General features: G+C 38.2%; 1 non-coding gene across 1 annotated transcript; it reads right to left on the bottom strand.

Moving 5' to 3' along the window:
- Positions 1 to 46,975: 46,975 nt before the first annotated feature.
- TRNAS-ACU lies at positions 46,976 to 47,048 on the bottom strand. Its single transcript has one exon. It is a non-coding gene; the product is annotated as a tRNA-Ser (tRNA).
- Positions 47,049 to 72,089: the final 25,041 nt, after the last annotated feature.

Here is a 72,089-nt window from a genome sequence, read left to right as displayed (position 1 = left end):
CCCTCTGGCTAAGTTCTTGTTTCTTGAATTCCCGAGGAGAAGAACTTGCTTGTACCACATGGCCTATCTCACCTTGTTTGAACAAAATTCTCTTTAAGTGATAAGATATTGAGAGTAAATAAGCCTATTGTAAAGAACTGAGGTTTTATGCACATTTGTTTATTCAATACATTTTGGGTCTTTTCCATCCACCAGCATTGATGCAGTAGTGACTGAGAGAGAATGCTTATTCTCCTGGGAACTTATATTCCAATGGGGAATGACAGGCAACAGACACAGCTCCACATGACATAGTTTCTGATATTGGTGAGTACTATGGAGAGAATAAAACAGAGTGTGGACATTGAGAAAAAGGGTTTGGGGAGCAGCAGTTTAATGAGATAGAATGATTGGGGAAGACCACTCTGAGAATGTGACATTTGAATTGAGTGATAAGAAACACCTAGGTGTGTGAGGGGATGGGGACATTGTTATCAGAGGGAACTGTAAGTACAAAGGCCTGGCATCAGGAAACCGAGATATTAAAGAAAACGCTATAAAAGCTAGGGTGGCTTTTGCAGTATGAACACAAAATTTACTGGATGGCAGCTTTGGCATCTCCACGAGTGCAGATCTTTGATGGGGAACGTGTGGGCACCTCTGTGTTTGGAAGGCAACACCTAGGCCTTTGACATCTAACTCTGATTCTCAGAGTGGCCTGGGTTCAGCTAGCCAGGTACTTAGCTAATAGCTTTCTCTGGTTGTTTCCTCTGTATCTCTCCCAGGACCTGATCATCAAGAAAGCTAAAATCAAAACTGAGCTTCTCCAAAATACAATCTATGGATCTGAAGTCAATGGCTCGTTTGTCTCCTATATAGCAAAAGACAAACACATGGTGGGAGGAAAGAAGCTGGTTTCCTGGGAGCAGTTTTCACCCCAATTGTTTCCATCCCAACCCTTACCCTAACTCCCTGCCTTCTAATAAATTGTCTTTTTGTCATAATTTGACACTTCTTCCCTTCAATGCTGCTCTTTATGCTTTTTAAATATATTGTCTAGTGATATAAAATGACTGAATTAATAAAACAATAGCTGTTTTCAGCTGAGGTCTCTAACACTCCTAGCTTGGGTCCCTAATTTGAGAACACATGGACTATTTCTGGGGGTGTCCCAGGTGGTGCTAGTGGTAAAGAACCCGCTCATCAGTACAGGAGAGACCAGACTTGGGTTCCATCCCTGAGCTGGGAAAATCCCCTAGAGGAGGGCCTGGCAACCCACTCCAGTATTCTTGCCTGGAAAATCCCATGGACAGAGGAGCCTAGTGGCTACAGTCCCAAGGGTCACAAAGAGTTGGGTACGACTAAAGTGACTTAGCACACCTTGGACTACTGTTGATCCAATCTTTGACTAAAATCGACAAAGGACTATGTCAGTTTTCATTAACACTGCATTATTCATCCATTCATTGGGGCTGCCAGAGTCTCAGTCACTGGGCTGCACAGAAGGAGAGGAACACATTGTAGTCCTTACCCTAATGGTTCCCCGTGACATACAGGGGACAGACACCACAGAAAGTGGCTCCATGTGGTGTAGAGAGGCACGTGTGAAATCTTAGGGCAGCTAAAAGTCAAGTCATTAACCCTGGAGAAATGGCAAGGCAAGTTAGAGAATAGAATTAGAGAGCGGCTAGAGGAGGTGACAAGCTTCCAGCCCCTCAGACGCTTCCAGTTCTGGCTCAGTACCAGGAGGTCATGATCAGATCCACCCTAACTTTTGCAAACCTATGGGAAGATACCACATTCTTGGATATTTACTTTAATTTCTTATCAGTCACATAATTGCTTCCCTAGCTTTTTTGAACCACTGAATGATCTATGGCTGCAGTTACACAATTATTATTTTCAACACAACTGATAACAATACTTTATAATTCTGTAGTCCTTCAACATGAAGCCTGCCTCCGGGTTATGACACAAATTGATGTCTCAAGTTTTATTATCTTTGCTTTCTGACTAAGCCGTCAAGGACAGGTGAGGAAAGACTTCTAAAGATTTAGTTGATGTTTATGATGCGAGGGGGCTGAGACATGAATGCTGGAAAATGAAAAGGCAATTATGGACAAGGTTTCTACAGGCCCAACATTGAAAAGAAGCCAGAAAATTATTTAAATCCTTCTCACTCAATACCAGTTTTCACCTGAGGGGTTCACTTGAAGAATGAGAGACAGTTTCATCTGGTTAATGTAGTCTCTAAATATCACAGTGTTAATAATTGTGAACCAAGAAAATTTTAAAAATATAGTGATACAGATACATTTAGGGCCTGTAATTTTGCCAATCCACCATGACAACAAAAGCAGCATTTAAAAAGTCATTTTTAAAGCTTTTTTCTAAACATTTTATTGCATTCACCACGATAGTAGCTAGTATAAGTTGTTGTGGTTCAGTCACCAAGTTGTGTCCAACTCTTTGAAACCCATGGATTGCATTATATAGGCCTCTCTGTCCCTCATTAGTATAAGGATTGAACAACAAAATCCATTTCTGTGTGTAGATGCAGCCTTGGAAAGTAAACATCACAGAATATTTGTAGAAAAATACAACACTATAAATATAAACTTGTGCATATTGAATATATGTGTTTGCATGCACAGAACAATTCTGAAAATATATTTACCAGGACTTTCAATATTAATCTTCAAGATAATAGCCTTAAGAGGTTTATTATAATTATTAATTTTTATTATACTTATTATAACCTTTACTCTTCCATTTTTTAAAAAACTTTCTTTAAAGGAACATTTTTAACTAAAACAAACAGTGAAATATACTCCAATTTAAAAAAAATTTAAAAAGGAAGACTTTGATGCCACAAATTTATATTCTTTTTATTCAGTGATAATTCCTTGTGCTATTATCTTTTATTCAGCCTTGAGTCCTCTTTTTTATGATAGTAAAAGGACACATCCTTCATCCTAATAAGTGAATGAAGTGAAGTAAAAGCCATTCAGTTGTGTCCAACTCTTTGCGACCCCATGGACTATACAATCCATGGAATTCTCCAGGCTAGAATACTGGAGTGGGTAGCCTTTCCCTTCTCCAGGGGATCTTCCCAACCCAGGGATTGAAGCCAGGTCTCCCACATTGCAGTCAGATTCTTTACCACCTGAGCCACAAGAGAAGCCCAAGAATACTGGAGTGGATAGCCTGTCCCTTCTCTGGCAGATCCTCCTGACCCAGGAATTGAACTGGGGTCTCCTGCATCACAGGTGTATTCTTTACCAACTGAGCTATCAGGGAAGCCCTTCAGCCTAATAAAGGTATTCTGAAAAATAACCAGCAAAATGTGAGCAAAGAAAAAAGAATGCATGGTCTGAGGCTCGTGAACTTATTGGTCTCTTCAATGAACCAAACTATTCTCTTTCCAAACATTATCAAGAATTTAGTTCACACAAACACACACACAAATACTCAGAGGCACACATACATTAATGGAGGGCATGTTTTGAGCTATTTTTAGATAATCACTAGTTGGTGTAGTGCTTAGAAGTGCTATGAACAATAAAATAGGGACAAAAAATATTTTATTTATATTCCAAATTAGTGGGAAACTGTGTTCAGTGCTCAAGTGCCATGGCATCCTTGTTGTCACCTTTTCATCAACCCAGTTCTATGACTTGACTACTTTGGGGTTTGTACAACTTGACAGAAGCTCAGTCTAGTCCCATCCACATCCTCTATGGCTGTGGAAATCCAGACTTCAGTCAGAATTTTTGATATCTGCTATTACCTCACTGAAGCCATTTGCTCTCTGAGAATATTGTGGGTGCTAAGTTGCTTCAGTTGTGTCTGACTCTTTGTGACCCTATGACTGTAGCCCGCCAGGCTCCTCTGTCCATGGGATTCTCCAGGCAAGAATACTGGAGTGGGTAGCCATGCCCTCCTCCAGGGATCTTCCAAATCCAAGGATTGAACCTGCATCCCTTATATCTCCTGCTTTTTCAGGTGTGTTCTTTACCATTAGAACCACCTGGTGAAGACATCAACATGCATTTAGCCCAATTCCTAATGTATTTAACACCTACCCCTATGATCACTGACAAATGTAAAATGATGATCATAATTATGACCTTGAGAAAGTGCAAGATCTCCATTATCAAGGAAAAATTAGGTTATCATCACTTAACTGTTCTTCCTATGAAAATAGTAGATTCATATTATGGAACACTTTTTTTTTCACAAATATGAACCAAAATATTTTTTTATTGTAAGTTTGATGGCAATTTCCTTTCAATCACATGGACTGATTGGGTACTGTAAAAATTAGTTAGCAGAACTCAGGTATTTCACTGCTTTCTACAAGAAACCCTATCTCATCCAGCATTTCATAATTTGAGTCTACTTTATTGAAGATATATTCACATTATTCTAGTGTACCTATTTCTTTTCCCAAATTCTCACTTGACATCTCTGCTTTTCTGATTTCAGTAGTTACTAAGTTTTTTTTTTTTTTTTTTTAAGTATAGTAATCACCTGTGAAGTTTGTTGAAAATGAAAATTCAAAGCTTCATCTCTTGAGATGTTGATCCAGTAGGTCTGCTGTAAGTTAAATAATCTGCATTTTGATCAGGCACTTTAGAGATTTTGATGCTTTGTCGAACTGGGAAAAGAAAGCTTACAGTTCTTCCTCTACTGAATGGCCCAATGAGATTTTTCTGCCATCTTTCACCCTTCCTCAAAATGACTAATCTTTCTGGACTTTTTAAAAGACTAGATATTCCTCCACATCCCTAATGAAGAGTTAATACTCTTCTCCATTCTATTATGAAGGCAAGTTCACAATTACCTTGGTAATATGAGAGTCTTCTTAGCCACTATCCCAAGAACTTTAAGGGGCAAATCCTTTCCCAAGAGAGTGTTTCAGCTCCTTACATGAAGTGTGTGTGTGTTAGTCACTCAGTCGTGTCCGACTCTTTGCAATCCCATGGACTGTAGCCCGCCAGGCTTCTCTCTCCATGGAATTCTCCAGGCTAGAATACTGGAGTGGATTGCCATTCCCAGGAACTTCCTAACCCAGGGATCAAACCCTGGTCTCCTGCATCACAGGCAGATTTTTTACCATTTGAGCTACAGGGAAGTCTTACACGAAGTTAAAGCTCCCTTAATCAGATAATTGACAGATACTCTAACTCACTGAGTAATGGGTATATTTGGACTTTATAACCTCAAAGGCTAATTTTAGCAAGGTTCATTAATAGCATGGCTATATATAGGTCTTAGAAAACCAAGCATTAATTTCATGAATTTTGTATATGCTTTTTGTCAGTATTTAGCCTAAGACATAAACATGTAATATCAGAAATCTAAACTCTCTGCTTAAGATTTTTCTAATGCATTTAAGAAATAATAGCTGTGGCAATTCCCCTGTCACCTACTGCTTAATGAAGAATTTGGCTCCGTGAGTGAAAAAATGCAGAACATGGAGTCCACCTGCTTCCACCTCTCAGCCAGAGAACCTTTTCCCTATTAAAGTTGAACTACGGAGTTCTCTGTTTCCCAGGATTCAGAGATCACTGGTCCAGCTGTGATATGCAGTCTCAAAACACAAAACATCTGGAGAGATGATATGAATAGTTCATCTTTCCTTATTTATGTTTGAAAGCTGAGGCAATGTTTATGGAATGAAGAATTTGTTTAAATGAATGTCTGAACATTATGAATTCCTTGTCACACTTTATCTGGCTTCACAATGGATGTAGTGAACCAGAACCTCTCTATATATACACTCATAGACACATGCATATACATAGGCATATATCCATAGAGCCATATAGCATGTATGAATGTATATATCAAATGAGAGACTGTATTTCCTATGTAGGTACTTTGGGCAATCTCTGAACACATTAAGGCCATTGTATTCATTTTTCTCAAACCTAAGAATAGACTGGAAGAATGGGATATGAGTATAACATGAAAGTAATATTTTTACAAAGTCATGGCTATTAAAACTTTTCATTCTTTGAGTGGAATGCACAACTTGAAATTAAAGTCCTGTAACTGAATAATCTTCATACAAGAAAAGTATCCTCATAATTCTGTTACCCAAAATGCTTTTGAAAGACAATTCACTATTTTTTTTCAACTTTAAAATCATAATTGCAAGGGAAACCCTGTGCAATACAGTTTGAGACACATATGGATGAAAACATAGAGAACTGTTATGTTACTTGAAGATTGGGATCAGACAGCTCTGACCAAATTATTTTCTTGACTTTTCTCAAGGTCAGGAGGGATAAGAGGAAGATGGCTTTTAATTATAAAAAAATTAAAAGTTACTTGTAAACTGTAGTCCTGGTCTCTGAGTTAATCATGACTTGTTCAGGAAAAGAATCTGCAATTCTGACTGTGTCCTATCTGAAATATGGATGTGATGAGATCCTCTGCGAGGCCTCAAGCTCCAGTGCATTTGGTCCCCAGTGGTCTTTGGTGCACTCTCCCTACAGGTAACTTTTGGGTGGTGGGGAGGTTCATTTATTGATGAGTCATTGCCCAACTTTGGGCCAGCGAAGTATCTAGGTAAAAGTGTAGTCTACAGAAGAACAATTCTTCAGCTCTCAAAGCCATTCATCAGTGTCAATAGATCATTTCCTGAGAGTCATATCAAATTTGTTTTTCCTTTCATCTCATTTATAGAGATATTTGAAATTGTTTTAAGCTGTATCTTAAAACTTAGATTAATTAAAAAAAAATACTAACCTCTCTATCCCTAAGCCTTCATAGAAACTTACTTCAGGATCTCATGTGACATTGAGAGATCCAATAACCAATTCCTTTTGTGACTTCTCTTTGTGCATCCTTGTTCTTCTGTTTACCATATTTAGGAGTATCTGTTTGTGTATATACATGTGCATGCATTTGTATGAGTTTGCAAATATACTTTAATGAGTGTTCTTTTAATTGAACTGAAATTAAGTTAGAAAAACCTTCTTTTGTTTTCCCATTTAAAGTTTTATTTTTGGTACTAACCTCTGCATATCAGCCTGGCGGGCTACAGTCCATAGGGTCACAAAGAAGCTACCTCAGCACAGCACAGTGGCACTGCATATATTTGTGCATTAATTTATTCTATTTTTCTTTGTTTTATTTGTCTCAGTGTTCTTTGCTACCTTAGGGTCTAGAACAACATTGCAGATGTTCACCATTCATATTATATGAATAAATTAAGTAGTTGGAAAAAAAGAAAGCTATACCTTATAAGATTTGTTGCATCTTACAAGTCTTTAATTTTGCTTGAGGATATTCAAGCTAGGGAAACAATTTGATTTGATTTGATTTACTAATGGCTCTATTTATACCTATAGATAACAAAAGCTTGCCTTGACAACTGAAGTGCAAGCACTGTTACAAATATTTTAACATTATATATCTTTTGGGCACTTAAGTGCCTTTAATATTATTAAGGGACACAGTGTTGCTATATACATATCTCTACTCTAAGTTAACTATGACTTTTTGGAACTAACCTTTAAAAATCTACATGAGTAGGGACAAAGTCTTCTATCATTTTGTAACTTTCACACTGCTTTATACAATGCCTTACACAAAGGTTTATTAATATTAAAGGAGTGTCTGTTGAACTTCTGCAACTATGGGTAGAAAGATCCGTCAGTGCAATGATTTAGAAAACAGCAAGAATTTGGTAATGGTAAAATTCATGGTGAAGATCAGAAATTCATTGAACAATAGGAGTTTGGCTTTCAGCAATGGTGAACCAGTTCATCTTAGACCAAAATTATGGCAAAAAGAAAAAAAAATGCTGAGAAGAAAATTAAAAAAAATGCTGGGAAAAAAAATACTAAGAAATTCTAAATTAGGGCATCAGAGTGGTACCAAGGCAGGACAGACTTTCTAACATCCAGGAAAGAGTCAATCTCTGAGTTTTTATGGCTGGGAAGATTGAAATTTCTGACTTTAATATAATAACAGAGACAAGATTCATCAATCTACCTAAAACAATCAAAAACTATGAACATATATTATACATTGATTTACATACAGTGACACTGAATACAGGTGAAAATATCAGTAATCCCTGAGTGATGAGAAACACCCAAGGTGAACTCTAGAAATGCCCAACTTTCTACCTTAAGAGACTTTCTAGGTTGTGGGAGAGAAAGGAGAAATAGGCAAATTCTGGAGGACTCCTTGAGTTGGGGAGATAGAGCTGAGAGTGTAGGGAGACCAAGGCATCTAGATTTCAGAGAATACTGGAGAGAAGAAGTCTGCATAAAGAGGAAGACATAAATAAAAAAGTATCCCATGTTCATAAGTTGGAAGATTTAATAATGCTAAGATGTCAATAGTACTCAAAATGATACACAGATTCAGCACAATTCCTATCAAAATCCCAATGATGTTTAAATCCATCCTAAAATTCATATGGAACCTCAAAGAATAGTCAAAACTACCTTGAAGAAGAACACATCTCTGGAACTCTAACACTCTGATTTCAAAACTTACTGTAGACTGACAACTATCAAAACAATGTGGTACTGACATAAAGATAGACATACAGATCCATGGAATAGAATACCAAGCCCAGATTTAGGTCCTCACATAGATGTGAGAGTTGGACTATAAAGTAAGCTGAGTGCCAAAGAATTGATGCTTTTGAACTGTAGTGTTGGAGAAGACTCCTGAGAGTCCCCTGGACTACAAGGAGATCCAACAGTCCATCCTGAAGGTCATTAGTCCTGAGAGTTCAGTGGAAGGACTGATGTTGAAGCTGAAACTGCAATACTTTGGTCACCTGATACAAAGAGCTGAGTCATTTGAAAAGACCCTGATGCTGGGAAAGATTGGGGGCAGGAGAAGAAGCGGATGACAGAGGATGAGGTGGTTGGATGGCATCACCAACTCAATGGACATAAGTTTGGGTAAACTCCAGGGGTTGGTGATGGACAGGAAGGCCTGGCGTGCTGCAGTCCATGGGGTCGCAAAGAGTTGGACACGACTGAGCGACTGAACTGAACTACAGTAAAAAAAACTGCAATGAGATAACACTACACACCTAGCAGAACTGCAAAAAAGAAGAGAAAAAACATGCAAAATCAAGTGCTGATGAAGTTGTGGAACCAGGGGAAATTTCATACATAACTGGTGGAAATATAATATGTATAGAAAAAAATGTTCACTATGCACAAATATACAGTATAAATTGGTACTATATAAAAAAATGGCAACTTTTAAGATGAAGTTTAAACATACATTTTTCATTTTACCCAGAATTTTCACTCACAATTGATTACCTAAAAGGAAAAATAACTTAGGTTCACAAAAATACCTTAATGTGAATACTAGCTGTAATTGCCAAAAAATTGGAAACTACTCAGATGTCTTTCAACTAGTGAATGGATGAAAGCACTGTGCTCTATCCAAACAGTTGAGTGTTTAACTATTTAGCAATAAAATGGAACAGAATGTTGAATCACCCAACAGTGGATGAATCTCAGATTCACTTTGCTTAGTGAAAAAATTGAGAACTGAAAGATTACATATTATATAATTTGATTTATTTGATATTCTGGAAAAGGCAAAACTATAGTGAACACACTGGTCATAGCAAACAGCCTCTTCCAACAACACAAGGGAAGACTCTATACATGGACATCACCAGAAGGTCAATACCAAAATCAGATTGATTATATTCTTTGCAGCCAAAGATGGAGAAGCTCTATACAGTCAGCAAAAACAAGACTGGGAGCTGACTGTGGCTCAGATCATGAAACCCTTCTTGATAAATTCAGACTTAAATTGAAGAAAGGAGGGAAAACCACTAGACCATACAGGTACAACATAAATCAAATCCTTTACGATTATACAGTGGAAGTGACAGATTCGAGGGATTAGATCTGATAGAGTACCTGAAGAACTATGGATGGAGGCTTGTGACATTGTACCGGAGGCAGTGATCAAGACCATCCCCAAGAAAAAGAAATGCAAAAAGGCAAAATGGTTGTCTGAGGAGGCCTTGTAAATAGCTGAGAAAAGAAGAGAAGCTAAAGGCAAAGGAAAAAAGGAAACATACACCCATTTGAATGCAGAGTTCCAAAGAATAGCCAGGAGAGATAAGAAAGACTTCCTCAGTGATCAATGCAAAGAAATAGAGGAAAACAATAGAATGGGAAAGACTAGAGATCTGTTCAAAAAATTAGAAATACCAAGGGAACATTTCATGCAAAGATGGGCACAATAAAGGACAGAAATGGTATGGACCTAACAGAAGCAGAAAGATATTGCGAAGTTGTGGCAAGAATACACAGAAGAACTATACAAAAAATATCTTCATGACCCAGATAACCACAATAATGTGATCACTCACCTAAAGCCACTCATCCTGGAATGCAAAGTCAAGTGGACCTTAGGAAGCATCACTACGAACAAAGCTAGTGCAGGTGATAGAATTCCAGTTGAGCTGTTTCAAATTCTAAAAGATGATGCTAAAAGTGCTAAAAGTCCTGCACTCAATACACCAACAAATTTGGAAAACTCAGCAGTGGCCACAGGACTGGAAAAGGTCAGTTTTCATTCCAATTCCAAAGAAAGGCACTGCCAAAAAATGTTCAAACTACTGCACAATTGCCCTCTTCTCACACACTACCAAAGTAATGCAGAGCCGCCACAGGCAAAAAAAAGTCTTGCATCTATGCATGCAGGGTCATTCGGTCATGTCCAACTCTTTGCAACCCTGACTGTGGCATGTCAGGTTTCTCTATCAGAGAGGGAGTCCTCAAGGCAAGGATACTGGAGTGCATTGGCCAATACTGGTTGCCATACCCTTCTAGAACACTGTATTTCCTGCTGCTCTAGCCACCAACCCCCATGAGAACCCCTGCGACCTAAGCAGCTGCATCACCTCCACACCTGGTCCTCACAGGGGCAAACTCAAGCCCTCCAGGGCAGCCTCAGGAGCTAAACTCCAGAGGATGACCCACATGTAGAGGTGGAAATGAAACCACAGTTGAAACCCAGGGGCAGTGTAGCTAAGGAAGAAGACCCAAAACCTTCCCACCAGCTGTACAAGCTGCAGATTAAGTCCACACGATTAACTAGGCAGACTCTGTATCTATAGACTATATAAAAGGCCACTGAGAGCTCCCACAAAAGAAAACACACTTATGATAGCTGTGGACCTTGTAGGCAAGAACACACAGGAGTAGGACCAGATTAGAATCTGAGCTGCCCCCACAGCAGATCCAGAGATCAGCACAGTGTTGGAGGGCTTCCTAGGGAGGTAAGGTGGACTGTGACTCCAGCAAGGGAAAGGACTCTGACAGCAGTGACTCAAGAAAAACATTTATTATTCTTATTTTTTTTTGACTTGTTCTGTAGATTCTTTTGGATTTTTTTCTTTTTCTTTTTTCCTTTTTTTTGCCCCTCTGTTGTAGTTGTTGATTTTATTGGCACTAAGAAATCCAATTAAGCTATTGAGCTATTTATTTTTACTCAGTCACATTTTGTATTGCTGTCATAAACCTCTGCCTCTATGTTGGGCTTTTGCAGTTCTTCAGAGTTTTCCTCTTTTTTTTCTTTTCACTTTTTAAAATTTTACTTTTTTAAACCTATTATTATTTTTTCTACATTTATTTATTCCTTTGTTTGCCCTTCCTACTATTCCTTTCCCCTTCCAGTTAATCTTTAATGTATTTAAATCTTCTTCATCCACCTCTATTTAATTTTCCATATTTATTCTTTCTTTCTTTTCCTCTCAACATATTTGTTAGTTTTACTTTCATTGCTTTATTCCCCAATTGGCACCTTGCTCAGAAAATTACTAGAGCTAATCAGTGAATTTAGCAATGCAGGATACAAAATCAATACACAGAAATCACTTGCATTTCTATATACTAACAATGAAAAGTCAGAAAGAGAAATTAAGGAATCAATCCCATTCAACATTACAACAAAAGGAATTAAATATCTAGGAATAAACTTACCTAATAAGACAAAAGAACTGTACACAGAAAATTATAAGAAACTAATGAAAGAAATCAAAGATGACATAAATAGATGGAGAGATATTACATGTTCCTGGGTAGGAAGAATCAATATTGTGAAAATGACTATACTACCAAATGCAATCTTCAGATTTAATATGATCCCTATCAAATTACCAATGGCATTTTTCACAGAACTAGAACAAAAAATTTCACAATTCATATGGAAGCACAAAAGACCCCGAATAATCAAAGCAGTCTTGATAAAGAAGAATGGAGCTGGAGGAATCAACCTTCCTGACCTCAGATTATACTACAAAGCTACAGTCTTCAAGAGAGTATGGTGCTGGCACAAAAACAGAAATATAGACCAGTGGAACAAGATAGAAAGCCCAGAAATAAACCCATGCACCTATGGGTACCTTGTTTTTTGACAAAGGAGGCAAGAATATGCAATGGGGCAAATACAACCTCTTCAATAAATGGTGCTGGGGAAATTGGACTACATGTAAAAGAATGAAATTGAATGAAAAGAATGAAATTAGAACACCTCCTAACACCATACAAAAAGATAAATTCAAAATGGATTTAAGACCTAAATGTAAGACCAGAAACTATAAAACTCTTAGAGGAAAACATAGGCAGAACACTCGACATAAATCAAAGCAAGATCTTCTATGACCCACCTCCTAGAGTAAAGGAAATAAAAACAAAAGTAAACAATGATTAAACTTAAAAGCTTTTGTACAACAAAGGAGACTATAAACAAGATGAAAAGACAACCCTTGGAATGGGAGAAAATAATAACAAATGAAACAACTGACAAAGAATTAATTTCCAAAATACACAAGTAGCTCATACAACTCAATGCCAGAAAAACAAACAACCCAATCAAAAAGTGGGAAAAATACCTAAACAGATATTTCTCCAAAGACGACATACAGATGACTAATGAACACATGAAAAGATTCTCAACATCACTCATTATTAGAGAAATGCAAATCAAAACTACCATGAGATTTAATCTCACACTGGTCAGAATGACCATCATCAAAAAGTCTGCAAACAATAAATGCTGGAGAGGGTGTGAATAAAAAGGAACACTCTTGCACTGTTGGTGGGAATGTAAATTGATACATCCACTATGGAAGATGGTACAGAGATTCCTTAAAAAACTAGGAAGAAAACCACCATATGACCCAGCAATCCCAATCCTAGGCATATACCTTGAGGAAACCAAAATTGAAAGAGACACACTTATCCCCTTGTTCATTTTAGCACTATTTACAATAGCTAGAACATGAAGCAACCTAGATGTCCATCGACAGATGAATGGATAAAGAAGTTGTGGTACATATACACAATGGAATATTACTCAGCCATTAAAAGGAATGCATTTGAGTAAGTTCTAATGAAGTGGATGAACCTAGAGACTATTATACAGAGTGAAGTGAGTCAGAAAGAGAAAGATAAATACCATATTCTAATGCATATATATGGAATCTAGAAAAATAGTAATGAAGAATTTATTTACAGGGCAACAATGGATAAAGAGACATAGAGAATGAACTTATGGACATGGGGAGAGGAGAGGAGAGGGTGAGATGCATGGGAAGAGTAACATGGAAACTTATATTACCAGATGCAAAATAGACAGCCAATGGGAATTTGCTGTATGGCTCAGGAAACTAAAACAGGGGCTCTGTAACAACCTGGTGGGGTGGGATGGGGAGCAAGATGAGAGGGAGCTTCACCTTCATACATTCTTCACCTTCATCCTTCACAAAGGAGGGGATATATATATATATATATATATATATATATATATATATCTGATTCATGTTGAGGTTTGACAGAAAACAGCAAAATTCTGTAAAGCAATTATCCTTCAATAAAAAATAAATTAATTAAAAAAAAAAAGGAAACAACAGTTAGAACTGGACATGGAAAAACAGACTGGTTCCAAATCGGGAAAGGAGTACATCAAGGCTGTATATTGTCACCCTGCTTATTTAACTTATATGCAGAGTACATCTTGCAAAATGCCAGGCTGAATGAAGCACAAGCTGGGATCAAGATTGTTGGGAGAAATATCCATAACCTCAGATATGCAGATTGCACCACCCTCATGGCAGAAAGCAAAGAAGAACTAAAGAGCCTCTTGATGAAAGTGAAAGAGGAGAGTGACAAAGTTGGCTTAAAATTCAACATTCAGAAAACTAAGTTCATGGTATCTGGTCCCATCACTTCATGGCAAATAGATGGGAAAACAATGGAAACAGTGACAGACTTTATTTTTTGGGCTCCACAATCACTGCAGATGTTGACTGCAGCCTTGAAACTGAAAGACACTTGCTCCTTGGAAGAAAAGCTATGACCATCCTAAACAGCATATTAAAAAGCAAAGACGTTACTTTACTAACAAAGGTCTGTCTAATCAAAGCTATTGTTTTTCCAGTAGTCATGGATAGATGCGAGAGTTGGACTATAAAAAATGCTGAGCGCCAAAAAGTTGGTGCCTTTGAACTGTGGTGTCGGAGAACACTCTTGAGAGTCTCTTGGACTGCAAGGAGATCCAACTACTCCATCCTAAAGGATATCAGTCCTGAATATTCATTGGAAGGACTGATGCTGAAACTGATGTGAAGAACTGACTCATTGGAAAAGACCCTGATGCTGGGAAAGATTGAACGCAGGAGGAGAAGGGGATGACAGAGGATTAGATGGTTGGATGGCATCACTGACACGATGGACATGAGTTTGAGTAAGCTCTAGGAGTTACTGATGTACAGGGAAGCCTGGCATGCTGCAGTCCATGTGGTCACAAAGAGTTGGACACGACTGAGCAACTGAACTGTACTAAATTCATAGTGAAACGACAGAACAGTAGTTGCTAGGAGTAAGAGTTGCATAACAAGCTGATTCCAAAGGAGTGGTTTGAAAATATTTAGGGGATAATAAAACTATTCTATACCATTATGATGGTGGGTATAACTTTATGCATTTATCAAACCAATGAAACTATCACACTGCCTTCCAATATCTGTATCATTTTACATTTCCACCAGCAGACTATGAAGTCAGAGATTTCTCCACGTCTTGATCAACACTGTTCCAAATGAATGTGAAGTGATATCTCATTGTGGTTTTGATTTGTATTTTCTTAGATAACTAATGATGTAGGAAATGCTTTTGTTTTTAGTGACGGTTATATGTATACGGTGGCTCAGCAGTAGAGAATCCACCTGCAAAGGAGCTACAGGAGACATGGATTCGATTCTTGGACTGGGACGATCCCCTGGAGGAGGGCATGGAATCCCTCCAGTATTCTTGCCTGGAGAATCCCATGGAAAGAGGAGTCTGGTAGGCTACAGTCTGTAGGGTCACAAAGAGTCAGACAAGACTGAATTGTCTGAGCATGCATGCAAGTGTAATAGATATGTATCTTTGAGTGACTATTGATAAAGCTTATTTTTCCCCCATTAATACACTGTACCAACTACTTGTCATGATATTAAAGTTCTAGAAAAGAACTAAATATTTATCTTGATTACCACCCTCTTCCAAAGTTATTGGAAGTCATTTCAAGATGAAAGGATATGCGGGGGTTGAGGGGGAACTACACATAAAAGTTTATGATCACACCAAAGATAGAAAAAGCCTTTAACTAAGAGAATAGGAGATGGAGAAATCAATATTGTCAGCACTCAGCCCTTGTTATATTAAGAGACAAACTGGAAGACACAAAAAAAATTCTACAATATAGAAAGCATATTATTGAAGACAGTTTATTCAAATGTTGATCATTCCACTTTGAAGTAGTGTTTACTTACTTAGCTTATCAATATATGTGAAGTAGCTGGGATCTCAATTTTGTTCAAGTTTGAATTGAATTATTATGCAAAAGATCAGAGAAGCATGCTTTATGCTGACTAAAAGCATATTTGCATATTATGCATTTTCTAATAATGGCTATTTTTTCCCTCAAGGCAATATTTATAAGCTATATCTTTAGCTTTTAATAGAAAAAAATTATTAAGCTACTCAAATGGGCTCAGATGGTTAAGAATCTGCCTGCAATGTAGGAGACCTGAGTTTGATCCCTGGGTTGGGAGGATCCCCTGGAGAAAGGAATGGCAACCCACTCTAGTATTCTTGCCTGGAGAATTCCGTGGATAGGTGAACCTGGTGAGCGACCATCCATGGGGTTGCAAAGAGTTGGGCATGACTGAGCAACTAACACAAACACACAAGTTACTTAAATAATTTAATAATCTCAGTCCTCCAAATTCAGACCAAAAGATAGAAGGGAAATCAAATAACGCTGAGAAAGATTATGATCAAGTAATGGGAATACAATTTTCAATTCACAGAGAGAAGTTCTGGTAGATATAGATTCTAATATGTGTAGGGCACTCTTTTGACTGCCAAAAGGAATAATTAATTCTTCTGAAAAATGGAGATTGACTTTAAAAAGATTATTTATAACTTAAAAAATATAAAGACAAAGTGTATACTAAAATGTTTCAAGGGATCAATTTCTTTTCTTTTTTTTTTTTTTTTAAGAAAAACAGGTAGAAGATCTCTTTGAAGATTACCAGTAAAGCAGTAAGATATTTTCCAAGAACTGCAATAACCAATGCTTAATCACAGTTTGGAGTTAGAAGAAGCATACTCTTAAAGCTACACAATGCCTTATGGTTATCTTTGGGTTGGAAAATTTTATTTTTCTGAGTATATATTGCAGGCAAGGGTTAGGACCAAGATCTCTTTCAGCTGCCTCTAAAGTTCAAACAGGCTCACCGTAGGCTAGTCTCAGCCTTTCATTATCTACAAATATCTCAATGGAAAACCATAGACAGGAACTTGCCCAGTCATCCTGTAGTTAGGACTTCATGTTTTACTGGTAAGGGCATAGGTTCAATCTGTAGTCAGGGAACAGAGATCCCACAAGCCATGAGGTATGGCCAAAAAAATTGATATATAGTCAACAAAATGAGGATAATGGTGACCTGTGCTTAGTCACTCAGTCGTGTCCAACTCTTTGTGACCCTATAGCTGTAGCTCGCCAGGCAATGGTGACATATTTAGTACCAAATGATCTTTGGCTAGTAAAATAGCCAAGATTTCTCTAATTTGCTTTAAAATCTGTCTGTTAATCTATTTGTTCTATATAACTTTTGGTAATGGTTCTACTGTATATCTAAAGTATGTGAATGAATGACAGTCACTAAGTCTTGTCTGACTCTTAGCAACCCCATGAACTGTAGCCTGCCAGGCTCCTCTATCCATGACTTCTCCAGGCAAGAATACTGGAGTGGGTAGCCATTCCTTTCCCCAGGGGATCTTTCCTACCCAGGGATGAACCCAGGTCTTCTGCATTGCAGGTAGAGCTACCAGGAAAGCCCATCTAAAGTGTAAACCAGTCAAAATAACTCTCTGAAGGTTAAATATAATTTTTTTTTTGAGAAGAAAAAAAGCACAAACAAAATATCTTTCAGTAAATAAATAAAAGTATTACTCTCAAATTCACAAACAAAATACTTTATTTAGAAATATATTGAAGGCAGGAGGAGAAGGAGATGACAGAGGATGAGATGGTTGGATGGCATCATCGACTCAATGGACATGAGTTAGAGTAAACTCTGGGAGTTGGTAAAGGACAGGGAGGCATGGGGTGCTGCAGTCCATGGGGTCGCAAAGAGTTGGACACGACTGAGTGACTGAACTGAACTGAACTGAATCAAAACAACATGGTACTGGCTCAAAACGGTTAAACATATCAATGGAACAGAATAGAGAGCCTAGAAATAAATGCATCTATAGTCAATTAATTTACAACAAAGGATGCAAGAAGTTACGTTGGAGAAAAGAGTGTCTTTGACAAACGGTGCTGGGAAATCTGGATGGCTACATTTTTAAAAATGGGATTAGAACATTTCCTCACACCATATACAAATATAAACTCAAAATGGTTTAAAGACCTAAATGTAAAACCTGAAACCATAGAACTCCTAGATGAGAAGATAGACAGAAATCTCCTTGACATTGATCATTTTTTTTCTGACCTGTCTCTTAAGGCAATAGAAATAAGAGCAAGAATAAATAACAGAACCTAATTAAACTTAAAAGATTTTGCACAGCAAAGGAAACCATTTGAAACAAAAAGACAACCTACTGAATGGGAGTAAATATTTGCAAATGATAAATAGCTCACATATCTCAATACCAAAAACCAAACAACTTGACTAAAAAAGTGGGCAGAAGACTTGAACAAATGTTTTTCCAAAAGGGACAAACAGATGGCCAACAGTTACATGAAAAGATACTCAACATCACTAATCATCAGAGAAATGCAAATCAAAATGACAATGAGGTATCGCTTCACACCCTCACACTCGTTAGAATGAGTAACATCAAAAAGGCTACAAGTAGCAAATGTTGGCAAGGATGTAGAGAAAAGGAAACCCTAGAATAATGTTCATGGAAATGGAAATTGTTATAGGTATTATGGAAAACATTACGGAATTTTCTCAAAAAAAACTGCAAATAGAATTACCTTATGATCCAGCAATTTCACTCCCAGGTATATATATCAAGAAAAAAAATTAATTTGAAAAGATACACGTACCACAATGTTCATAGCACAGTTTTTTCTGATAGCTAAGACATGAACGCAACCCGAGTCTCCATCAACAGATGAATGGATAAAGAAGATGTGGTTATGTAAATACAATGGAACATTACTCAACCATAAAATAGAATAAAATTCTGGCACTTGCAGAAATGTGGATGGACTTAGAAAGTATTGCCTTTAGTGAAATAAGTCAGAGAAAGGCAAATACTATAGGTTACCATTTATATGTGGAATCTAAAAAACAAAACAAAAGTATAAAGCAAAACAGGTGCCAACTCACAGATATAGAGAAAAAACTCATGGTTACCAGTGGGGACAGGGAACAAGGGAGGGACAGGATGGCGGTATGGAATTAAGATGAACAGATTACTGTGAATAAAATAGATAAGCAACAGGATATATTGTACAGCATAGGGAAAAATAGGCTTTGTTTTGTAACAACTTTAAATGGAGTATATACTATAAAATTATCAAATTTCTATGTCCTGCACTTGAAACTAATATAATATTGTAAATCAACCATACTTCAGAAACAGTGATTCTGAAGTTTTGGTAGAGAGCCAAAACTTACATATATTTCCAAGGAAAAGTGAAAGAAAATGAAGAAAGTGAAAGAAAATAGATTGAATACTGAAAGAGAGTGATTTGAAAGAGTATAATAGTCTCTTAAAATATTTATTTACTTTAGTTTCTGTTTCTGGCTGTGCTGAGTCTTCGTTGCTGGACATGGGTTTTCTCTAGCTACAGCGAGCAGGGGCTGCTCTCTAGTTGTGGTGCATGGGCCTCTCACTATGGTGACTTCTCTTATTGCAGAGCATGGGATCTAGGGTGCTCAGGTAATTGCAGGGGCTGAGTTGCCACATGGTTTGTGGGATCTTCCCATACCAAGGATGCAACCCATGTCTTCTGCATTGGCAAGTGGATTCTCAACCACTGGACCACCAGGGAAGTAGTTTCAATGTAAATGTGTTCTTTTCTAGAAGACCAACACAACCTTTTTCTTCTTGAAAAATGAAGTGAAAATGTTAGTTGCTCAGTCATGTCTGACTCTTTGTGATCTCAACTGTAGCTTACCAGGCTCCTCTGTCCATGGAATTCTCCAGCAGCAATATTGGAGTGGGTAGCCATTCCCTTCTCCTGGGGATCTTCCCAACCCAGGGGGTGAACCCAGGTCTTATGGTTTGCAGGAGGATTCCTCACTGTCTGAGCCATCAGGGAAGCAAAACCTTTCTCTTAAGGCTCCACAATTCAAAGGCTTTGTTCCAGTTTTCCTTTAGTAATTTCTACTTTTGATACTCATACTTCTATTAAGGTTAAGGCTAAAAAGTACTGGCTCTGGGTAGCTTGTTCTATTTTGCTTTATATCTCTCTTCATTTCTGTGTCTCTGTCTTTTTATGTTTCTCATCTCTCTCTTTTATAGCATTTCTCACTTTTTTCTTTACTTCATTGAAAGCCAAAGTCTTCCCATTTTATACTAAAAAGAACCAAATCATTACTATCTACGTTTTCTCCCAGCTCAGATGTTTGTGAGGGCATACTGAATCCTATTTAGAAGCATTTCCTTTCTTCTCTCTTCCTACTTTTTCTTCCTTTCTTTCCTTATTCCCTTCCTCTCTCCCTTTGTCTGTGTTTCCTTCTTTCCTTTCTTCCTTCCTATTTAATTGAAAATCTATAGACCCAAGGGAGAAGAGAAAGCAGTAGTCATTATGTGGGCATATGAGTGCACACTTCCCCTGGAAGTGGAAGTGACAAATAGATTCAAGGGATTAGATCTGATAGACAGAGTGCCTGAAAACTATGGACAGAAGTTCGTGATATTGTACAGGAGGCAGTGATCAAGATCATCCCCAAGAAAAAGAAATGTAAAAAGGCAAAATGGTTGTCTGAGGCGGCCTTATAAATAGCTGAGAAAAGAAGAGAAGCTAAAGGAAAAAGAAAAAAGCAAAGATATAACCATTTGAATGCAGAGTTCCAAAGAACAGCAAGGAGAGATTAGAAAGCTTTTCTCAGTGATCAATGCAAAGAAATAGAGGAAAATAACAGAATTGGAAAGACTAGAGATCTCTTCAAGCAAATTAGAGATACCAAGGGAATATTTCATGCAAAGATGGGCACAACAAAGTACAGAAGTGTTATGGACCTAATAGAAGCAGAAGATATAAGAAAAGGTGGCAAGAATACACAGAAGAATTATACAAAAAAGATCTTCATGACCCAGATAACCACAATGGTGTGATCACTCACCTAGAGCGGACAGACATCCTGGAATGTGAAGTCAAGTGGTCCTTAGGAAGCATCACTACGAAAAAAACTAGTGGAGATGATGGAATTCCAGCTGAGCTATTTCAAATTCTAAAATATGATGCTGTGAAAGTGCTGCACTCAATATGCCAGCAAATTTGGAAAACTCAGCAGTGGTCACAGGACTGGAAAAGGTCATTTTCATTCCAATTCCAAAGAAAAGTAGTGCCAAAAAATGTTCAAACTGCCATACAATTGCCCTCATTTCACATGCTAGCAAAGTAATGCCCCAAATTCTCCAAGCCAGGCCTCAACAGTATGTGAACTGTGAGCTTCCAGATGTTCAAGCTGGATTTAGAAAAGGAAGAGGAACCAGAGATCAAGTTGTCAACATCTGTTGAATCATCAAAAAAGCAAGAGAGTTCCAGAAAAACATCTACTTTTGATTTAATGACTATGCCAAAGACTTTGACTGTGTGGATCACAACAAACTGTGGAAAATTCTTAAAGCAATGGGAAAACCAGACCATCTGATGTGCCTCCTGAGAAATCCGTATGCAGGTCAAGAAGCAACAGTTAGAACTGGACATGGAGCAGCAGACTGTTTCCAAATCAGGAAAGGAGTACATCAAATCTGTATATTGTCACCCTGCTTATTTAACTTATATTCAGAGTACATCATGCAAAATGCCAGGCTGGAGGAAGCACAAGCTGGAATCAAGATTGCTAGGAGAAATATCAATTACCTCAGATATGCAGATTGCACCACCCTCAGGGCAGAAAGCAAAGAAGAACTAAAGAGCCTCTTGATGAAAGTGAAAGAGGAGAGTGACAAAGTTGGCTTAAAGCTCAACATTCAGAAAACTAAGATCGTGGCATCTGGTCCCCTAACTTCATGGGAAATAGATGGGAAAACAGTGGAAACAGTGACAGACTTTATTTTTTGGGCTCTACAATGCAGATGGTAACAACAGCCTTGAAATTGAAAGATGGTTGCTCCTTGGAAGAAAAGCTATGACCAACCTAGACAGCATATTGAAAAGCAGAGACATTACTTTGCCAACAAAGGTCTGTCTAGTCATAGCTATGGTTTTTCCAGTAGTCGTGTACGCATGTGAGAGTTGGACCATAAAGAAAGCTGAGCACTGAAGAACTGATGATTTTGAACTGTGGTAGTGGAAAACACTCTTGAGAGTCTCTTGGACTGCAAGGAGATCCAACCAGTCCATCCTAAAGGAAATCAGTCCTGAATATTCATTGGAAAGACTGATGCTGAAGCTGAAACTCCAATCCTTTGGCCACCTGATGTGAAGAACTGACTCATTGGAAAAGACCCTGACACTAGGAAAGATTGAAGGCGGGAGGAGAACAGAATTACAGAGGATAAGATCGTTGGATCGCATCACCGACTCAATGGACATGAGTTTGAATAAGCTCTGGGAGTTGGTGATGGACAGGGAACCCTGGCGTGCTGCAGTCCATGGGGTCACAAAGAGTTGGACACGACTGAACGACTGAACTGAACTGATGAGTGCACACACATAAAAAAGGAACTTAAGTAAGAAAGCACTCAGCAGATTCAGATGTTTGTTACACACAGGGACTTGCACATGCAAATAATTATGTTGAGGATACTAGGATTCAGTGTTCCCACCATCAGGAATAGGAGATAGGAATACAGAAAGGAAGAAAGTAAAATAAACCCTGTAGTTTTGTATTGGAAATGAAGAGCTTACTATAAACTCTCTACAATATATACAATTTCATAGTGCTGTCCACTAAGGGAGACTAAGGGAGTGGCAAGCCAGTAGCAATAGCACACTTATCACCCAACTGTTGGTTTCTGCTTGGAAAAAAAAAATGACTGATTTGAGGGAAAAACTAGATATACTGAAATAACTCTGGGGACCAGAAAGTAAAGAAAGGCTTAAACTATGATAAAATCATGTCAAAATAATGTAGATATTTTCTTGAAGGAGTTCTCATTGGCTAACTCTGGGACAATTTCAGTATATCAATAAATATTTATAGTAGTGGATCATAATAATTGAAATAAAATAGGAATCTGCATGTTTATACTGATATAAATGAATAAATAGCTTCACCTTACCATAAAATGTTAACTGATAAATGAGATCAATACTATTATTTCAATTTTACAGATAGGGAAACAGAAGCAAACTGCAGCTTAGAAAGCTTAATCAACTTTCTCATTGTCACATAACTAGTAAGTGTTATAGTTAGGCCTAAATCTGTCTGACTCAAGAGTCCAAGCTCTTAACCAGTACATTTAGTTTTCTATTTCTAATCTTAGGACTTTCAAAGCAAGTTTAGATCTCCTGGCCCAATTGTTGGCTTTCTCTGGAGGTTTGGCAACCAGCCCAGTAAGGTAATGAAGCTGTGGGTCAGTAGCCATCATTATAAACTAAGCCCTCCTTTCATCTTTTCCAGAAACACTCTTTTGTGTCCTACTCTTTGTACTGCTGTCCCCAACTTCTGTCTCAAATGCTGTGACTGAACAATTTATACCCATAACATTTTCCAGGTTTGGATTTTATTTTTAAGAGTTTGAATTACTGTTAATGTGATTTCTTTACTAAGAGCTCAACAAAATCTTTTTTTTTTTTTTTTTTGAGAGAACTCAGCAGATACCAAATTCATGTCCTACATCCCCATGGCTCCCAAAGAGTAGAACCAGCCAGCAACTCAGAAACAGACAATATTTTGGAACAGACCCTCAGTGAGCTTTGTATAAAACACCAGATGCTAGCCAAAGACAACCTCTCCTCATGTCTCCCATGCTAGAACTTTCCTTTATAATTACAGTAAAAGGTTTGCAGGCATAGAAATATTAAAAATAAAGTTAGACTTTTTCAAAACAGGTTCACTCTTGAAATAGAGCAAATTAGATGTAGTCTGGAGTTTTGATACTATTTAACTGGCTGGCTAGCTAAGACTTGGCACCCACACAGCATGATAGCACTGAGATATAAGGAAAGTTCTTTAAGTTTGATCACATGATCCTTAAACCCACCAGCTGACACCAGACACTTGCCCTTCTCTATGACACAATTTGGCAATTGCCTGTGTTTCCTACTCTGAAATATTGGCATTCTAAGCCAAATATATGAAACAATTAGTCATGGACTTCATTCCTCTTTGACTTCATATGCTAAAGGTAAATCTATGAATGCTAATAATTACAATTATGGGTCTTGGTGCACAACACTAATGATACAGTCTCATATAGCCTAGTTTTATAACATTACAAAACTAGAGTTCTTAGCCAAAACCCACCAGAACTAGATTAAGAAACTGTGGGATGCTGGGCACTAAGGAATTTGCCAATTTCCCCTTCCTCTATTCCTCTTTTCAATTACATAATAGATCATTCTTAAAAGAAGAAAGTATTTATGGTACACAGAGTAAAACCAAAATAACTACAATGCAAGTAAAGTGTAAACAACAAATCAAATATAATGTTGCTGCAGAAGGTCCAGTTTGGTCATAAGTGATGCATACATTAGAATGTAAAGTTTCTTTATGGGCTTAATATAAACATTTGCCTTTCAGTGAAATCTGAATACTTGAAAGTAGCTATCTTCAATGTGTGACTTATAAGCTCAGGTGATATTTTTTCTGTACACTTGATGGGCAGGTTACAGATGAGACCCAGATGATGATTTCTATCTCTTTTGTGTATGTTTATCTCCTTGAAGGATGCTTTTGTTTAAAAAAAAAAATCAAGTACATTTTAAAGATCTTATTGGCTTCATTGTAATGTCTTTGAATGAGATAGCACCAACTAGCAAATAGAAAGGAGTACCAAGGAGCTAACAAAACAACAGACTTTTAGAGGCAGAAGGGAGCAGGAGCAAGGAAACTGAACTAGCACACAGTGGATTGACTGAGTAATATTCCATTCTGTTTATATGTATCAGTTCAGTTCAGTTCAGTTCAGTCGCTCAGTCGTGTCCAACTCTTTGCAACCCCAGGCCTCCCTGTCCATCACCAACTCCCGGAGTTTACTCAAACTCATGTCCATTGAGTAGGTGATGACATCCAGCCATCTCATCCTCTGTCGTCTCCTTCTCCTCCTGCCCCCATTCCCTCCCAGCATCAGGGTCTTTTCCAATGAGTCAACTCTTCTCATGAGGTGGCCAAAGTATTGGAGTTTCAGCTTCAGCATCAGTCCTTCCAATGAACACCCAGGACTGATCTCCTTTAGGATGGACTGGTTGGATCTCCTTGCAGTCCAAGGGACTCTCAAGAGTCTTCCCCAACACCACAGTTCAAAAGTGTTAATTTTTTGGTGTTCAGCTTTCTTCACAGTCCAACTCTCACATCCATACATGACCACTGGAAAAACCATAGCCTTGACTAGATGGACCTTTGTTGGCAAAGTAATGTCTCTGCTTTTTAATATGCTATCTAGGTTGGTCGTAACTTTCCTTCCAAGGAGTAAGTGTCTTTTAATTTCATGGCTGCAGTCACCATCTGCAGTGGTTTTGGAGCCCCCAAAAATAAAGTCTGACACTGTTTCTGCTGTTTTCCCATCCATTTCCCATGAAAGGATGGGACCAGATGCCATGATCTTAGTTTTCTGAATATTGAGCTTTAAACCAACATTTTCACTCTCCTCTCTCACTTTCATCAAGAGGCTTTTTAGTTCCTCTTCACTTTCTGCCATAATGGTGGTGTCATCTGCATATCTGAAGTTATTGATATTTCTCCTGGCAATCTTGATTCCAGCTTGCGCTTCTTCCAGCCCAGCGTTTCTCATGATGTACTCTGCATAGAAGTTAAATAAGCAGGGTGACAATATACAGCCTTGACCTTCTCTGTTTCCTATTTGGAACCAGTCTGTTGTTCCATGTCCAGTTCTAACTGTTGCTTCTGACCTGCATATAGGTTTCTCAAGAGGTCAGGTGGTCTGGTATTCCCACCTCTTTCAGAATTTTCCACAGTTTATTGTTCTACATAGTCAAAGGCTTTAGCATAGTCAATAAAACAGAAATAGATGTTTTTCTGGAACTCTCTTGCTTTTTCTATGATCCAGCGGATGTTGGCAATTTGATCTCTGGTTCCTCTGCTTTTTCTAAAACAAGCTTGAACATCTGGAAGTTCATGGTTCATGTATTACTGAAGCCTGGCTTGGAGAAGTTTGAGCATTACTTTACTAGCGTGTGAGATGAGTGCAATTGTGCAGTAGTTTGGGCATTCTTTGGGATTGCCTTTCTTTGGGATTGGAATGAAAACTGACCTTTTCCAGTCCTGTGGCCACTGCTGATTTCTCCAAATGTGCTGGCATATTGAGTGCAGCACTTTCACAGCATCATCTTTCAGGATTTGAAATAGCTCAACTGTAATTCCATCACTTCCACTAGCTTTATTCGTAGTGATGCTTTCTAAGCCCACTTGACTTCACATTCCAGGATGTCTGGCTCTAGGTGAGTGATCACACCATCATGATTATCTGGGCTGTGAAGATCTTTTTTGTACAGTTCTTCTGTGTATTCTTGCCACCTCTTCTTAATATCTTCTGCTTCAGTTAGGTCCATACCATTTCTGTCCTTTATCGAACCCATCTTTGCATGAAATGTTCCCTTGGTATCTCTAATTTGCTTGAAGAGATCTCTAGTCTTTCCAGTTCTGCTATTTTCCTCTATTTCTTTGCATTGATCACTGAGCAAGGCTTTCTTATCTCTCCTTGCTATTCTTTGGAACTCTGCATTCAAATGGGAATATCTTTCCTTTTTCTCCTTGCTTTTCGCTTCTCTTCTTTTCACAGCTATTTTTAAGGCCTCCTCAGACAACCATTTTGCCTTTTTGCATTTCTTTTCCATGGGGATTGTCTTGATCCCTGTCTCCTGTACAATGTCACGAACCTGTGTCCATAGTTCATCAGGCATGCTATCAGATCTAGTCGCTTAAATCTATTTCACTTCCACTGTATAGTCATAAGGGATTTGATTTAGGTCATACCTGAATGGTCTAGTGGTTTTCCCTACTTTCTTCTATTTAAGTCTGAATTTGGCAATAAGGAGTTCATGATCTGAGCCACAGTCAGCTCCTGGTCTTGTTTTTGCTGACTGTATAGATCTTCTCCATCTCTGGCTGCAAAGAATATAATCTTATTTCGGTGTTGATCATCTAGTGATGTCCATGTGCAGAGTCTTCTCTTGTGCTGTTGGAAGAGCGTGTTTGCTATGACCAGTGTGTTCTCTTGGCAAAATTCTATTAGCCTTTGTCCTGGTTCATTCTGTACTCCAAGGCCAAATTTGCCTGTTACTCCAGGTGTTTCTTGACTTCCTACTTTCGCATTCCAGCCCCCTATAATGAAAAGGACATCTTTTTTTGGCTGTTAGTTCTAAAAGGTCTTGTAGATCTTCATAGAATCGTTCAACTTCAGCTTCTTCAGCATTACTGGTTGGGGCATAGGCTTGGATTACCGTGATATTGAATGGTTTTCCTTAGAAATGAACAGAGATCATTCTGTCATTTTTGAGATTGCATCCAAGTACTGCATTTTGGACTCTTTTGTTGACCACAATGGCTACTCCATTTCTCCTAAGGGATTCCTGCCCACAGTAGTAGATATAATGGTCATCTGAGTTAAATTCACCCATTCCAGTCCATTTTAGCTCGCTGATTCCTAGAATGTTGATATTCACTCTCGCCATCTCCTGTTTGACCACTTCCAATTTGCCTTGATTCATGGACCTAACATTCCAGGTTCCTATGTAATATTGCTCTTTACAGCATCAGACCTTGCTTCTATCACCAGTCACATCCACAGCTGGGTATTGTTTTTGCTTTGGCTCCATCCCTCCATTCTTTCTGGAGTTATTTCTCCACTGATCTCCAGTAGCATATTGGGCACCTACCACCTGGGGAGTTCCTCTTTAGTTATCCTAACATTTTGCCTTTTCATACTGTTCATGGGGTTCTCAAGGCAAGATACTGAAGTGGTTTGCCATTCCCTTCTCCAGTGGACCACATTCTGTCAGACCTCTCCACCATGACCCGTCCCTCTTGGGTGGCCCCACACGGCATGGCTTAGTTTCATTGAGTTAGACAAGGCTGTGATCCTGTGATCAGATTGGCTAGTTTTCTGCGACTCTTGTTTCAGTGTTCTGCCCTCTGATGCCCTCTCCCAACACCTACCGTCTTACTTGGGTTTCTCTTATCTTGGAGGAGGGGTATCTCCTCACAGCCGCCCCTCCTGACCTTGAACGTGGAATAGCTCCTCTCCACCCTCCTGCGCACGCGCCGCCGCCGCTCCTTGGACGCGGGGCTGCTCCTCTCAGCCGCCGCCCCTCACCTCAGACCTGGGGTAGCTCCTCTCAGCCGCACCTGCCCCGTTGCAGGCTGGTGCTCTCGGTCGCAGCTCCTGACCTTAATTCACCCGTCAATGGGCATTTAGCTCAGCCATAAAAAAGAATGAAATCATGTCATTTGCAGCAACATGGATGGATCTAGATAATATCATACTGAGTGAATTAAGGTAGAGAAAGACAAATATCATATGATATCACTTATATGTGAAATCTAAAAATGATACATATGAACTTATTTCCAGAACAGGAATAGACTCACAGACACTGAAAACAAATTTATGGTTCCCAAAGGGGAAAAGGGTCAGGGGGCGGCATAAATTAGGAGTTTGGGATTAAAATACACTTATAACTATATATGGAGTAGATAATCAACAAGGACCTACAGTATAGTACAGAAAATAGTACTCAATATCTTATAATAATCAATAAGGGAAAAGAATCTGTAAAGAATATATATATATGTATATGTATACATATATATATGTACACACACACACATATATACATATATATCTGAATCACTTTGAAATACACTCCTGAAAATAATAAAACATTGTAAATTAACTACACTCCAGTTTACAAAAATGTACTAAATTGTGGCAAGTTCACTTTCCTTTAGGGGACAATAGGGGTCTATCAGACTGATAGACTGATCTCACTCATACTGACCAAGCGATTCCTGACAGACGGGTTTAGGATTCCATTTCTGGGAGAGACCAAAGCTGTAATTAAGTTAAATCTCTCTAGTGACTGGGGGCTTAGAATAAGGGACTCCATTTTGAGCCTGTTATCTTGTCTTTAACACTTTCCAGTAGGAATCTTTTTTGTGTGTAAGTGTTCCTTACATGTAACAGCAGCAATACTATCCCTTAATTACCTGTTTTGGCCCACCACCATCATCTTCATCATTATTATCAATTAATATTGAGTACTCATTGAATGATGAACACAAAGTTAAGCCAAAGTATACAACATGGAAAGATGATGACAGCAAACTGTCTTGGAAAATCAGAGAACTATGGATTTTTAAGGCCAAAAATAATAATAACAATAAACAGAAGTGGACTCACAGATATGGAAAGTGAACTCATGGTTACCAGTGGGGGAGAAGGAAGAGGGAGAGGTACTGTAGGAGTAGAGGAATAATAGGGTTATTAGATGACTGTGTAAAATCATGTGTGTGAAACTTTTGAGAATTATAGAGTGCCACAAAACTTAAAGAATCTTTCATTCATTTAAAAAATTATCCTTTGAGGACAGTAAAAATCAAAGATGCCTGTGATAGTAAATGAAAAGTATAATTGTATTGTACATATAAATATTATCTCTTGGTATTATTGAGTCACCCAGTTGTGTCCGAGTCTTTGCAACCCCATGGACTGCAACACACCAGGCCTCCCTGTCCCTCACCATCTCCTGGAGTTTGCTCAATTTCATGTCCATTGCATCGGTGATGCCATCCAACCAACTCAGATATAATAAAATAGGAGTATGGAATAAAGAGATATAAACTGCTATGTATAATGTAGATAAGCAACAAGGATATATTGTATAGCACAGGGAATTATAGCCATTGTTCTGTAATAATTTAAAGTGGAGTATAATCTATAAAAACATTGAATCACTATGTGGTATACCTGAAACTAATATAATATTGTAAATCAACTATACTTCAATGTTTTTATTGTGTAAGTATAAAGTATAAGACAATATAGGAAGAGAAAAATAAAGGAAAAAATGACCTTATAAATCAGTGGTCTAAATCTTTTTTGCTACAGTTTTCTTGTGCCTTCGTCTAGATTTCATGGGAAATCTAACATCTTCCTGCCAAAGTCTCTGAGGATTCTTGATGTAGGTCTTGTGTGCCTTGTATTGCCACATCGCACTTTGGAGACCCTGCGACATGTTTGGTCCTTTACCTTCCCCTGGAGTGCCTCCAGATCAAAATAGATTTTTACTAACAGTAGAGGCTAGAAGTGTGCATGTGTTGAAAGAGATGTTTAACATCTCAAAACAGTAACAAGAAAATCTTAACATTGAATTTATTAGATTTCCTAAAAGTCTCTTGAGCATACCTTCGACTGGTAACGTCTTGGAAACCCTCTCCTCTCAGACCCTGGCTTGCTGCTACATTCTGATTCTCTCTTTCTAATCTACCCTCATCTTTCTGACTTCTAACTACTCTTTCCATCTCAGGCTGCCATACACTCAATATGTATGTGTTATTATAGAGATTAATTTATTTCTTTGCCCTCTCCTGTATCTTTCAGACTATGCATTATGCATGTTGGCATATATTTTTTCATTTTTTAATCATGATAAAATACATATAACACAAAATTAAACATATTAACCATTTTTAAGTGTACAGTTCAGTGGTGTTAAGTAGATTCATATTGCCATCCAACCATCACCAATATTTTTTATAACCAAATGACAAAACAGCAAAAGTTAAGCCACAATAAAACTCTTCACTGTAAGAGAACATTTTGATATGATTCTAAAATAGTTATTAAATATGTGTGTATATACACAAATACAGTGTGCAAGAATGTATACACATGTGCATATACAAATTACCCTTGACACCTACAACATACACATCTCCTTTCCAAATGCAATGGGGCCTCCTTTGGCTGGTCTTCCTGTCACTTAAAAGCAACTGGTAAGTTTTATAGATTGTTATACCATCCTTCCAAAAAGAGTTCATCATATAAATCATGACTGATAATAAACATTTAAAGATGTATAAGATTTCAAGGACAGATGGGACAGATGGGGGAGACTTATAGTACCTATCACTCACCCTATTTACCCCCAGGTTACCTAAGTACCTTCCTCTTTCCCCAACATTTAAATTCTTGTGATAGATACAACCTCCTTGCTACTTGTTCTTACTCATGCTCTCTTCTAATTTTCCCTTGTGGTTCTCTCCCCTTTCCTAGTGTCTACATCAACTCTTTTTTCTTCCCTTACTCTTCCTTCTCCAAGTCTTCTGACCGTTTTATAATTTAGTGTTCTTCGTTCCTTCCATTTGAGTCACCACCTATCACTGTGCTCATCATAACAAAGGCTTTTATTTTTCAGAATTAATGGCAAGGGATTATAATTATAACAACATATTTTAGATTTAACATTTATAAAGTGAGAAGGCATCAAGATTTCAAGTGTCCATACCATTTATCTGTTTTTTTTTTCCCCCAATTTCCTCAAGTTTTATTTTATTTTATTTTATTTATTTTTTTTTTTTTTGCAGTTCTTTTATTTTTTATTATTATTATTTTTTTTTCCAGTGGGTTTTGTCATACATTGATATGAATCAGCCATGGATTTACATGTATTCCCAATCCCGATCCCCCCTCCCACCTCCCTCTCCACCCGATTCCTCTGGGTCTTCCCAGTGCATTTATCTGTTATATTAGTAAATACACTAGCAATTACTCTTAGGAATTTTTTCTTCAATATATCCTTAAATATACTTGCATGCATGATTTATGTATAAGGTTATTTATTACAGCATTGTTTTTTAATATATAGAGATGGAGAAAACATGAAAACCTATTAAAAAGGGATAATTGAGCAATGCACATGTATACACAAGAATTGTGTGTGGGCATCAGAAAAAATTGAGGAAAAAATTAAGGAAAAGCATGTTGAAATGATAAGATTTCCAAGGTATAATTCTAAGTGAGAAATCAAGGCGCAGAAGAGTTTACATAGTATGTCATTATTTGAAAAATATATATCATTTTTTTTCTGCTTTTGTATACATGAAATAGTTCTCTATAAGAGTAAGCAGGAAATTAATAACAATGGGTTAGAGATGAAAGCTTGCGGGACCTTTATGGTGTGGATTAGATCCATATATATTAAACTTTATGCCCTAAAAACAAAGAAAACACATTAGTTTTCTCTAATACCTATGAAAAAAGTGACTATGGGATAACATTTAAAAATAGTAAAAATGTATGCATATAAGTTATTTTATGAAGCAAATATATCACACTATAAGATTTAAGATGCATAAAAAAGAACAGAGCAGATCAATATGCCTTATGAATATACAAGTAAACCTAAATGATATATTATTAGAGGGAATATAACAGTGTGTGAAAAGAATACATATTCCTGATCAAGTGGGATTTATTATAGGGGTGCAACAATACTGTCCTGCATTAATATATTAAATGGGAAAAATGATAAGCAGTTCTACAAGTGCTGACAAAGCATTTAAAAATTTTTATTTGAACTTTTGATTGAAAAAATAAACCTAGAATAAGAAAAGAAATACACAAATATGTTAAATAAAATAGGAAAAATTAATGTTTCCTAAGAAAATGGGAATTGACACATATATTATTTTAATTCTAAAGTCAATATCATGTCTAGTGGAAAAACACTAGATGCATTACCAGTAATATCCAGAACACCACCAGGACTTCAGTATCACCATTTTTTCATTGTTCTTGAGGTCCTCACCATTGTAGTGAGGAAGGAACACAAAAGTAAAAATATTTAAATTGGAAAATAGAAGGCAAAATTGTTATTTTTCATGCTATGATTGTACACATGGAAAATCCCCAAAACTTAACTGAATGATATATTGCAGGCAATAAGGTAATGTATAAATGTGGATGAGTGCAAAGCTAAGTCCAAAATCTAGGGCCTTCCTATACAGAGATAGCCGCAAATTATCCCAACTACAATAACAAAATAGTAACAATAAAAGATATAAGGAAAAAGCAAGATAAATTAAATATAATATTAAAATCTATAAAAGGACAAGCATTAAAGTAACACTGAGAAGCAAAATAAAGCTTTTAATATTTAAAAAAATAGATTTATTCAATAATTTATGTCAAGGCTACTGAAAATCCATTTAAAAACATTGGACCTCTAATTTATACCACATGTGAAACAAATGCCAAGTGGGTCAAATGTTTTATCATATTACAGAGGTAATAAAAAGAAAACATGGAAGATTTACAAATCCTGGCTAAAATATATATAAAATATATATCATGGCAATGTGGTAAATTCTTATCTATATAAAGAGCTCCTATTATCCAATAAAGATAAACAAACCAATAGAAAACTAGGCAAGGAGCATGATCAGATAATCATTAAAAAAGTGGAAACATTTGTTCTTTAAAATATGAAATGATAATCCCACTCATAATAAGAGAAACACAAAACATAAGATAGAATTTTTTTTCACCTAAAAGTTTGGCAGAGATTTGAATGATCAATTGTACATTGTCTGAGTTTGGTAAAAGTAGTATTCTCATACAAGGCTGGTAAAAATATGCTTTGGCACGATCTTTATATGGTAGAACACAATCTGTCAAAAATCTACAAAATTTAAAGTGTTTGTTTTCTTCAACCCTGTGATTTGACTTGTAGGAACTTATCCTGTGTATATGTATATATGTTAATGTGTCTACATATGCATATATATGAATGATTGGTGCTACATTGTTATTAACAAAAATATTTGCAAAAATTAAAACTAAAAACAATGAAAATCTCCAATACTGAAGACTTACCAATTTAATAAATTATGGCAAGTTTAAATGATATAAAACTCTCCAAGTGTAAAAAATATGAGTTAATTATAGGCACTGAAATGAATGTATTTCCTAGATAAAGTATTAGGTTAAAACAAACAAAGTATAAAGATTGAGTATAATTATCATTTGGGTAAACAAACACATAATATGTACAAAAGTATATGAGTGCAGTTGGCAGAAAATATGTGAATGACACATAAGAAACTGGTATGAGTGCTAGCCATTAGGGAAGGGAACCAGGAAACTTACTTTTCATTATTTTGAGTTTTTGGAATTAATGTTCAAATTACTATACAATTATGTGTTTTGCCTATCCATAAATAAATTTCTTTAAAAAATTTAAAACAGAACAGTGAGTGAGTTGTGGCATGATTGTCATGGAAGCAATCTGTTCATTCCATTCTTACTTCAGTTGAGTTAGTTTGTACCGGGAACATTTAATGTTCACTTCAAATATACTCAAAGTATTACATTATTACCCAATTTTGAAATGAAAGATGATTGTAAAACAAAATGAAAGCAAAACAAAAATAGACACAAGACAATTAAGACAAAAGTAGTAGAAATTGATGAATCCTTTGAAATAGCATATAGGATTTCCCAAAAGGTAGAGTTTGGTGTGCCTGACAAATTTCACAAAGTACAATAACTTAAGTACTCAATAACAATCTAACAAAAGCTTCCCACTGATATTCAAGAAAAGTTATTTAACTTTTGCATAAACCAGAGTAGTTCTCAATATGTCTTGATATCATACTGCCTTAAGCTGCTAAAGAGGTCAAGACTTCCAGAATGAGATATGAGGAGCAGACTGTCATCCATGCATACAAACACTGGTAATAGAGAGTGATATTGAAGATTATGAAAAAGGTTTATCCACCAACTTAAACCATGCTACTGAAGAATTACTATGCAACTTTATTTGGGGAAAAAGTGCATATTTTCTGAGCCTTTTTGGCCAGATAGTTACAGATCTCTGATTCCTTCATACTCCCTGGTCTTCTATGTTTGTGTGTATTAGTCTGTAGCCTGCCAAGCTCCTCTGTCCATGGAATTCTTCAGGTAAGAATGCTGGAGAGGGTTGCCATTTCCTCCTCCAGGGGATTTTCCTGACCCAGGTATCGAACCCAGTCTCCTGCATTGCAGGCGGATTCTTTACCATCTGAACCACCAGGAAAGTCTCCTGTACCTTTGGGAAAAAACTATGGTCTCTAATTCTCTCTTTAAGAATTTGTCATGTGCACTTATTCTAACATTGCTTGAATCCTTCTCTTCCTTCTTGCATTTTCTTATCAGTCCCTTGATTCAATCCATGCTCTGACCCATACCTATTACTTCTATATCACCTCAGAGGTAGAGAATAGGCTTCTAAACCTTATTAATTAAAGTTTACAGAAAACCAGAGTATCTCATTCAACATTACAAATAAAGTGAAAAGCTATCAGTGATAACTGTGTTACAGATACAGTCAGAATAAGGTTTGGCCAACAAAGAGCAAAAATAGACGTGGGGAGGAGAAAAAATTGTGAAATACACACACACACACAAGAATACTCAGAGGAGGACTTCTTATCAATCATGCCTCCTTAGATGATACTTATTCATCACCAAAAATAATCTACTATTGGATATTCATTTTTGTCAACTCTTCCAGAGGTACTTATACCCATTCTCACTTTCTAACAACCCCCAATCCAAGGAAAAGATGTGAATTGGAATCAGATTTACTTTATCCAATCACCATCTGAATTGCTTCTTTGTTTTACTACATCGAATAAATTCAAGTGTTCCAACATGGTTGTTTCTGCACCCTTCAACCCCACAGGACCTCAAATTCCCTGTAAGTAGAACTTCCTATTTAATTCTGCTTCAGTTTCCTAGCATAACAAACCCTCATTTAGGTAAATAGCTTAATACACAGGTGTGTCATGTTATTGTAAATTAAGAATCCTTTTCAACTTCATGTAACATCTCTACTTAATGAGCATTTATTTCCTGTGTACAATATCATATGTTTGAGGGGAAAAAAAAAACTTAAAAAATTTCCTAAAACTGGGAGTTTCCTAATATTGCAATATTTGATACAATATTTCAAAAACAAAAAGGAAAATCGCCTGCCAATTTTTATTTGAATGTTGGATCCTATCTTTTCATGGAGATGTTTCAAATGGCCCCTTGAAGGTGAAAAGATGATCTTATTAACTATTTCCATTATGGAGTGATTAAAATCGGGGAAAGTGAGAACTAGACTCTCTCTACTGGACTCCAGACCCAAGGTTACATTGTTTACAAGGTATTTTCACCTTGTTGCCCTCCAAGGGTTCTGACTCTATAGGAAGTCCTTGGAAACCAGCTCCTTTTCCTGTCAGATTTCATTTAAAGACTGGCCTCCAGCTAGTACTCTTCCTTGACGGTTCAGATGGTAAAGAATCTGCCCGCAATGTTAGAGGCCTGGGTGCGATCCCTGGATCAGGAAGATCCCCTGGAGAAGGGAATGACAACCCACTCCAAGATTCTTGCCTGGAGAATTCTATGGACAGAGGAGCCTGACAGACTATAGTCCGTGGTGTCACAAAGAGTCAGACACAACTGAGTGACTAACACTTATACACATTTCACATCTGTCTAGTAACTCTCCTGGTCTTTTTCTACTCTTTCCTCTCTCCTGATAAATTCAAAAAATCTTCAGTCTTGTTTGAAAAATGGTACGACATACAAATCTACCCCCAACACACATCCACCCCACCACACACACATACCTCTGTCTCTTTCCAATGAGACAGTCATAGTCAACCCATCAGCTCTCAGCTTAATTAGTCATTTAGTTTCCTTCCCAGACTCCAGCCTTGCCCCCTCCAAATTATTCCCTTCATTAAAACAGCTGTCTTTCTTTCTGAATACATGCTTGTAATAAAAATAAAGCAGTGCTTTATTTTTAAATAAAGTTTTAAATAAAATAAAATAAAGTTTTCTATGTTTGAAATATGATTATATTAACTCCCCTACTTAAAATCTTTAATACAATGCATTGTCTTCAAGAGTTGAGTGAAAATTCTTGCAGCGCTAAGGCTGTTCCTGAACAGACCACAGCTTACATCCCAGCCTCATGTTTTATCTCTCTGAGTCCCCTGGCTCTAACCCTCTGCATATGCAGTTACTCCTGTTCAACTGTTAACAAATACTCAAGTCTCAGCTTGGATTTTGTATCTCTCCACGGCTCTTCCAGCCCTCCACAGCCTCACATCTCTTCCAAGATTGGGTCAGTGGGTCAAGGTCCCACCTATATGCTCCTGTAATCACCTATGTTTACTTGCATCATCTGAGGTATTACCTGTATTACAGATTTCCTCTTTCTTACTCTGAATCACTCAGTAAATAATGAACAACTTGAACATAAAAAATATCCAGAAACTCAGCAGAATTCTTAGCTTGTAGCAGGCATTTCAAAAGTATCTGTGAATGATTAAGTGATGAATGAATGGATCTCAATGCCGTAGGCTCTCAATTTGAATCAATATCCCAAGACAAGCTCATGTCCCAAACAAGAAGCCTGAATTTCCTGGGCAGTTAGAAACCCAGAATAACAATAATCTTCTCACCCATAACCACAATCTTTAGAGGCAACTTACTGAGGAAAATACTTCTTCGCTGATGTCATAGGGCTTAGTGGGCAGTGACCCTCAATGACTTGTAAGCCTCATACTAGGATCTTCACTTAATATCCCTGGAGATGCAATGCCACAGGTCTCTGTGTAATGAACAGAAAGCTATCGATGGGTTTCCCTGTCCAAAGGCTTGTTTCCAGTAAAGACAGGAAAGGATGAAGGGGCATTTCTCTCCTTCCTTATTTCCTTGCCTTTTATTCTTCCTTCCTTTCCTCATAGAGTTAGGGTTTAAGCACACATACGCCTGTGTGCGCACACACACACACACACACACACACACACACACACACACACATGCTTACAGATTACCAGATGCACATTTGCAACCTCTGGTCATACAAGAATAAAACACACACAAGCAGTGTTTCACAGTATCTAAGGTAGGCTCCCAGTTGCATTACATATTTACTAGCCAGCATCTGTTCATTGAGTACCTAGGTATATTTAATTTGTTAGTGTTATTTTCCATCTGAAATTAAGATAGTGGCATTAGTCAAAGATAAAAAAAAAAGACTTAGAACACAGATGTATACAGCAGAGCATCATAGAATCACCTATCCTCAGCTCACCCCGTTGATGCAAGTTTAGGAAGGTGCTCCAAGGCTCAGAAATGTTCTGAGCATCTGTCTGTTTGATTTTGCATCACGGAAATGAATAAGATGGGAATGGAAGAGTTGGTTACTGTGGTAAAAATCATTTGGTCTTAAGAGCTGATTCACCTCTTAAAAAAAACAAAACAGAATTCAGCCTCAGGCCAGACTGAAGTGGGGACATCAAGTTTATTGACATTGTTCATTGGTGGAAGGACTGGAATGGACTTGAGAGGGTGTTTGTCTCCTCATTTTCTTAGGGCAGCTGCAACCCCTAACAGTGGCACCCATAATAGGATGATATATTTTCAGTCAATTATGTGTGTGGTTTTCCTCTCCTCCACCCCCAGCTATTAAAGCTGTATTCAGTGGGAGACACATAGTAATTTGCTGAAAATCACGATTTGCTAAGAAACTCACAAAACCCCAAGAGCCCATTATATTAGCAGAAGTGACAAGAAAATAAATGTTTTTGACAAGGGAGTGTTCCTATCTGGGGAAGATGGCTGCAACGTTGGTGATTATTCAGCAAATCAAACTTATTTAAACACACTGTCTCTGATACTTAATAAATGTTATAGTGTGGCTTTTTGTGGCTAATAAAACTTGGTTTACATTCCACGCCATGCCTTCTATGATTCGCCTCCCTGGGCTCACTTAAAGTGCATTAAGAGGCAGCAAGCAAGATGAGGGCGATTTGCTGAAAAACTTAAATAATTCATTTATGCACCACTGCCTTCAGACTGTGTTTTTATAAATGCTGTAATGAGACAAGCTGTGAAATGTTCTACATGGGGAAAAAGGCACGAAAGACCCTGAAAGAAAACCCCCTTTCCAAGCCTTATGTCTTTGAGATGCAGAGCAAAAGCAAGGGAATCATCTCTTACAGAAATGCTTATGTTATTTGCCTACTTCTCATAAGTAGAGTATTAACTAGTTACCATTTATACTTTTCCATTAACTAGAATTAAAGTTATGCCATATAGGAGAGTCTTAGCTACTGAGTTACTTTGTAAAATTGATATGTCTAATCAAATTCCCAAAAGGATATTTGGGGAAAAAGATTTCACAGACACACATACACACACACACACACTCACAAATTGTTTGTCTGAAAAAATAACTGCAAAATAAAACTGCAAAAATATCCCATAAACATTGGAATATAAAAAGTGATATGCACTTGAACTATTAGATAATAAAACATATAATAAAGGAATGATATTTAAAAGAGTATGTTCCTAATGTTCCTAATCACAGAGTAAACAATCAATGAAACAATCTAAAAAGGAATAGGTGAATGAGAAAAAATAGAAACAAGTGGAGAACTATATAATTCAATTTACAATAAATGTAGCTCCACACATCAGTGGGAAAAGAATATATAATACATTTTCAAAAAAGTAACTGGGAACTGTTATTACACAATTCTTAATTACTTATTTGAAAAAGAAATTGTATTCAAAGAATTTATCAACTGAAATTCCAGAGTTACAACATTTATCATAAGTGATACTGAAAAAAAATCTATAAATTATATATAAAAGATCTAGGAAAATTACATTTCTCTTATGATCTTGGGAGAGAAGATCATTCTAAATATAATAAAGATAATCTAAAAATAAAGAGATTATTATATTTTGTTACTGAGAAATATAAAAGTGGACATCTATACACCAGAACACTATTAACAAAATTAAAAGAAAAATAACAAATTAAAAATATCTCAAGTGTATAAGAAAAAGGAGCTTCCCAGATGGCACTAGTGGTAAAGAACCTGCCTGCCAATGCAAGAGACATAAGAGACACGGGTTCAATCTCTGGGTTAAGAAGATCCCCTGGAAGAAGGCATGGCAACCCACTTCAGTATTCTTGCCTGGAGAATCCCATGGATGGAGGAGCCTGGCAGGCTACAGGTCATAGGGTTGCAAAACCCAGACATAACTGAAGCAACAGCATGCACATAGGAAAAGAGGTTAGTTAATATCATTATTAATTACATAGGTTTCTTACATATCAAAAAGAAATATTTTTTAAATGAGTAAATTATATGATTAAAAAGCCTGAAAACATGAGAAATATGAAATTACAAAAGATCCCTTGTTTTTGTTTGTTTTTACTTGTCCGAATATCAGAGATAAAAGGTTCTGCTAATGATGAAGGAATTGGGAAAAAGTCATTCTCCTAAACTGTTGATAAGAGTATTAGTTGGTTCATTTTTTCCTAGTGGGAATATTCAGCAAAAACCACACATTACAAAATGTTTAAAAATACATCTTTGAGGCTGAAATTTCTCTTCTAGGAATTTGTACAAGAAATGAAAGAAATTTTTCAGTGTTGTTAGTTGCTCGGTCGTGTCTGACTCTTTGTGACCCCATTGACTGTAGCCCGCCAGGTTCCTCTGTCCATGGAATTCTCCAGGCAAAAATACTGGAGTGGGTAACTATTCCCTTCTCCAAGGGCTCTTCCTGACCCAAGGATTGAATCCCAGTCTCCCACATTGCTGGCAGATACTTTACTGTCTGGGCCACCAAGACTTACAAAAAGTGTAAATAAAGAAGGTCATCCCAAGGTTTTTCATAATAGCAAAAATTTGAGGAAAACAAAATTTTTTCAAAGCAGAGTAATTTACATGATATATGTTATTATGAATAATATTCATGTCAAGCAAGCTAGTTCCTAAAGGAAAAGAATTACTAGAGATTAAAAAACAAACTGAAGAGATTTACTACGTCTAGTCAATGTTAAAGTCAACGTGAAGAGTTAACAGTGGAGATGGGCAGAAATTATAAGAAAGAAGAAAACCAACCAGGGAAATCTAGTCCAAGACCTGCTAGTAGAGACTTTAATGGAAAAAGTAGTCAACAGCATTATATGCTAATGAGAGGCTAAGATAAAGATGACAGAAATGAACCCATTGGATTTTATATCTGAGGCATAATTGGCAACTTTGGTAAGATAATTTTGAGAGTGGGCTCAGGATAAAAGCCTGTAGAGACTCAGACTCTGAATCTGAATCTGGAAAACCCTTGCTCTAATAGTATTGAGGCTGGGAGATAAACCAGGAGACTGTGGGAATACGGACACTACACTAAGAAAATCTTCACTAAGGCAGTGACAGTGATGGTCGAAGAACATGGACTGTCAGGTTTTGAGACTCATATCTGCGGTGGGAAAAAAGGGATCTTATAAGTGACTAGATTACAGGGCTTGAGACTGGAGGGAGCCAAGGAGAGAGACAAGCTGAATGTGTCTTTCATTTGGTTGAGAAACCTGGATAGAAGAGGCAGTAGAGTCTTGAATACATGAGTTAGGATGGTTTTGGGGAAAAAACAATGACTTCTATTTTGGATGTGAGATGTAAGAGATGACTATGTATAATATTCTATAAGAAATACCCAGAAGCCACTTGGATTTATGGATCTTGAACTTACAAGAAAGATCAAGATGAAAATATAGATTTGTGACTAATTTACACACAGAAGGGTAAATTCATATAACAAAAGTATTATAGTTGGATGAAATAATAAAGTTGTAATATAGAATGTAACAGAAGTAATATAGTTGGATGGTTGGATGGCATCACCAACTCGATGGACATGAGTTCGGGTAAACTCTGGGAGTTGGTGATGCACAGGGAAGCCTGGTGTGCTGCAGTCCACGAGGTCACAAAGAGTCGGACGCTACTGAGTGACTGAACTGAACTGGAAGTAATATAGTAATAGTATATCGGAAAGTTCTTAGAGCTAAAACAGAAAAGATTGCAACAGAAAGACTGAAAAGTCAAGGCATGGAAGCATGATGGTAAAGGAACCAGGGAAGAAGATATAATGCAGAAAATAAAGGATCCAGTTTCTTACGAAAGAGATGTTTCTGTTCTTACACAGATAAAAGCCTGAAAATCTTCTGCCTTCTTTCAAGCCAGGATGGAAATATTTGCAAGGAAAGTGGAAAAATTCTGGCTGGAAAGTCCTCCTACAGATCCAAAGTCCATAGCTATAAATGAACTGCAAAGATAGGGCCAGACTTGCATTTTGTAAACAAGAAGAAACTGTTCTCAGACCAAAAAAAAAAAAAAAGAAACTTGCATTTGGCTCTAAAATAATATTCATAAGTTTGATAAATTAACTTTTTTTCCTTACTCCAGGGTATCTGGCTTTCGCTGCTTTTGTATTTTGCCTCTGAATAGAGCTTCACATGAAATGTCTTCTACAGCCCACTTTACCCACTTCTCTTGAGCCCTTAGGTCCTCTCTCTCTCCTCTGCTCTTCACAAAAACAGACTGGCATGGGTTTTTTTGTTTGTTCGTTTTTCTGTGCTTTGCTCCTTTAATGGAGGAAAACTGGTTTGGTGAAACTAGATATCAGGTCCATTTTGATGGGCTTATATTATTTTTTTTGGACTGCCACAACAAAACCATAGACTGGATGGCCTAATATTGGAAATTTATTTTCTCACAATTCTGGGGGCTATAAGTACATGATCAAGGTCCAACAAAGTTGGTTTCTGATAAGCACTCTCTTTCGGGCTAAAGGACTCCTGACTTCTAGCTGTGACCTCACATGGCTTTTCCTTTGTGGCACGTGAAAGGAAGAAGAGCCAGTTGGGGGGAGGAGAGAACTCTCTGGTGTCTCCTCTTAGAAGGACGCTAATCCATTAGATCAGGGCTCCACCCTTATGATCTCATTTAATTTACTTACCTCCTACAAGTCGTATCTCCAAATATTGCATTGGGGGTTAAACCTTCAAAATATAAATTGGGGAGAGGGGCACAGTTCAATCCATACCAGGGCTTATCTTACTGAGATAATTCAAAAGGCAGAAAAAAGCAGAGCCAAATGATAGTGGGTTTTGAATATCTGTTTAAGCTATTGAAAGAGTTCTAGAGAATCTCATGAGAACTGAAGATTGCTGGTTCTTTTCTTGATATTCAAGAGAGTTGATCTCTGTAAACACTCTAAAATTACAATATCCATTTTTTCAGCTAATGTAAATAACCATTTATGATTTATTGATATAAATAATATGTAAGTTTATGTAAAGGTGACTATCTCTTCATCATGGTGAGCTCTAAATAATAACATGGAACCATTGTAAGGAATATTTACATGGAAAGGATGCAAGAGTAACAGCTTAAACTATAAAATCACTTGAAAATTGGAGGATTATCTCCAATTTGTGGAGGATTATCTCGGCAGGCTCTTGGAGTTTATGGCTCATCTCCAGAGAAGATCCCAGAGAACCATTTAATAACAACTTTCTGAACACCCTGTCCTTGGGAAGGTGGAGGTGATTGGGCTGTGGTGGGAGGTTCAATAGGACAGATGAAATTGATCATGGCCATAGCCCTCACCTTGCTACTTGAAGTTTGTCCCTATCACATCTTTTGTCATTTTCATGATTAACCCCAAGAAGGAGAGGAAGGACATAAAAAACTGAAAGAAGCAAACAGTGAAATATACTTGCCTCTGTGAGTACTAAAGAGGCTGAGAGCACACAGCTTGCCTGTTTGAACTTCACCAATAAAGATGAAACACCAGTGGGAAGAGGATTTTTCTCTTTGCTTCCATTCAGCAGCTGTAGGAAGAGGTCCAGTGATATTATACCAGTGTTGCTGAGGTCATGAGAAAAATAAGATGCATCCACAGCCACCCTTGTCAGACAGTGGCAGAGGCCAGGAGGGGCAGCAATGAAGGGAGACCCAGAGTCCCCAGGAAGACTTGGGCGAGATCTCAGGAGTGCTTGGAGACAAAGGGAGCAATGTAGCTAAGCTCCTTACTGTCCCCTGTGGGCTGTATGCCTGCCACTACTGCTAACATGTCATAGAGTTTTCCATTTCCTTAAGGTGGTGAGGGCAGAGATGCAAAGAATGCAGTTGTTTGTGAGTCTTTTGTGTATCTGACTGCAGGGCTGGTGCTATGGAAGGGCATACATGTCAGGAAGGAAGGCTACATCAGTTTAACTGTCCATCCACAGGACCTGAAGAGTACACCACATAGCCATAGTAGCCATGGCAGGAAGATTAGTGAGCAACGCTTTGATGGCTCAAGATCGTCAATGGTGGTGATAATGTGACTCTTAAAGGCCATAGGAAGAGAGAAGGGTGTGTTTCAGCAGCTGAGGCATGAAAAGGTCTTGTATGCATATGAATGCAATAATCTTTACACATGTGTGTCACTCCTACACACATATAAACACACAATCACACGTGTAAAGTTGCATGCTTTCTTTCTTTTAGAATTTTTAATTGAGATGTAATTGACATATAATGTTGTTTTATTAATAGGTTTAGGTGTACAACAGAGTGATTTGAAATGGGAAGGAAATTTTTAAAAAGGGGAGTATATGTATACATATAGTTGATTCACTTTGCTGTATTATAGAAATTAATATAACATTGTAAAGCAACTATACTCCAATACAATTTTTTAAAAAAGACCTCATGACACAAAAAATTTGTAACTGTATGTGGTGATGCACCTTAACTAAACTTACTGTAGTAATCACTGTGTGTCTGTGTGTGTGTGTGTGTGTGTGTGTGTGTATGTGTTAGCCACTCAGTCGTGTCTGACTCTCTGCAACCACATGGACTGTAGCTCACCAGGCTCCTCTGTCCATCAAAATCTCTAGGCAAGAATACTGGAGTGGGTAACCATTCTCTTCTCCAGGGGATCTTCCCAATCCAAGGATTGAACCCAGATCTCCCACATTGCAGATGGATTCTTTACCATCTGAGCCATCAGGGAAGCCCAATCATTTTGTACCCTAATTCTTTCAACCGTATGTGTCACCTGTCCACTCAACCCCCACTCCAGTCAGCCCACCCACAAACTGTGATTATAAATCACCTTTGTTCCTTCTTAGTTAACTTGGATTTTCATTTCAGCCTTACGTTACTTGAAAGTTGATGTTCGACTGATCGACCTTCTCTCACTTCAACAGAAGAATATACGTTTTGCACATAAAACCTTGACGAAAGCTTCCAAGTCAGGATTCAGTTTGGTTTCCAGTGTGGGAAAATGAGTGAGCTTCTGTGGTTTCTTCCTGAGCCTGAAGGGGAAAAATACAATAGAAAATAAACATATAGACATGTCTCAGGGCACCCGTCTAAAAATGTCCCAATTGGAGCCCAGCCCGAAAGCTGCATCAGCTGCTTTACCTCAACTTTTTGCCCTTTTCCCAACATGCACATATTTATAACCTGGGTTTCCCAAACATTACTCTATATTTCCGCCATCTGGTTTATGGATTTTTTTTTTTAACATGCTACAGGCTGCCAAACGGTAAAGCTAGTAAGATTCTTGTTGGAGGGAAAGCAGTTCTGGCAGAGTGTTGTAAAATAACATCACATTAGCTACTTGGAAGCAGTAGCAGAGCTCCAGAGATTCAGGATCTCTGGAAGACTTGGAGAGGGTTTAATGAGGAGGCGACTGGATCGCTTATATATTTTGGCAGAATATAAAAATATTCTCCTCCATAAGTATACAGAGATACAGAGAATCTTACTTACCAGAGAGTAAAAGGTGAAATGCTGTAAATTTGCCATCATTTTATGACTGTGTCTCCACCATAGAAAAATGATATGCTGGATGAACCTAGAGATGATCATACTAAGTGAAGTAAGACAACGATAAAAATATCATATGTGGATTATATGTGGAATCTGAAAAAAAAAAAAAGATATAAACGAACTTACTTACAAAACAAAAACGGACTCACAGACATAGAAAACAACTTATGGTTACCAAAGCAGAAGGGAGGTGGGAGGGATAAATTATGAGCATGGGATTAACAGATACACACCATTACACGTAAAATAGATTCTAACCAAGGACCTACACTATAGCACAGGGAACCATACTCAATATTTTATAATACCTATATGGGAAAAGAATCTAAATCTGAATATATATATATATTCAAATATATATATGTATAAATCATCTATACACTTGAAACCAGCACAACATATTAAATCAACTATACTTCAATAAAAATAAATAAATTATTTTTAAAAAGAAAAATGGTGTGGCTTCATTGATGCAGAGACCCAGCTATCGTGTTTTTGTTGCTTCCACTTCTGCCATGAAATAGCATCAAGGCAGCGTTAAAACAGGCCTCCCTTGTTCAATGGAAGGTCCTGTAAAGTTCATGTCACAGCAGCATTTTTGTTAAGTGAATCCTGTTTTACTGTTCAATTCCATTATAAATGTCAGAGCTTCAGTCTACGGGAAAGCAGCTGGCCCCGAGTAGAATGAAATCACAGGTCAGAATGTGGAAAATATCTTCAAAACACGTATTTAAAGGAACAAATCATATCTGGAAAAAATTATCATTCAAGATATGTTTAAAAGTATTCTGCACTCAAATAATGACATAGAAATAAAAATACAGGGTTGAGAAATCCTGGCAGCTTTCTCTTCTGCCTCAATCTGAACTTCTACATTGCAGTTGATGTTAAGAAAGCAATTCCTAATGATCAGAACATTTGGCTGAGGATGGTTTTTTGTTTTAATCGACTTTAATTACCTTAAGATTTTTGACTTGATATTCTAGGTAATTTTTTCTTGTTTTTTTGCAGGGGTTTGGCGATGAGGTGGAGTACACTTTTTCTAGACTTTTGTGTTATCTCTCCAATTATCTTTATCTGGATCCTTATACTAGGGCAACAAAGAGGACAGCGTAAAATATAGTACCCAAAGTGTGCATTTCTTGTTTCCCTGGGGAGTTCTGTACTGGTGTTTGCAGAAACAGGTGTTATTTAGCAAATGCCTTTGTGGCTTTGAAAAAGTCATAATTGTTTGTATATTTTGTGATTGTTTTGGACCAAATTGCTTTATTTAGCTGCTAATATTTTTCTCATTTGGGGCCATTAGCATATCAAGTGGTGTTTTTTTGTTTGTTTGTTTTAATTTGACTGTGCCAGGTCTTAGTTTTGGCACATGGGATCTAGTTCCCTGGCCAGGGATTGAACCCAGGCCCCCTGTGTTAGTAGCACAGAGTCTTAGCCACTGGACCACCAAGGAAAGGCCTCAAATGGTGTTTTTGAATTTACAAAGATTTTGCACACTGATTCCACAGATGTAGTCATTTACTTATCCATTCATTCACTTATTTTTTAATACAAGGTCAGATACAAGGTCACTACTCTAAAGATGCCCATAGAGCCCAGATAAGATTGAGCATCTCTAAAATGTCGAGCACAGTATTACAGTGTCATTTAATCACCATTCCTAAAAATATAGGGATTATTATTCCCATTTTAGAAATGCATAACGTTCAGAGTGGGCATGTAATTTTCCCAGGCTTATGCTAGTAGTAAGTGACAGAGCCCATATTTCAACTTGGGGTTCTCTAATATAAAACTCCAAAGCTTCCATTACAATACCCTGTAGTTTAAGAATGTTTACCAGTTTAAGAATGTGATCATCAAATTATAATGAAGAAGAAAAAAAATTATAATGAAGAGATAGGATCCTTAAGTTTTGAAACCATAACTGCTTCATATGCTGTTATGGGAAGACCATAACCATATGCTGTTCCCAGCATGATGACATGTTTTAATTTAAGAATTCAAGAATTCCTTAAATTTTGGAATCTGGGAGACAACTGGAGAGGAATACCTGTACTAATTAAATATCTTGATAACACATTTATTGAGAGTTGGAAATCTTCTTGACATTAGTTGTATGGGTTAAAATCTACCATCCTGGGATCTATCATGTTGCTGCCAGCTGCACATATTTGAAGAGGAAGGGGAAGATGGAAGGGAGGTGGCCAGGCTAAAATCTCCCTGGGGACAGTCTCGGTGCTAGGGAAGTGGGTGGTGGGAATGAAACATTTCAAGGGATTCTCTTGCTTCTGCTTTGTTCTTGATCAGGACCAATTCTAGCCTTCATACATTAAAGGAGAGAAAAAAGAGAAATTCAACAGGAAGAGGGAAAGAGAAGGAAGAAATATTAGTGAAAAATAGGGTAGGCAAACTCATAGGAAAGTTTTCCTATGAATTCAGAAATATCAAAATGAAGTAGAGTCCTCCAAAAATGTCAGGATTATAAGTTTACATTTATTCAGTAAATTTCAAAGTCCTGGGTGTGGGACATTCCCTCCCTAACATGAGTAATGTAGGTGCAAAAGTACATAAAGTATAGAGGCTCTTCAACGGGTCAATGTGCTACACTTGAAATGACCTCTGCAATCATTGAAATCAACAGGGCATTCAAACACCGTTTAATGGTATACTGACATCAACAATTTAAAAACATATTTTTGAAAACTTGTATTGAAATGTATTTGACATATAACATTGAGTAAATTTACAGTGCACAACACCTTATATGTAATATGGATAGCATTTATATATTATAATATGATTATCATTGTAAGGATAACTAGCATCTCCACCACATTATGTAATTATCCTTCCTTTTTAGTGGTTGGTATAAAGAATAGTAGTCTCTTAGCAAGTTTGATGATTATAATATAATATTTTTGTCTATATTCACAATATTGTGCATTAGATCTCTATGGATAATTTACCATACTTGTAAGTTTGTACACTTAAACAGCATCTCTAATATTCCCCATCCTCTATCCCCTTGGCAACTATCGTTTACCCTCTGTTTTCACAAGTTTGGCATTTTTAATTTCTACAAATTCATGATATCATCTAGTTCTTGTCTTTCTCTGTCTGACATCAACTCTTTTATCTTAGAAAACTCTGGTCGAATCTTCAGGGATTCCCTTAGAGTGTACCTCAAGTTTCTGATTGGATCTGTGGTCTCTAACGTGCATAAGAAAGGTAATGCCAAAGAATGCTCAAACTGCTGCACAATTGCACTCATCTCACATGCTAGTAAAATAATGCTCAAAATTCTCCAAGCCAGGCTTCAGCAATATGTGAACTGTGAACTTTCAGATGTTCAAGCTGGTTTTAGAAAAGGCAGAGGAACCAGAGATCAAATTGCCAACATTCGATGCATCATCAAAAAAGCAAGAGAGTTCCAGAAAAACATCTATTTCTGCTTTATTGACTATGCTAAAGCCTTTAACTGTGTGGATTGCAATAAACTGTGGAAAATTCTGAAAGAGTTGGGAATACCAGACCACCTGACCTGCCTCTTGAGAAATCAGTATGCAGGTCAGGAAATAACAGTTAGAACTGGACATGGAACAACAGACTGGTTCCAAATAGGAAAAGGGGTCCATCAAGGCTATATATTGTCACCCTGCTTATTTAACTTATATGCAGAGTACATCATGAGAAATGCTGAGCTGGAAGAAGCACAAACTGGAATCAAGATTGCCAGGAGAAATATCAATAACCTCAGATATGCAGATGACACCACCCTTATGGCAGAAAGTGAAGAACTAAAGAGCCTCTTGATGAAAGTGAAAGAGGAGAATGAAAAAGTTGGTTTAAAGCTCAACATTCAGAAAACTAAGATCATGGCATCTGGTCCCATCACTTCATGGCAAATAGATGGGAAACAGTGGAAACAGTGGCTAACTTTATTTTTCTGGGCTCCAAAATCACTGCGGATGGTGATTGCAGCCATGAAATTAAAAGATGCTTACTCCTTGGAAGGAGAGTTATGAACAACCTAGACAGCATATTAAAAAGCAGAGACATTACTTTGCCAACAAAGGTCCATCTAGTCAAGGCTAAGGTTTTTCCAGTGGTCATGTATGGATGTGAGAATTGGACTATAAAGAAAGCTGAGTGCTGAAGAATTGATGCTTTTGAACTGTGGTGTTGGAGAAGACTCTTGAGAGTCCCTTGGACTGCAAGGAGATCCAACCAGTCCATCCTAAAGGAGATCAGTCCTGGGTGTTCATTGGAAGGACTGATGCTGAAGCTGAAACTCTAATACTTTGGCCACCTCATGAGAAGAGTTGACTCATTGGAAAAGACCCTGATGCTGGGAGGGATTGGGGGCAGGAGGAGAAGGGGACGACAGAGGATGAGATGTCTGGATGGCATTACCAACTCGATGGACATGAGTTTGGGTAAACACCTGGTGATGGACAGAGAGGTCTGGTGTGCTGCAGTTCATGGGGTTGCAAAGAGTTGGACACGACTGAGCAACTGAACTGAACTGAACTGAATGTATATAAAGAGAACCAGGTAAATTGCTTTATTTTCAAAATCCATCTCACCATCTCACTTATTCTCAGATGTGGAAATTAATTTCATTTGATGTCTGTTTTACTGTGGAAATATGAAGTGAGCTAGGCAGAGGATTTGTGAGACCTTTTATAAGCAAACTTAGTAAACGTGCAGCAAACTATAAGAGAGGAACTTTCCCAAAATATTGCACATGCATATCTATTATGATGACGAGCATTGCTGAAGAGTGAATTGATTAACTCATTTTAGGCTGGGAGAGGGGGAACATTGAGAGGTAAACTGTAGAGACAGTTATTGATTTACACATAAGGCTTCTGAGAGAAGGTCATTGACATTTAGGGAGGAGATGAGAAGACAGAAGGCCAAAGACACTGTTTTTCTGTTTCAGTTCAAATAAAATAGCCTTCAGTATTGTGTCCATAAAGTCTGGAGAACAGTTCTAGGCATCAGCAGAAAAAGAACGTGTCAATCCAATCACTTTCTTCTCTGTTCTTTCTTCTCTTCTTAATCTTTTTTTTCCAGTTTTATTGAGATATAATTGATATACAGCACAATTATATATAGATATAATTGATATAGAGCAATTGATATATTGATATAATTATATATAGATATAATTGATATAGATGTATATTTGATATATATATAGATATAGAGATATAATTGATATATATAACTGATATTGATACAAGTTTAAATTATACAGTACAATTATTTGATTTACATATATTGTGACATGATTGTCACTGTAAGTTTAGTTAATATTCATCATCTCATATACAAAAAAAAATAGGAAAAGGAAAAAAAATTCCCTTGTGTTGAGAACTCTTAGAATATACTCACATACTCTGTATGTATTATACAGAAATGTTAACTATAGTCATCAGATTCCACATTATATTCTAGTACTTAATTATAACTGGAATTTTTTGCCTTTTGACTACCTTCTTCTGAGTTTTAACTTTGTACAAAATAAATACTGAATTTAGAGAAGCAGTAGGAAGGAACTGTGAGGCACTGGGAAGCAAGATGTGGGATAACTCTGGGAAAAGTTTCTGTAGAGCAATAATAGTTACCACTGAAACAGGGAGAGCCACTGTTTGCCAAAAGACACCTTCTTTTTTTCTCTCTAAGCACGTAGCCACAGCTGTGTTCTTAGCCTCCCTAGCAGCTAGGTTCACCATGGAACAGAGTCCTAGGCAATGCCATGTGAGGGGAAGTGATGGTAACCACTTTCAGGCAGTTTCTACACATGCTTCTCCAAGATTTTCAGGATGCCTAGGGTGGAATACACCACAGACGCTTCAGAGAACTTGTGTTGCAAATGTTAGAGCCTCAATCAGCTTTGGCTGTTGAACTAACAAGTGTTTCCATGTATGAGGGAACATCACCACCATAAAAAAAGAACATCTGACTTTTCTGTTATGTGAATAAGAAAGAATCATCTAGTGTATTTCGGTTGTTTTACATTTCAGGTTCTGTTTGTTTCAGCAGGTATTTCCCTGCTAGTCCCTAAACACAATTTTGTTGGGGAATATACATATATACACTATTGATACTACGTGTAAAATAGATAACTAACAAGAATCTGTTCAATAGCACAGGGAACTCAACACAGTGCTCTGTGGTAACCTAACTGGGAAGGAAATTCAAAAAAAGAGGGGATATGTGTACATGTATAGTTGATTCACTTTGCTGTACAATAGAAACTAACATATTGTAAAACTACCATATTCTGATAAAATTTAAAAAAGTAAAACGATACCATCATTAAGCCAAAAATAACATATGTGTAACATATAATTCAATTTTATAATTTAAAAACAAGCAAATTGTTAAAAGCCATTCTGAAGGTCTCTAAAATTTCTTTCCTGGGCCTGGACTTATTGAGAGGAGGCCTTGCAAAGGGGAGAGGGATGGTTGCACACACTTTTCCAGGTTCCCATGCACTACAACTTCATGATCCCATGACAGTTGGGGGCGAGAGCACGAATTGTTTAGATTTCTAAAATGGATCTGGGAAATTTATGCTTTTCCTGTTGGGGAAAGTCTCTTGATTTATGATCATCATGTTTATATGTACTAAATCATACTGAAGTATATGAAATATTTTGTTTTTTAATTTTGGTTGAGCGAGGTGTTGGTCATCCAAATGAATGACTATTCATGGATGGCATAAATTCCAAGCAGCGTTTGCAGTGGGTGTGCATTATTGGAATGGCAGAGGCAGATTGATGGTCTCTGGATCCCACGTGAGCATCAGACAGTGCAGCAACTGCTCAGCACAATCGCTTTCTGACCATAAACTTGAGTTGTTATGATTGTTGGTAACAGTTGTACTTTAAAACATGAAGAAGGGTAATTCTAAAATGATGATCCATGTTGTTCCCTAATCACTATTTTTAAAGGCCTCAATGCTTCTACGATGTCATGTTTAGAACCAATGTGTGCCCACATAACTGATGGAAATGCTTTGATGCCACATTAATATCTATCTGCATAGCCATAAGAGTAAATTCATTTATTATTTAACACCTTAACTGTCACCTGGTTAAAAATAACTGTTTACTTTTCTGTTTGAAAAATAGTATTCCTAGGTTGACATTATGTTGCTTTTACACAAAAAAGAGGCCCTCTGATCTCAGTCATTTATCAATTAGCAGATTTTACTATACTCTCAGGACAGTGTTAGGTACTAGAAGTGTGAGGAAGAAAGAAGAGATGTGTAACAAGGTTTCTACAGTCTTAAGAGGGACCCACTTAACATGATAAGAATCATTTGCAAACAGAGGTTGAAATTCACATTAGATTTGCTCAAGAGGACCTTGAGCATGGATCTTGAATCATGTCCCTGGTACCTGCTATCTGCGTAACACTGAACAAATTGTTTGATACATAGGATCTCAGTTTTCCAGTCTATGAGATAATTATGCTATGAACTACAAACACTGTACATCAATGAAGGGGCAGAGTGTCTCCTGTGGTCCTAACACCAGTCCTGGAAGAACAAGAATATGGCTAAATCATCCAATTCATACAGCAGTGGGTGAGAAGTATTCACAGAGAAGGAAAGACTTAAAAAGCAGCAAATTATAAAGAAAGACTCAAAAGAGGCAAGAAATAATGACTCCAAACCTACAAGTGTAGGTGAGGGCCAACAAAATCTGAATAAGTAGAATTAAGAAACCAGAAGTGTGGATATTTGAACATGATTCTGTACTATGTTCTGTATCTATTGGAGCATCTTATATATCAGCTAGGTCTGTAGGAGAAGAGAGGTATTCAGCTCACCTCTGGTTTAGAAAGACACTTGTGAATCTTCCACTGATTGTCAGTTCTTGTGAACTGAGTTACACTTTTAAGATCACTAGATTTCACAAGTGCAGCAGGAAATGGCAACCCACTCCAGTCTTCTTTCTTGGAAAATTACACAGACAGAGAGAGCCTGGAGGACTAGAGTCCACAGAGTCACAAAGAGTCAGACACAACTAAAATGAAGCATGCAGATTTCACCAAACACTATCATTTGATTGGCTTATTTTTTACTGTATATCATCTCCCCCAGTGGGGTTTAAGCTCCATGAGGACAGGAAGATATTGATTTTCCACTGATAATTTTTTAGCTGATAAATCCTTTGTTCTGAGAGCTGGAAAAGTGTAGGTGCTTGATATTTACTTTAAATAAGTGAATTAATTAAATTAATGAATGAATAGATTATATAACTGGGTATCCTTTACAGGCAAATCATAATTTTTTGGTCTGAGACATCTACATAAAATGCAGGTCCCTGCCATTAAGAGATAGACTCTATTGAGTCGAAGTCAATTATGCAGTGGTTTTGCTTGCAGTTGACTTAGAGGTTGGCTGAATTAAGGCAATGGTGGCCAGTAAAACATATAAATTGGTCTTCCAGAAGTTTTGAGGGAGAAAATTCTGGGCCCTTGAGGGAAATCCATGCCCTCCTCCACTCTCTCTTTCTCTGTCTCTCTCTCCTCCCCACTCCACTCCTTTTCCCCATCTGAACCCTTTATGACCACAGTTATCTTGAGGCCACAAGACAAAATGAGCAGCGCAAGGAGCCTGGCAGAGCTGAAAGAGTGGAGAGTAGTGAAGGTGGCAGGCATGACATTTGACACTCCACCAATTTGTGGACGCCCAGTTCTGTGAGTCCTGGAGAGCCCTCATTGTGTAAGCCACTGGGAGCTGGGTTTTGTTACTTCAGCCAAAGCATCACAATTGTTACCACCTGTTACAATTCCTTCCAGAGGACTGAGTTAAAAATATATGTGGTCATCAAGAACCAGCCAAGTAGTCTTTCATAAGCTTTCAAAATACTCTACACCAAGAAACATTATCTAATGTTTCCTCAAATAGAGGAAGACAGTAACAAAGCCCAGATTGATAGAATTAAGGATAGGACCTAAATCTTGTTACTTTCGCCAAGATGCTAAGAGAGAGAAAAAAGAACTATTGTACGGAAAAGGGAGTAGGAATGTCCCATATCCTGTGAGACTTAGTAACTGATGTGTACCTGGCAGCACTAATATTTTCATCTATACCCACTTAGCAATTTTGTCTTTAAGAGGTGCTGTAGTGGGTAGTAAAACAAGCTGACTTGATCAGCCAATATTGTCTTGGTTTTCCTGGCCTGTTGGCCATTCTGTAGGTCTGCCCACTCACAGGTAGAAAAGAGCACATCAAAGAGATGAAATTCAAATAGATCACTTCCATTTCTAGTTGTTACCATGGTTGAAAGGTGTGATGGAGAAATTTTAAACTATTGGCCACTGGGAAGTATTTCAAATTTAAATAATATATATACTCTTCCCTTCACCCACACTCATCCCAGAACTCTCTAGACCCTGCCCTGATTCTTTTCTTCATAGCATCTATTGCCTTGACAGACTGTATATTGTAGTTACTTAGTTGTTATTTATATCCTCCCGCTTAAACTGTAGGCTTCACTAAGGCAGGGATTTCTGTTATCTAGTTCATTGCTAATAGTTAGCATCTATGAGAGTATCTGCTACACAATAGCTAAATAACCAATATTTGTTGAAAGAATGAAGGTTTTTTTTTTTCATTTGCAAAAGTATAGAACAATTGAAATATTTTATAAACTAGGTTTGAAATTACAGATCCAAGCTTGAAATGACTTTCTCTGGTGACTTCTTTTAGCTAACAAACAATTTTTAAACTTTTTTTAGACTTCTAGTAAAACTTGGATCCATGCAGAACATATTTAATTCAGGGAAGAGTATTTTAAGGAAAATGGAGATTCACTCTTTCAGGGAGCAAGGAGAGAATGTGGAGTACTGACTTACTTTACATATCTTAAAATTGCAAAGATATATTGTTTTCCAATACACTTTTAACTAGAGATGAATCATCCTCTATTGAGACTAGGGTCACATATAAATTAATTTTCAAAATGCTTCAGTAAAAAAAAAAAAAAATGGTCAATGCTTTCAACCCTTTCCCTGGCAGAAATACGAGACAGAAATATCACAACTCTTAGGGTAAAGCATGGTGGACTGCAAGCCTGCACTAATTTTTGCTCCTCTTCTCCAAGTGACTCTTTCTTTGCCTGGGAAGGTTGTACTGCCTTCCCTGGGCTGCAGCAACTTCCTTGGTTCCTCAACCTTCTGTTCCCCTTGACTGTTCCTCCTTCCTCCCCTATCCTTTGAGAAGAGGTTACGGTCTAGTGATCTGCAGAAAGTTAACAAGCACTGAACAAGTGTGGGGTTCATATGATCCCTTGGGTCCGCTTGTTCCCCTAGAGTTAAATACCAGATTTCTTTCAATAAGTACCATCCCCTCCTTGTTCAAGGAGGAGATGCTTGTGAATGAAACTCACTCCTGCATGGTTCACCATCAAAGACAGGCTTGTTAAATAGGTCATCAGAGGGCTTCCAGCTTTCAGTGACTGGGGTACCATATTTCCTTGACAGAAGCAGGTAGTCAACCAGGGCATTTATTCATTGAAGGCCAGGCTTTTGTATTATGAAACTTCTAGCAGATGTGATAAGCAGTAAATTGCAGATCTACCCCTTTTTTTCACTCCAGAAAGTGTGTGTGTGTGAAATCAACAGAATCCTGCCTCTCTGTGATTTATGACCCACTTTTTACCAACTCTTATCAGGTTCCCACAAGCCCCTTTCTGATGTAGCCTGTGTCTGAATGACAATAGACAAACCAGCACCATTATGCACCCAAATCTCTCTCTGCATTCTATACACCAAGATTACATCTGGGGCATTGATTTATTGCTGCCATTCTCCCCACAGGGACCAGTTTGTTCAGCCTGAACAAGATCTACTATTATTAAACGGAGTCAACAACTCTATGTGAACTTGGGAAAGAAATTATCATTGGCTCTCACCATTCTAACAACACAGGTATATAAGGAAAAGCCTGCATTTAAATATTTAGACTGTATATTTGTCTCTGCTAGTCTCTTTTTTAAGTATGCAAAATAAGATAAAACAAGGCTTGGGAAGAAGGGAATCTTTGTGGTTTCTCAGATGTTGAAACACAATGTGCTTTTTTTATGAACTGCACTGAAATGATTACAAATCTCTGCTTTGGTGTGTATTTCTGAAACACCTACTATATCTGTAGCAATGAGGTTTTATGACAGCTTTAACAGTTTCTGCAAAATTTATATGTTCTACCAGTAGATCATTTGGGGGAGTGATATAAATTTTACAGCACATCAGAGTTTTATATCACCTACAAATGCCTGATGTAGGATTCACTATAAGCAGCCCTTACATCCACCCACAGTTTTCTATTCTTCAGGGTATTTATGTTTGCCAGGCAAAAGGGCCCTTCAATGCTTTTCTCTTTACAAATGATCATTCCTCCTCCCTTGTTACCTCTCACTTTAACATCATTCGATCTGACTATTTGTCTATGAGAGATTCACTCCTGCTCTCATCAATTTACATAGCAGACAATCTCTGCATTACCTCTGCTCTCTAACTCCCACAGAGGGGGGCAGTGGTTTCCCTGGAGTTTCTAGAATCTCTGAAGACTGGGTGAGCTAAATGAAAACCCCAAAGGGAAATCCTTTTCTGTAGAGCTCTTACTTTCTGAACCACCAGTTTTTACCTATGATCTGACATACGCTAGTGAACTTAGGAGTGGCCTCAGAACAGAATACTTTCAATTATAACAGCTTTAAGAAATCTGGGCCCATCATTGCTAAATCTGTGGGAACATTCTGGGTCATGATCCCAGAGATTTAGACACACTGAAGAAAGTCAAATACAGGCTCAAAGCTGTAGTGGTCCTTTTGTTGAGGTTGTTACCAGAATGCCATTTTGGGAAAACTTTTTGCCACCTTTGTTTACTAGGTCAGGAATCTTTGTCTTTAATCTTTCTCATTTCTATGAGCCCTATTCTTGGTGCCTGAATATCTGAAAGATTTCCTGTAGGCATTTCAGCATAATGGCTGAAGAAAAATATGTGTGTTAAAAGGTTTATTGGGCATATAGAATTTGTTTCACTTGGAAATCATATTTTCCCCCTCCCCAGCTTCTGCACCCACTCCAAAAAAGAAAAGAAAATGCTCTCAATCCACTTGGTTTGAGTAGGAGCAGACCTATAACTTCAACTCAGTTTGGCAGATTTGTGACCCAGGCTTAGCCAATCAGGAAGATTCTCCTTGTGTCTACAGGATCATGAGCTACATGAATGATACAAGCTCAGGACTACAGGGCCATCTTGGAGCCACACAGAGAAAACCTGAGACTGAAATGAAACAGGTAAGAACAGAGCCCAGAGTTGGAGACAAAGTTCTACAACCTCAACTGCTCTGACTACAGCCTCTTTCACCTCTTGGACTATTCATTTAGGTCAGTCAATAATATCTGCCCTCTTTCAATTTAAACCAAAACAAAGGGAAGGATAAACACCAACACGTGCTTGCATACTCAACTGCTTCAGTTGTGTCCAGCTCTTTGCAACGCTATGGACTGTAGTCTGCCAGGCTCCTCTGTCCATGGGATTCTCCAGGCAAGAATACTGGAGTGGGTTGCCATTTCCTCCTCCAGGGAATCTTCCTGACCCAGGGATCGAACTCATGTCTCCTGTGGCTCCTGCACTGGCAGGCAGATTCTTGACTGCTGAACCACCAGGGAAGCCCAAACACCAACACATAAGGAGTCAATTCAGGTAAACCACATTATACTTTGGGTACCTTACAGCCTATGCTTTTCACAAAATAAACAAGGTCATTTGTCTCTTTATGTCCTGTGCTATGATCATTTATGATTTATGACATTGTTTGGAACAAGAAGTTGAAAAGTATAGAGTTCTATTAAAGCAAAGATCCCAGTACCAGTTTCTATTATAGTTGGCCTGAGACATCAGCCAGAACAAAGTCCAGAGGTATCTGGACTTAATCCCCAAGCAATAGGGAGCCAAGATAAGTGTTGGAACAAAAGAGTGACAATTACAGTTTTGCTTTCCAAGAAGCCAACACCAGCAACTGTGTGAAGAAGGGCAGACAGTAGGGAGAGACTTACGGAAGGCATAGCTTCTAAGCCAAGGAGAGAGCTGGCAATGCAGTGGCAGAAACATGGGAAAAGAGAAAATGAGCTTGGGGAAAGTTTCTGAGGTTGAGGCACTTAGTGATTGAATACATGGGTGTGGGAATAGAGGTGTCAGAATTCCAGTAGAGACAGGTGGAAAGTGATGCTGTTACTGATCCTAAGAAGAAAAAGAAGATCATTATTGAACAGGTGGAAGGAAGAAGAGATGGACGTTTTCCATAATAATTGCAGCTTCGACTATTCTTTTACTGCCTTCAGGATAACCAGATGAGTTTGGAAGTGCAGAGTGATGTTAAATTTGAAGACATTAGTGTAAGAGATTTCTACATTTGGTGGCAGTAGAGTCATGAGGATGAATGCATTTATTCATAGAAAATAAACACATGAAGCTTAGGGAGAGAGAAAAGCAGAGCCACAGGGGCCACCAGCACCCAAGTGGCAGACTCAGTCTAAGGAGCACGGGAAGGAGACCTAGCAGAAGCTGTCAGAGCTGAAGTAGGAGAAGATAAGTCCTCAGGACTTAACGTGGAGAACGTTTTCAGAGGAGAGTAGTTTACAATCTCCTAAGTTACAAATGGGGGCTTCCCTGCTGGCTCGACAGTAAAGAATCTGCCTGCAATGCTGGAGACCTGGGCTCGATCCTTGGGTCAGAAAGATCCCCTGGAGAAGGGAATGGCTACCCACTCCAGTATTCTTGCCTGGAAAATTCCATGGACAGAGGGGCCTGGAGGTCTATAATCTGTGGGATCGCAAAGAGTTGGACATGACTGAGAGACTAGCATTATGCTAAATTACAAACATAAGGACATCCCTGGACTGCTCAGTTTGCTTACAAATGAGGTGAAAGCACCATTTACTTGAGAGCTTAGCTGGGAAACAGTGTTGCCGTAGCACCGGCTTTTATTGAGGGGAAAAGTCCCTTCCCAGGGACAGTAATACAGGTGAGAATATATTAAACATCAGCCAAAGATAGCTCATGCCTTTCCAATTATAGAATGTTCTTTTTCCTTCCCACCTGTGTGTGATTCACCCTCCAAATCATGTTCTATTTCTGAGAACCCAATACCTCTTTTTTTGCCCCTGTTTCCCATACATGTATCCTTTCTGAACTACTAACATTAATGCTATATTATATTGCTGATACTCTTTACATGCCAGGCACTGTTCCAAGTACATTGCATACATGTTAACTTACTTAATCATCCCCCAAACTCTATGACGTAGATATTATTATAGCATATAAGAGCACTGACATATTGAGATGTTAAGTGACTTTTCCACGTTCATGCAACTCTAAAGTACCAAAACCAGGGTTTGAACCTGGGCTATTTGGCTTCATTATACATGGATCACGTTTCTGTGATCTGTTTTGTGAATGTGCACATGTGCATGTGTTTGTATTTTGTTGCTTGGTTGTGCTATTCGGTGACTTTCCAAATAGCTTTCAAACCCTCTGATTGAAGTGCCAAGATCTTATACTTATTTGAATTCTTCTTGGAATTCAGTAATAATAGCTCATTTATTAAGCTCTTACTAGGTCTCCTGTCCTTATTAAATACATTAGAGTTAACCCTTGAACAATGAAGGGGTTAGGGGTGCCAACACTTTGTGTAGTTGAAAATTCACATATAACTTACACTGGGCCCTCTGTATATGACCGGTTCCTCGGCACCTAAGTTTCCTCTACATCTATGGAATCAACAATCGCAGATAATGTAGCACTATAGCATTTACTATCGAAAAAGCTTCACAAATAAATAAACCCCTGTATTTCACCTGTGCTACTCAAGCATCCACTATATTTCATTTATTGTCAGCTTCAATGACATAGATGAGGTTATTACTTTTTTAAAAAATTTACAATTGGGGAACTTGAAGCTCGAGGAGATGAAATAACTGGTTTAAGGTCACAGAGTAGGTGACACTTAGGCTTTAAATGCACATGAACACTAACCTCTAGATGCTATTCCTGTCAATTGTATGAGTAAGTTCAGTAAGTAGAGGACTTATTGATTGACTGTAATCATGCACCAGACTGTCGGGATGGAAACTCATTCTCTTTATGCAATCCTGCTTGCTGGCCATGTCCCTTTTCCTATCTATTTTCCATCTGATTGTTGCTGTTTAGTCATTAAATCATATCTGACTCTTCACTACCCCATGGACTATAGCCCACCAGACTCCTCTATCTGTGGGTTCCCAGGCAAGAATATTGGAGTGGGTTGCCATTTCCTTCTCCAGAGAATCTTCCTGACCCAGGGATCGAACCTGCATCTCCTGCATTGGTAGGCATATTCTTTACTGCTGAGCCACCAGAAAGGCTCTTTCCGATGATGGGGAGACTATAAGCAAGGCTACCATCAGGTGTTAGACCCAAGACTATATGGGGAGCTCAATTATGTGAACAAATCAAAGCTCAAAAGTGTTCAGTCTGACTAATACAGTTTGCAGATATTTTTTAAAAAGGAACAATGAGAGAAATTCTCAATTTCAGCACGTCAGAGCATACAAGGTAAAGGAAATTGGCTTCGGGGAGTCATTTGAATAATGGGACAGTTCAAATAAAGGATGTTCCGATTACTGAGTTTGCACTGTACTTAATCTACCATACAGAGAGCAGCCCTCCAGAGCATTTGCTTCCACACTAGGTGCCTCTCTCAACATTCAGCTCAGCCATGCTCCCTTCTCCAGCTCATGATCAGCCTTTTGAAAGTCTTAGACTCTTAAAAATCACTTTTCAGAGAAGAAATTCTTTGAGTTATTATTCTTACTTTTTGTAACATGTTAAATTGTACATTAGCCAGAAATAAATTCCTTCCAGCTGATCTCTAGGTTGGGACCATATTGTCACCTTCTTTCAACAAAAGTCCTAAGAACGGTAGCAGCAGGAATAATGAAGTTTGCCTTCCATGTGTTCATGCATGTGTGCTCAGCTGCTCAGTCATGTCTGATTCTTTGCAACCCCATAGACTGTAGCTTACCGGTCTCTTCTGTCCATGGAAACTTCCAGGCAAGAATACTAGAGTGTGCTGCCATTTCCTAATCCATCCTCTCTCAAAGCTTTAGTATCTCATTCAGTATTTTGCTTGGAGCACAGTCCAGACACTTGACCTGACCCAGGTCTATCAAGGGAAGTCCGTAACGATGAGAGAGGCAAAAGACATGCTTTGGCTTTCTAGTTGAGGATAGCGAAGATTGATTTATTCCTGACTGGTACTGCCCCAACTCCAGGGCAAGGCATATACCACACTAGGGTAGCAGAAGAGGGGAGTTTGACCAGCCCTCATTTGAAAGACCATCTTGATTATTCGGATGGTCTTCTAGCAGAAAATCATTTTTCAGGATAAGGTATCTGATTGTCCTGGGAATGCTCTGGCTACAGGATCTGAATTGTCTCCCACCACCCAAATGAAATGGAATGGCCGAAACCTGGGAGAAGAACAGACTCTGAAAAAAAAAAAAAAAAGGTAAAGCAGAAAAGTAAAGAACTCTCAGAGGAGTCAAAGAGCCAGAGGATGGCAGGCGAGCAGGGAAGATCCGATGAAAAGGGAATTATTCTCTGCTGAAGTCAGCAATATTGGCTACCTGGGGCTTCCTGGAAAACTTAGGCCATAGAACCCACGCACACACACTGATGAGAAGGAGGGGCCAGTTGAAGTGGATCCATTTTCATGTCTTCATCTATGCCCTGCTTCTTGTAGATGCTATGGTTTAGAAGACAGGAGGAAGGAAAGGAAAAAAAAAAAAAGGAAGAGAAGGGAGAGGAAGGGAGGGAAGAGAAAAGGATACTTTGATCCTGGAGTTGACTCTGCACAAAGATAAAATGCATTTTTTTTACATCCTCTCCATTTAGAGAGATTGTTTAACATTTGTTCTAAGATATTCAAAGTATTTAAAGAAAACATGTAATTCCAAACCTTCGTCTGATTGTTTGAGTTACTAAAGGTGGGATTTTCAGCAGAGACTGCTCTTGAAGTTAGAAAGCATCAATATGATAACTAAAGTCCTTTTAGTTAGGAAGGACTATTCATGAGTAGGAATTGGAGAATTCTCTCTGAATAGCACAGGAGAAAGAGGGTGGAGCCCTTTGGCTCTGAAGCAGTGTGAATGGTTATACAGGAAGGTAAGCAACCTCCCCTTTGCAATGTGTGAGTCAGCTGATTCCTAAGAGAAACACCCATCCTTGAGAAAGGAGTCCATCAGCTTTAGGAATGATAATGTCTACTGTTGTCCCATGTGCCACAAAATAAGTTCCCTTTGTTACTCTCATACCTTTATTGACTACGTGTTTCTTATAATAGTCGGTATTAGTGACACTGTCAGGGAGTCAGTGTGTATGAAGGGAATGGGACAGGAAAGAGAATTGCAGCTTCCACACATCACACCTGCTTTGGGGTTAGCAGGGTCCAGCAGCATCACTTTAGGGAAATCAGTAACCCTACATTTCCAGGAGGGTCCCTAGCAGTCAGATTCTCTGAAACCCAAGGTATCCTGGCTAGGAACATTGGGAGGCAGTGAGAACAGAGTGGCAGGACCAGGGTGAATTGATTCTATGAGGAGAGGCAAGCCAAATCCCCCTTTCTCCAAACATAAAGGCAGATGGAAGGATGGAATAGGGGAGCACTAGACTAGATCCTGCTAATATGTGGCTCCGGACAAAGCAGATGGCAGATAATTGAGTTATAATTCATCCAATAAGTGTTTATTGAGCACCTGTTACATTGCAGGCACTGTGCCAGGATATAAAACCAATTACACAGACAGTATCCTAAGAAGTGTACATCTAGGAAAAAGACATCCACGTGGGTCAGCAGTTACCCAACAGTGAGATGAGCAGGATGATAACTAGAACACTGATAACAAGCATCACTTCTTTTCACAGAGTAAGCACTGTACTTGGCATTGAGCCAAGTGCTTTTATATTCTACAACATTTGCCCTTCCTAACAACTCAATTTGAAAAGTATTATTAGACCCATCTTATGGATGAGGACATTGAGACTTAGATAATTTTTTTTTTGGTCAAGTTCATAATGCTTATGCTATTTCCTAATGAAGGTATGGAACCTCTTGGTCTAATCCCAAAGCTTGTCTTCTTCATAAGTTGCTGCCTGGGAGATGGCTAGATGCACTGGTCAGCCCTGAAGGCTTTAAAGCAAGAGATGAGATAATTTTCTATTTGATATTAAAACATAAGTAATAGCTTCATAAAAGATGTTGGGGTGGGAGTAGGGGAAGTGTGTGTATGCAAATTGCATGGAGGAGAGTCACATGGTGCTTCACGGAGGTGTGGGTACCATGCTATGCTGACCTACTTCAATCCGATTGGAATATAGGGATGAAAGTGAGTGTGGAGTGAGTGAGGAGGAGGGGAACCATGGTACGTGGACATAGACTGGTCAGAGGATTCTTATCATGGAGGGTGTGGTGTGCCAAGTCAAGGAGAGTGAAATATAAATGCTCTCAAGCCATGGATGATGCATCTTAAGGAATAGGATGATCTCATCTGATTCTGATGGCAGGGGTCACATAGACAAGGGTATGGGTGGGGAGGAGAGAGTGAATCGAGTTAGGAAGGTGACTATTGGTTTGATCTAGTTCATCACATTCAAGAAATGAGATAGAAGGCAATTTAAGAGAAAGTAAGAAAATAGACCAAGAAAATAGTTACAAAAAGTGATTCACGGAGAACCCCACAGACTGTGCCTTCATGCCCTTCCTTCACCACCACCAAGACCAGATCATCAAGGTCCTAGGAAATTATAAAATCGGGTATCATCCTTGAAGCACACCTTGGGAACTGACTTACCTCCCAGCATATCTCCTAGTGTGCCCAATAAACTTCATCTAGATGCCAGAGAAGGAAAACGGGGCCAGGCAGCTACAGTGAGGGTTCCTTATTGGCTCAGCAGATAAAGAATCTGCCTTCAGTATAGGAAACATAGGAGACACTTGTTTGATTCCTGGGCTGGGAAGATCCCCTGGAAAAGGAAATGGCAACCCATTCCAGTATTCTTGCCTGGAAAATTCCATGGACAGAGGAGCCTGGCAGGCTATAGGCCATGGGGTTACAAAGAGTTGAACACCACTGAGTGACTAAGCATGCATGCACTTTGGAGTCAAACTTCTTGCATTTTTTAAAAATTGAAGTACAGTTGCTATACAATATTATATAAGTTATAGGTATATAATACAGTGATTCACAATGTTAAAGATTATACTCTTATTTATAGTTATAAAATATTTGCTGTATTTCCTGTATTGTATCATATATCCTTGTAGTTTAATTTACACCTAATAGTTTTTACCTTTTAATCCCTTACCCCTATAATGCTCCTTCTTCCCTCCCAACTACTGATTTTCTCTTGCATCTGTGAGTCTGTTTCTTTTTCCTTATATTCACTAGTTCATTGTATCTTTTAGAATCCACATAAACTTCTTGCGTTTAAATTCTATGTCTGTTTCTCACTATCTGTATGCTCCTAGACAGTTTTTTTAAACCCCCTGTACTTCAGTTTTCTTATCTATAAAATGGAGTTTAAATAACAATAGTAATAATAGAACCCACTTCATAAGATGGGTGAGAATTTTATGAAATAACGCATACAGAGCACATAGACTGATGCACATACCAAGCACATACTGCCTGATGGATGGAAAAAGTTAGCAATTCTTTTCCAGATAACCACAGGCCTGATTTCTGGGGGTTCTCCTTTTTTTGCCAAGCAGGAAAGTGGCTGTCTGAGTCCAAAGCCAAGGCCTTTTGGCTTGAGGAAACATTTTCCAAGAGTTCTTTAGGCCCTCCAGCTCTATTGCGGGGGCCTCTGCGGTCTTCCTTTAGAACAAGAGGCTGTCCCTTGCCCCCAGTGTACTCACTGTTCAGGATGACTTCTAGCTCCCGATGAATCGCAGGCTCCTGGACAGACTTCACAGAGCTTCTTTTTCCACAAAGCTCAAGACTCAGGCTAAATACAGGCTCATTCTGATTTTTTTTTAACAGTGAAGACAGATGGAAGCCTGTATTCTAGATGTGTCTTGGGCCATGAGAATTTGTTTTTTGTGCCAGGAAATTCCTGTTGGCTTCCTATGCTAATAAACATAGTCAAAGACGATCTCTAATCTGAAGCATCCCACTTTGTGATTTCCTAAGCTACTCAACAGCTCGGGTTTTGTCCTCATCCATCATTCAGAAAGCCCTAGATGGAACAGGTCAAACAAAGAGATAAGTTTGAAACCTTGGCCGGTGGGAGGGTGTGGGGTTGGGCGGTACCGCCGTAGCATCTCCACAGTCTGGCAAGAAACCAAGAGACATGGAGTGGGAATCCCTGTGCATGATTCAAGTCACCTAGGGATGCTTGCAGTCCATCAGGCTTACTGTTTCTCTGCACCAATTACAGTCTTCTCAGAGATAAGTCCAATTTGAGGCTATGGAGGGGATATTTTCATCTTAGGGGTTAGGTCTACCCCAAACCTTCTCCAATTCAATTTTACATTCTTGATAGCTCCAACACTATTATGAACTACTATATCATTAGATTTTGACATGGGCAATTCAATTTAAAGTCAATGCTTAGAATCAACACTTCACAGAAGCCAATTCAGTTGAGAAGACAAGCTTCGGGCTACAGTCAGAAGTGGGCTTCCCAGGTGGCTCAGTGGTAAAGAATCTGCCTACCAATGCAGGAGACACAGGAGACATGCGTTCTTCCCTGGGTTGGGAAGATCCCCTGGAGGAGGAAATGGCAACCCACTCCAATGTTCTTACCTGGAGAATCCCACAGACAGAGGAGCCTGACAGGCTACAGTCCATCGGGTTGCAAGGAGTTGGATATGACTGAGTGACTGAGCACACATCAATGCTCAGCCAGGAGTAGCTCTGTCAAAATTAGAAGCTGAGCCCACACGCGCTTGCGCATGCATTTGAAATGTTATCGCCTCCATGATCTCTAGTTCTGCCTTATATACACTTTAGACATCAGAACTAGCGGGGAGAAGCTCTGAAACAGCTGGAAGAGGCCACCCCAACAAAGAAATCTCTGCCCAAACTGTTAAAACCAACACACAACAGATGGGGCTAAGCTGAACTTGGATAAGTAGCAGACAGATGTCTGTTCTCAGCGGTATCTGACTAAATTCCAGAAATCCCAGGGGATATTCATAGTACCAAAGTGACACTATTTTCCAGAAGGAGAGGCCAGAACCCCATTGTAATCTCCCTGGCTGCTCACTGCAGTCCATTCAGTTCTCTGAGTGATCATCAGACTCATCATGTGCCCTGAATTTCACCAGTCACCTTTAACAACTTCTTCCAGAACATGAATTAGCCTAGAAGCCCCCAAAATCACTGCTTATAACTACCTCTAACTTCAGTGACACCATCACCATTAAATGGATGTGTTCCCTTCCACAGTCACAGCACCATTTATGTGGGAAGCAACATCTTATTAGTGGTTCCTCTTATGCCTGGTGTTACTGTCTCATCTCATAACTGACATCATTCTGCTTATTAACAAATACATCTCTAAGGCTCCCCAGCACTAGATCTCTAACTGAAGTTCTGTGTCACATTCCAGCTTTAAAAAGTACCTTCAAATTCTGCACAGCCGTATCTGCCCCTGCATTGGCAGTCATGCCCAGGAAAATGGTAAGGAATGAACACATCAATAAGCCTTAGACAAGAATTTCCATTTCTGGATACTTGACAGCCAGAACCCATCCATCCATACAGCCACAGTGGATTTCCTATAAAGATTGGTATCATCTCTTCAAAGTACTGCTTCACAGCTCTCCCTCTATCTTCACTCTATATCTGAAATCCCAAGTCCACTGCCATTTCAGCATGTGGACCATAATTAGTAAAGCCATAAGCCTCTCAAGACCGGCTTGATTCATAGTTAATGCACAAGAGAAAAGCCTAAACATATGACAACTAAGCCTGGGATATTTTGAGATGACATCCAAGGGCATACATTTATACTCATCGCCAACCTCTACATAGAACTAAAATATGGATCCCAAAATAAACAAACAACAACAACAACAACAAAAAACCCACAAAATTCATCTGCAGCTGCCACTCTGTAGCCCATAACCTAACCAAACTGCTTCATTTTACAAATTAGCATAAAAAGTTATGAAATTTTCCTAAAGCATTCTAAATGGTAACACATTTTTTTCTCCAGCTTTCTTGAGATATAATTGACAAATAAAAATTGTATATATTTAAGGGTTGGAAAGATCCCCTGGAAAAGGGAATTGCTACCCATTCCAATATTCTTGCCTGGAGAATTCCATGGACAGAGGAGCCTGGTGGGCTATAGACCATGGGGTCACAAAGAGTCAGACACAACTGAGAAACTAACACTTTCACTTTTTTTTTCAAGGTATATAACATAATGTTTGATAGAGAGAAATATGAAATGCTTACCCCAATGAAGTCAACTAACATCCACCACCTCACAGAGGCATCATCCTTTTTAGTGAAAACAGTCAAGATCTACTCTTTTAGCAAATTTCAAGTGAACCTACAGTCTTAACTATAGTCACCATGCTGTACATTAGACCTCCAACACATCTGAAACTTACCCTTTGACCAACATTTGTCCTACCACCAAGGCCCTGGTAACCAACATTCTACTCTCTGCTTCTATAAGTTTGAAAATTTTAGATTCTACATATAAATAGAAATCATACAGTATTTGTCTTTCTATGTCTGGCTTATTTCACTTAGCTTAATGTTTTCCAGATTCATTCCTGTTATTACAAATGATAGGATTTCCTTTTTTTTAAGTTAAAGAATATTCCAACGTGTGGGTGTGTGTGTGTGTGTGTGAGAGAGAGAGAGAGACTTCTTTATCCATTTATCTGTTGATGCATACCTAGATTGTTTTCAACCTTTGCCATTGTGAGTAATGCCGCAACAAACATGGAAATCGAGATACTGATTTTATTCCTTTGAACATATACCCAGAAGTGGGCAGCACATTGACCTTTAAAATTATTTAAAAGCAGTCTATGAAATCTATGAAGAGTACAACTTAAAAATGTCTATAGCAACCTGCCACCATCATCATTATTATTACTGTTTTTATTATTGCTATAATAATTATTCTTTCAACCAATACGCATTGAAGACCCAAGGTGTAGTGTAGAAGGGCATCTCCCTTCATCCCGAGAAACTTAACAGCCTAATTGGGAAGACATGACATAGCAAATTCTTCCGAATCCACTGTAATAGGAGTTTAATAAGGATAAAATGAAGCTATGAAAAATTCTGCACTCATGTAGGGGAGTCAGAGGGAGGATTATATGATCTGTCCCTAGACGGTCACTAGATAGCTAAGGACATTCCAGGGAGAGAGAATAACAGGAACAAAGATATGGAGACAGGGAAGAGGAAGGAATATATTAGTTAAGGCTTCGAGCTAAGTTGTTATAATAAAGAGACTAAAATATAGTGACTCAAAGAAGATAGCAATATGTTTATTTCTCTGTCCAGATGTAAGTGGGCAGTCTGGAGCCAGTAGACTTCTTTGCTCCATGAGGTCAGTAGGGTTTCATATTCCTTATTTTTGCCATTTTCCACCAGATGCCAACATGAGGGCCATGTTGCAGCCCACAGGAAAGGAGGAAGAGAGATGGAACTTATATAAGCCATTTCCTCTTTGCACAACATGACCTAGAAGTTGTACAAATCACTTTCACTCCCATCCCATTAGCTGAACTTAAAAACATGGAGTTACAAGGAAGCCTGGGAAATGTAGTTTCTAAGAGGGCCATGACAGCCAGCTGAAACTCAAAGGATTTTATTATGAAAAGGAGAGAGGTAAGTGTGGATAATGAGGGTCAAATCCTAGGAATGTTTGAGGAAACTCATGTGACTCTTGCCTGGATATGGAGGACTAGCAGGCAATGAAGTTTTTTGCAATGTCTGGTTTCACAAAAAACTCGGTCAACAATCAAAGCAGAGGGAGTAGAATGCAGGAAAAAAAAATCCCAGTAGAGATGTACACTTAAAATGGGAACAACCTATTAGTATTATTGCTAGGGTCAGTATTGTATAAACTTCTGATACGATGGCTTCGTTGGCAAAGAGAGATTACCAACTCTCTGCTCTTGTATTCTATTCTACCAAAGTAATTCGTCATAAAAGAGGTCAGCTTGAAATGTTTTCTATAAATTTCTAGGAAATAAAAATAAGCAACATCTCAGTCAAATAGAAACAAAGGATGCATTTTTAGTGTGCTTCATAATGTGTATTTGTCATTAATAGAAAGCAAGACATCTTGTTAATTATGGGTATGCAAGTTCTGTGCTTTACTGCAATCATCAATTAATTCAGTTTGGATGGAATATCTATATGACAAAGTCTTAGGAGAGAAATCCTTAAACAAGAGGCCCTGGTAAGGAGGATGAGATGTAAAATGTGTAATGAGTGTGCTATATAAAGTAATTTTCTGCTTTCCTGCAGCACACATAGATCTTACACTTATGCCAGATTCCAGTGAGGTTTAAGCTAATTATTTAAACCTAGAAAATCCAACTTCTTTGAAAGAACCACAATTACATCTACAAAGGCAAACCATCACTTTGGACATCTCTTGATTTACATACTTGGAGTTTCTTTAGTAATTGGATGGTTCATCCTTGTAAAAGAGGCCACAGTTAATAAAATCAGATGGATTCTGACAGTGATCACTGTGCAGGGGCATCTCCACAGTTAGAACAACAGCCCTCTTGGTGGCCAAAGACTTTTTCTGGACATTGAGATGCTCAGAATAATGGCTGAACTTCCCTATGTTCCTCCCTGCTTTGTTAAGACCTACGGGACATTAGTTAGCAAGTGACAATTGGGAAGTACTAGTGACAGGTTTTTAGCTTCCTATCCACAAGACCAGCTGCTCCATGGTGACCCCACTTTGGCAAGCTCCACTGGCAGCTGGTGAAATGTGTTGCTCTTGGCAAGTACCCACCAGCTGTTCCCACCTGTGGTCATATGCAGGATCTGTCAATGATGCTTATTAGATCTGTAAATCTGAGGGATTATCCAACCTGTTACAAAGAGCCTCATGCACAATATATGAGCACCAAACTTAGTGAATCCCCTTTTAGTGGGTGATTATTTTACACACAGTGTTTCTGTCTGGTTCTCTCATACCCTCACAACTACACCATCTTTGATGAAGAAGCTAATTAATTAGGGAAGTCATTCTGCTATAGGATAACAAATACATAAGACTTCAGAGTTCGATCTACCATTGAGAACATGCCTTTGCTCAAACCAGTAATTCAAGAATCCATTTTCCTCCCTCTCACTTCTTACTTTCTCCTTCTGCGTGGCAGCTCAAGATATAATTTGCTATCTGAAAGAGTTGCATAAGGCATCGAGCAGTCACCCTGTTAATTAGACTCTCACATCATGGAGTCACAAAAGTTAGGAGCATAGAGACTCTGCAGGGATCATTTTTGCCCATCTTCATCCCTTCTGCTTTCTGCCCAAACAGGATGATTTCATATTGTATTTACAAGTTCTTTGTCCATTTAAGTAGGAAATAGATTAAACATGGCTCTTTCTCAGTGGCCCATCCAGTGTTATCACAAAAGGTCCCAAAGTAATTGACACTACCTCCCTTGAACCTGTATGATGAATCCTCACTCAGTGGCCTTTCCTCTATAAATACAAGGACCTGTCCCAGCTGACATGCTTGTATTATTGGACAGACTCTAATCTCAGCATTATACAGACCCACATTTTTCCTCTGCCAAACACTATTTGCAGTTCTGTCCCAGATGTAACAACCTAATCAAAACAAAATTTCATAGAGCACCACACAGACAATTGGTTTCTAGGGGACTGTGCAACAGGTATCTGTGTGTATACTGCCTTCTTTTATGAAACTTGATACAATCTAATTGGCAGATTACACATTGAATACTGGGATTCCACTCATAAGAAATTAATTGTAAAAATAAGGTTTAGTAACAGCTAAAAACATTTTCAAGTCCTCATAATGCCAGCTTTCTCAACTATAACAGAAGGGATGTCAAAGTAATGCTGCATACTTCTAACTTTCCTACATCCATCTTTTTCTCAGACCCCTATTGTCAACTGAATTGCATCTCTGACAACAAATGCTGCCATGTTTAGGGTGAAGAAGAGGAACCTTTATTTCAAAGACCTATAGAAACAAGAATGCCTTGCAGAACACTCTGCCACAGAAATGGTCAAAAGACAATGGAATCCATTAGAAATTGAGGAGGTTTGCCCTGAAAGAGTTTTTGGAAACCACCTACTTAGAAAACATACATTTGAATTATGCTCTCTAATTAGAACAAACAATGTAACCTGAAATTAAATAAAATGCCACCACTCCCACCCC

The sequence above is a fragment of the Cervus canadensis genome, chromosome 5, assembly GCF_019320065.1.
Source record: "Cervus canadensis isolate Bull #8, Minnesota chromosome 5, ASM1932006v1, whole genome shotgun sequence".
Lineage (NCBI taxonomy): Eukaryota > Metazoa > Chordata > Mammalia > Artiodactyla > Cervidae > Cervus > Cervus canadensis.
Note: the sequence above shows the minus strand (reverse complement) of the source record. Positions and strands in the feature narration are given on the sequence as shown.